Source organism: Cryptomeria japonica, chromosome 8, assembly GCF_030272615.1.
Source record: "Cryptomeria japonica chromosome 8, Sugi_1.0, whole genome shotgun sequence".
NCBI classification, from domain to species: Eukaryota; Viridiplantae; Streptophyta; class Pinopsida; order Cupressales; family Cupressaceae; genus Cryptomeria; species Cryptomeria japonica.
Window position 1 is genome coordinate 445,263,920 of NC_081412.1, and position 72,089 is coordinate 445,336,008.

The 72,089-nt window shown below is 35.2% G+C and overlaps 1 long non-coding RNA gene across 1 annotated transcript; it reads right to left on the reverse strand.

The window, feature by feature from the left end:
- Positions 1-22,566: 22,566 nt before the first annotated feature.
- LOC131052430 (uncharacterized) lies at positions 22,567-36,606 on the reverse strand. Its single transcript, XR_009107348.2, has 4 exons — positions 35,949-36,606; positions 24,939-25,064; positions 24,201-24,275; positions 22,567-23,003 (listed from the first exon to the last, which is right to left on the reverse strand). It is a non-coding gene; the product is annotated as an uncharacterized LOC131052430 (long non-coding RNA).
- Between the last annotated feature and the right edge of the window lie 35,483 nt (positions 36,607-72,089).

Consider the following 72,089-nt stretch of genomic DNA (forward strand, 5'->3'; position numbering starts at 1 on the left):
CATTCTTGCATGTAACTTTCACTATGTCAACAATCAATGTTGCATGAAAAACAATTTTAGAAAAGAATCTTCATTTCAATTATGTAGTGTCCCTCCTAGACTTACATTTTGATTCATGGTTCAATAGACTTATCTAGACATATGATGATGGTTATGAATTTATTCCTATGCAATAGACATTTATGATGCTATATGGACATATGATATATTGATGACTTTTGATGATCTATGTGATGGGTGACATGTTATGATTACTTGATGGATGATATTTCTTGATGGCTTATATGTATTCGAGATTCTTATGCTATTTATATGATTTCATGATATATGATGATGATACTAACCCTACTTCATGATGATGATTTTATGAGATGTGTTTGTATTGGGTGACTGTCTTCGCGAAAGGGATGATGCCTTATCATTCATTGCGAGCATGATAAGGTGTTGCGATTATTTTTCACTTGCCTGCTACTATGATGTTGTATATATATATGCTCTGTTGTGTTTATCAGTGGATGCAGTATTGCAGGTACAAGACATCGAATCCACCTGGTCTCACAGGTCTGAGCGTGTCCTAATCCCAATGGCAATTGTTGGAGATGACTTGGTTTTCCCTCACCTACTCATGGTCTATTATGTTCACCTTGTCAGTCTTATCGGGTATAAGTGTTGTCCAGTCTTGAGTCGGTATCTAGTTCTATCTTTGTATTTTTGGTTATGTATGTGTATGGTTTATCTTGGGTTGGATTAATTTGTCACGAACCATATTTTTTATAATGTGTATTTAAGAGATATAATGTAGGTTTTTATTTATGCATTGAAATTGAAACAGATATGAGCATTCATTTTTACGATAATTCAGTTCTAAGGAAATGATGTATGCATTTTATTCATATGTAATTCGATAACTAGTATTATCTTAATTGGGGATTGTCAATGCTAATGAATTATTGAGTGCAAGTGATGCAGGGACAGGTGAACGAAGTTGAAGGCGAGAACATGACTCAAGTAGAGTTGTTTTTTACTTATGACTTCAGTAGACTAGGGGAATCTCACACACCACAATAGAAAATTGTTTGTGCAAATATGGCTTTGTCAAGGCATCATTGTTTGAATTGTGACTTTGTTGATGCTTATTTTAAATTGAAATTATTTGAGTAAAAATTAGTCATTACGTTGATTCCATATTTGAAAATGTTCAATAGTTGAAAAATTAGGGTTAATTAATTAGCGAGTTAATATTTCTATTAAATCTGATTTAGAATGCGAACTTTATGTCAACATGATTTCAATGGTATGAAGTCGATTATTGTTTTTTTCATTGGAAAATAAGTATTATGGTCTCGTCGATTAGGTAATTGTATGGATTACGCATGCATAAAAAATCGATGATTGTTTATGCATTAAGTTGTATTTTGAAAGTGATTAAATTAACCTTGTCAATTCGAAATGATAGATTTATAATTATGCATGAATATATATATTATCATGTTTATATTTTACCTTTCTATGAATAAAAAAATCGAACGTTATATATATATATATATAGTCAATTTATTAAATGTCTTAAAAGTCTTAATTAGGTTTCTTTTATTTAATAAATTGAATGCAATATATATTCTTTAATATAATATTGTTTATTTAAATTAACATTGTAATGCAAAGGTGGTGGATGTTTGTTTTAAAGGTGGCGACGATGGTTAATAGTTGACTAAGTGGTAGTTAACAAGGCTGACCTCCCCACCAAGCAAGAGAGTAGCCCACGTAACTGCAGATTACTCCATGAACAAGCAGACCACTCCTCAACCTTAGTTAATGGCAACTTAAACCCATAGACTACTCCCTCATCCCACGGTGGTTGTAGTCGACTCATAGTTTCCACGAAGATAGTTTTGAAATAGTCCACGATCTATAGCTTGTAGTTGCAGGAGGGAGGAGTTAACAGGCACGTGGTGCCATAGAGTTAGAATTATGACGTTAGAAAGCTGCAAACTCCACGATCCATGGTGAAAGGAAGTTGACTCATCTTCCACAACTGTAGAAGATGTTATTTAACCTTCCATCTCTCCAAGACGTGTAGACTAGAGATATAGCTAAACTGATAGCACTATGAGAATAGGAAGACATGAGATAGTTAAGTTAGAGACCTGTCGAAATGCAGAAAAAGACTTCAATTTGATAACCATAACCGAGCCTCAAACTTAGGAGATATCATAGGGGAAATTTAGAATAAATACAGGCATAAGATCGATAGGAAAGGAGAAGAAAAAGATAGAAAATAGCAGAGGAGCGGATAGATATTAAGTTAGAATTGCGGACAAAGAGAAAGAGTTGTTTTTAGCAGAGATAGAAGAAGAATAGAAGATCAGAGAGAGAATTTTGAGCCATCAAGGAAGACGTAGATCCATTTAGAGGAGGAACGACATAGTATTTTCCAACCAGTTTCAAGCATAAAGAGGTCGGAATCTTATTTTATTTTGGTTATATTTGCAATAAAGAAGTTAGAGAACAAAAGCTTTATATATAGCATAAGATTTCTTTTATGATATTTCATATGTTATTTGTTTTATTGAATATGTGTTATTATTCCTTGAAAAGATGAAGAAAGAAATCATTAGGTGGAATATATGTTGAAATAGTTAAGATAGTTAATTTAATTGTTTAAGGATAGTGATTATTGTCAAATGGATTAGGTTAGATTTTCAATTAAGGAATGTGTACTCATACTTTACTCCTTTATATGAAAGAAAATCATACTTTTGTTACACCTTTTTACTTTGTATCTATTCAAAAATTGTTGATGAAATTATATTGCTTTTCAAAATTCGAAATATTGTATTCAATTAGGTGAAAGAGATGAAATAGTGTTTATTTTACGAAAGTAATAGGGAAAATGTTATTTCAATTAGTCAAAAGATTGTATTCTTAAAATGTATTCTTGTTTGTGGGAACCAAGCTATGGATAGGTTTGTGTAAAGAAAGTTACCTTCCGGGACGGGTGCCGAATATGGAATCTTAGAGAGAATAGTTGCTTTTTCCAACTATTTATTTTTGCTATGCATGGCATTATACTCGACCGAGTAATGATTTAAATTATCCATAGAAATAGATGGAATTCTTTATTTTATGCTCTCTACCATATCCTTGCATGATAATGCTTGTTTCTTAAAAGAATTAGAAAAATGAAAATGCTTGTATCATCTAGGCATGCACCAGATTCCCTCTTGTCTTTCGAATTCTTTGGTTAAAACAATTCGTGTAGGGTCAGGTATTCTTGATTGACCAAGAATTCTGGGGAAGCAAAAGCTTCAAGGTTGGGCGAAAAAAGCGCCTGAAACTTGTTCTCGTCTTCATTCAAAGGACTGAAAGGAAGCGACTCAAATTGGAGATCGACGGATGTATCTCACCTTCTTTCTATTTGTATATTACTTAAAGCAATATGAAAGCCTAAGTAGGGAATAAGGATATATATATATATATATATATATATATATATATATATATATATATATATTTGTACCTTTCATTTTATTTGAAAATTGTATTTAACTCTTTGATATCTATGATTGTTTTATCAACTTATTGATATTTCTTTATATTATGTACAAAATAGGCTTCTTAATTGACCTATGAGTTTATTTATGAATAAAGACTAGATTATGTCTTATAGATTAATTTACATCTTTACATAATTATCCTATGGTTGGATAATGTTTATTTAATTAATTAGTTATTGATGAGTAATAATTAATAAAGTTATAATTAATTAATTAATTAATAGAGATTTGATTTATTATTATTGAATTTATTAATGTTTGATTTACTAATTAATTGTTTTACTTTGGATTTAATTGATTGATTATTTATTTAATTGATTTATTAGCTATTGTTTTATTTAATTATTTTTATCCTTTGGTTTATTGATGATTGATTAATTTTCATTTATTTTAGATATTGTTATAAAGCTGATTTTATTATTAATAATAATAAAGGTATAAGCCTATTTCTTTTCTTACACTCCTAAAATAATAACAATGCCATTATTATTTATTGCTTTTACTATGTATGGAAATGTAAAAATAAAATAGATTGGTTTTTATCTACCCTCTTATTTGATTGGGTGAAATTGAAAATGTTGATAGGAAATATATTAAATATGCTACCTTGGATTTATACAAGGTAGGTAGGAAATATTAATTTTATGAATTTATTTGATTGGTCGAGATTTTTTGGCTAGAGATCTTTTTATTTGGCTTCCTGTAGCTGTTTGGGGGTTACCAGCGAGAACTATTTTGGATTTTGGATTCGTATTTTTTATTTGGGTTGAATATTTTGGAGTGGTTTTGGATTCAGCATTTCTTCCTCTTCGATTTGACTCTTCTGGATTGTGATTTGGAGGTCGGTAGATTTTTAATTTTTACATTCTTGTTTACAGTGAATGCTTCCTTCTTGTGAAAAAAGTGTTTGTCGTGTCTACAACTCAAAGATTGTTTCGGGATTAGTTGATTTTGGTTTGATAAGGGTATGGTTAGATTTGTAAGGAAAGATTGATTCTCTTTTGTGAATCGTTATTGTGAATCTTCTCTGTAAAATTCTCGTGTATTTTCTGGGAATGTTACTTTTCTGAAATGTTAAAATGAAAATGGATCCCGTGCATATGAATGTTGATGTTTCCAGTATGTTCTAAGAGTGTTTTGGATACTTGTTTGTGTATTGTTCTCTTGTGAACTCTTGGTTGAGATAGGAGTTGTTTACTCTGATTTGAGTGTGTTTGTTGCACTATAAGAGCTCTTGAAGCTCACAGTGAAGTTTCCATGTCATGTTCAGGCATTTGTAATCTTGTTGTTGGAGTGTTGGAAGGTTTGGAAATGTTTTGGTTCAGCTCTTTTGGCCTATGCGGAGATTACGTGCTCTCATTTGCTCTTTGAATCTAAAATATAATTTTAGCCAAAATGCTTACCCACTGAGTTGCAAAATCATTTATGTGAGTTAAATTTGATGCATAAACCTTGTGTACACCCCTTCTGATGCTTATCCAACCTCCTGGTCATGCCCTTGGGGTCATTTTTTTCCAAACCAACCAGAAACACCATCAAAATAACCAGGAACGCCACCCTATCTACCAGGAACACTGCTATACATACCAGAAACACCATTGTTCAAACCCAAAGAGTTGACAAACTGACCAAGAGAGCTAACCTACAGACTGAGAGAGCTAACCTATGGACCCGGAACGTTGACCAATGGACCCAGAACGTTGTGCAATGAACCAAAAATGCTATGATATGTACCACAAATGCCACCCTACAAACCAGGAATGCCATTGTGCATACCAAGAGAGCTAAACTACTCCAAAAGGCCCAGAAAGGTCAATTTTAGTGTTGTAAAGTCCTAGTATGGATTGTGTGAGTTCCCATAGGCATGTGAAGTATGTGTTGAGAAATTTTGATTGGTTAATGATGTTCTATTATGATTCATGATGTATTTTATTCTCCGATAAGTGGGATTATGCCCTACCATTGAAGAGTTTCCTTATGCAAAAGTTGCTTGAACAAGAAGTTGTCGCCTTGTTGTTTGAGGATTGCTTCTATGACTCCAATGGGATGTTTTGTACCTCATTTTTGAGGATTTGAAGTAGCTTATTATGCGCTTGTGTTTCATGTTATTGCTTTGGTACTATGCCTATGAGGCATTTGTGAAGGCCATATGCTTGTAATGGTTCATATGTATGCTCTATGTGCAGTATGTGCTTAGTGATGTTATACGTTCTTGAAGGCCTTCTTGTGAACATTATTTCATGTGTTTTGATGTCATTTTATGTCTTACCCTATGGATTGGCATATGATTAGGGGGAGTTGGCTTCCTTGTGATGACCAGGGTCGCGTGAGTTAGGTTGCTTGGCACCTGGACCGCCAGGGCACAATGGGAGTTTTCCTCCTTGTGATTCAATGATAGCATGTAATAATTGATTGGTTTTGGCTTTCACCTAATAAGATAATTCTATTTGGTTGGGCCATATGAGATGGGAAGTCAATCTCCCTTGTACTCACATAGGTTGAGATGTCTCCACATGTCTGTTAAGGGATTTTTTTCACCCCTTTTGTGAGGGTAGCATGTATGACTATTAGGAGTATGGATTGTTCTTCTTTGTGAGGATAGCATACATGTCTACTATGGGTGCATATTTACCATCTTTGTAAGGCTAGCACGTAGGAGCATGATTGGTAAGGATGGCCATATTCTCTTCTATATGAGGACAGCATGTGATGACACTCCATTCCTACATGTGACCATGTTCATATCCCATGATTTTATTGTACGCCTCTGGGAGAGTCTATTGTTGATTTTAGCCTTGTCTTGTCATGTGATTATTGTTATGTTGGGTTCATTATGTGCTATGTTGAGTCTCGTGGTTGTTAGGTGTCATCCTAGGTCATGAGTGAGTGTTGGAAGCCCATGTCATCTCCTAGCACGGGGAGTGGTTCCTATTTGGTTCCACATGGTCGGGTGGTTTGATGCCTTCTTCCATTGGGATATTCTTATTTGGATGTTGCGTGTGTGGACTTGGATTTCTATTAATTGTAAAGGAAGCCATGTAACAAATATTTTGGAATATGTGTAATGAGACTTGTAGAATATTTATTTAGAAATGAGATATATAAGATAAGATTATTGTAATTCGATATTCATGATGAATGTAATTTCCAATTAGTAGGAATTAAATGATTGCAATGATTGTGTGTATCCTGTGGATGGTAGTGAATATAATAATGATCATGCATGCCTTGATTGGAAGGATGTTAATCCTTAGTGTCAATTACTCTTGGGATACGCAAATGAATGAATAGTCGTGGATTTGTATGGATTCAATGATTCTCTATCATGTGTTTGAGTTATGGAGCTGATTTCTATCCATTAGGGTTAATATTGTATCATGATGATTTGCTAAATGTGGGTATAAAATATGTGCTCTTGTGAATCATAATATCCTGTAATATGATGTTGAAAGATTGTGACCTTGGAATGCATTAAGATAATGTTATGCCATGTGATCTATATTGTGAAAGTGTTCATTAGGAATGGGTTTGAGTTAGATTATTTATGTGTGAATCTTGGTGGTATCATGTGTTAAGAAGGGTTATTACATGCTATTATGATTTGTGTATGAGCATGTAATTAGTAATCTTGATGTGATGATATGTATCTTTAAGAAATGATCTAGTTTCATTTATAGAGTTGGATATGTGATTTCATTGCAAGTTAGATGATTCTTGTAATATTGTGAATGAGAAGCATTGATGATCTTCGAGATTGAAGTAGAATGGAAATTGTAATAGTGTGTTGTTGACATTTCATATGGTATGTGTTAAGAGATGCTATTGTGTATGGATTAGATGGAAATGATATAGGTATCTTAGGTGGCATCATGCACCTATAATAGTTAAGCATTGATGTTATACTTCATGTACTTGTATATGTTAGTAATCCTATTGTTAAGCATTGTGGATCTTAGATTATGATCTAGTATTATTGTTAAGTTCTTTCAAAATTCTGTGATCAAAATAGAAAAGATGGAGACATGATCTGAAAGTTGTATTTTATTTGTTATAGTGTGTTTTAAAGATGCACCCCCCTCATCAATTTTGGTGTGTGCATCCTCCTCAATGTAAGCATGCTATATAAGTGAATGAGGGGTTACGTAGTAAAGAGATATGTCTTCTCACGTGGGAAGACACATCTCTTCCCTACGTACCTCTCACCACAGTATATAAACTAGTCATCGTTTACTTACTCAATCAGAAGGAGTGTGACTTGTTTGAGAATCGCTTTACCACCCGATACCATGAATGGTGTAACCGTTGGTCAAACGTGATAAGTTAACTTTGGTTTTATTTATCATTAGTTAACGTTAACATATTAGTATATGCAATCAAATGTGTGTGTGTGTGTGTAGCGGAAGCATGAAATAGTACAACTGGCGTTACAAAATTAACACTCCCTCTTAACTAGGGAGGATATTTCATGTTAGAGAAAACATCACAATTCATCCATTGATTGTGAAGAGAGGAGATATAACACCATAGTGATATTCAGAGATATGGTTCAACAATGAATATCAAGTCTTATGATACTCACCATAACTCATAGTTATCAAGTAAGGTATGTGCACTGGCATCAAATCACATGATGCCTACCATACTGATAATGATTTAATGGCATGTCCACGAATATTATGTTCATAATATTCACCATGAAGATATCTATCATAATTATGGTTTATTTAATGATATCAACCAACAGATATCTACCATAATGTCTCAGAGATATATATATACTATCATGACATGTCCATAGATATCAAGCCACATGATATCCATCAAGATAGTTAAATTGATAATTGTAAAATCGTCACCTTACAATACAAGTGTTCATTATTGAAAAGTCGCCACCCCTCAATAATGTTCACAAAAGGCCCATGCAGTCATGGAGTCACACACATGACAAATAAAAGAGTTTACATACTAAACATCTTTAAATATATTAGTATATCAGAATAAATGAGACTATCTCAAAATTAAATAACATTTTCAACCATACCAAGTTTATCTCTAAAGTGTTCAATCTTGATCCTGGAGAGAGGCTTGGTAAGAATGTTTGCAATATGATCGCTTGTACTAATATAATTCAGTCGGATCACATTCCTTTCCACCATATCTCGAACATAGTGATAAGGAATCTTAATGTGTTTAGACTTGTCATGAAATACTTGATTCATTGAAAGCTTGATGCAACTCTGATTGTCACAGTAGATGATAGTAGGATTTAAGGGCTGACCAAACAGTCCTACAAGTGATTTCCGGAGCCATACAGCTTCTCTTGCTCCCATGGAGGCTGCAATGTATTCAGCTTCTATAGAACTCTGAGCAACTGAAGACTGTTTTCTACATATCCATGAGATCATTCCTGATCCTAAACTGAAGCAACATCCTGATGTGCTTTTCTTGTTAACTATGCTTCCAGCCCAATCAGAATTAGTGAATCCATGTAGGTCAAGTTCTACATGTTTATATTTCAAACCAAAACCAATAGTTCCTCGAAGATATCTCGGAATATGCTTTGCAGCAACAAGATGTATTTCCCTGGGTTCACACATGAACTGACTTAGTGTATTTACAACATAACATATATCAGGTCTTGTGTTTACCAAATACATCAGAGATCCAATAATCTGTCTGTAGAGTGTAGGATCTGCAAACTCTGATTCTGTAGTTGTTTCCTTTAGCTTGTGCAGATTTGTCTCCATAGGTGTGGTCATGGATCTACAATCCAACATTCTAAATCTCTTGAGTATATCAATGGTGTATTTTCCTTGATTAAGGATTATACCATCTGCCTGCTGCCAAACTTCCAATCCAAGGAAGTAGTGAAGAACTCCTAAATCTTTCATATCAAACTCAGAGGCTAATTCTTTCTTACATCGAGAAATACAATTATCCTCTCCTATGATTAGTAGATCATCAACATAAAAATAAGAATTAATAATTCACCATTGATTACCTTGTAGTAGAGATTTGGATCTGTTTCATTCTTGAAAAACCCTAATTCCAAGAGATAGTGATCAATTCTTTCATACCATGCTCTGGGGGCCTATTTCAGTCCATAAAGAGCTTTCTTTAATCTGCAGACATGTGATTCAACCTTATGAATCACAAAACCTTCAGGTTGCTCCAAATAAACTTCTTCTTCAACCTTACCATTTAGAAAATTAGTCTTGACATCCATTTGATGGACTTTCCATCCTTTAGATGTTGCAATAGCCAAAATTGCTCGGACAGAAGTGTATCTGGCAACAGGAGCAAATGTCTCTTCATAGTCAATACCTTCTTTCTGTGAGAAACCTCTGGCAACAAACCTTTCTTTGTGCTTCTCAATGTTGCCATCTGTTGCATGTTTGATTTTGAAGAGCCATTTAGAAGATACCACAGATTTGCCTTTAGGCCTAGGCACAATATCCCAGACATCATTTTTCAAAATTGACTGATACTCTTCTGACATAGCATCTTTCCAAACCTGATGCTTGAGCGCATCTCCAACACAGGAAGGTTTTGCATCAATGATCTCACTCATTAAGGCAGTATAACTGGAAAATAGGTTAGGTCTCTTACTTTCTCTGAAGGTCCCCTTTGAAGCAGCATAATTTTCAGCTTTTGAAGCATCTTTTTAGCCCAAAGTAGTCTCTTCCTAGTTTCAGGATAATTTTCTTCTAAAGGGAAGCCTTGAACTTCATCCTCAGCATCTTCAGGGGTCTCCCTCTGAATCTCAGGGGTGGAATCCTCATCCAAGCTTGTAGGAGGATCTTGGTGTTCTAATTCATTAGAGCTTTTGGACCTCCTGAATGTTATGTCTTCCTCAAAGATGACATCTCTGTTTAGTTCAATTTGTCTTTGACTAGGTATGTATATTTTGTACGCTTTATAGGTTTCATTGTACCCAACAAATACTCCTTTCTTTCCAGAAGGTTCTAACTTTGACCTCTTTTCTTTGGGGACATGAATATAGACTGGACACCCAAAGATCTGGAAATGACTTACGTGAGGCTTGTTGTCAATAAAGGCTTCTTCAGAGGTTTTATTGTCAAGAAGAGAATGAGGACATCTATTTTGAATGTACACAGCTGTCCTAAATACTTCAGCCCAAAATGAGGTTTCTATATTTTGGTCAAACAACATAGCCCTAGCAACTTCTACTATAGTCTTATTCTTTCTTTCAGCTACCCCATTTTGTTGTGGGTTATAAGGTACAGTTAACTCCCTCTTAATCTCAACATTTATACAATAATCTTTAAACATATCAGAAGTGTATTCCCCCCCATTGTCTATTCTTAAGGTTATGATTTTCTTACGTGTCATATTTTCTGCAAGAGCTTTGAATTCCTTAAATTTAGAAAGGATTTCTTCAGACTCTTTGTACCTCAGAAAATATATCCAGGTCTTCCTAGAATAATCATCTACAAATATTACATAATATAAAAATCCCCCTAATGAGGGTACAGACATGGGTCCACATAAATCAGAATGAATTAATTCTAATACATTTTTGGATTTACTATTGCTAGAATTAAAAGACCCTTTAGTATTATTTCTCAAGGCACACCCTTTGCAGGCTCCTTTAGATTTTTGACTTAGCTTGGGTAAGTTGATCACCATCTTCTCTATCTTAGGTATGGCATGGAAATGAAGGTGCCCTAATCTTATGTGCCAAAGTTCATTCGAATCTGGAGTCTCATGAATCAAGGCTAGAGGTGGAGTGGTGCAAAGTCTGTAGAGGCTCCCTTGTCTTACTCCAATGGTGTGGGATTTCTTGATGGTGGAGTTCTTTGGCCAAGCAAGTACCTTTCCTTCGATAAAGGTTAATCTATAACCCTTATCTTCAAGTGCAGAAACTGAGACAAGGTTTCTCTTTATACCAGGTACAAATAGAACTCCAGTCGGCTGTAGGGATATGCCTGACTTTAGGTTGATATTGCAGGTTCCTATTCCCATAACTGGATAATTTGAGTCATCACCAATTGTCACTTCTTCATTTGAACTTTCTACAAGTGTATCCAGGTGCTCATGAAATCCAGTGATGTGTCGAGATGCTCCGTTGTCAATCACCCATGTGTTGAAACTGGAGGTGACTTGACTAGAGAGGGCTGAGTAGAAGACTAGCTTCTCGAAATTACTCCCTTTCTTAATTTTTGCCATTGAAGCTTGTTGTTTGATCATGTCTGGACACTTCATTGCATAGTGCCCATATTGGTCAAATCTGAAATATTGTACTTCAGAAATGTCTCTCTTCTTCTTTGAAGACCTCTTCCCATTTGAGTTGTTGTCCCTCTTTCTCTTAAAGTTTTTCTTCTCTCCTTTCTTGTGGGAATTAGAGTTTAGAACTTGAATGTCTTCATTACCATTGTTTTGGTTTATTTCTCATGTGACAAGTCGGAATTCCTCTTGAATGCAATCGGTTTTCAATCTATCAAACTTAGGAAATTTAGAACAAGCACTGATTCCTTGAATGAACGATTCCCATGAGGTAGGAAGTCCATTTAGGGCCATCATAACAAGTTCTTTATTGTCTAATAGATATCCAATAGTGGATAGTTGATTCCTAAGCTCGGTGATCCTCAAGAAATAGGATGTAACTGTTTCTCCTTTATTCATCTTTATATGGTGTGGTTGATTCTTTAGGGTGAGAGCCCTGCTAGTGTTGTTGATTTCATAAATGTCAGCTAGTGCTTTGAACATCTGAAAGGTCGTCTCATATTTAGAAATGACTGGTACAATGTGGTCTCTCACTGAATCCACAATTATCTTAAGGGCCTTCTCACTGTCCTTGCTCCACTGAATTTTCTCTGTATCATCAGAGGGTTCAGGAATTTCACTTTTGACATGGGAGTCAATTTTATTTTCTTTCAAAACAAGCATGATCCTGAATTTTCAAGATACAAAATTTGATGCTCTGTCTAATCTATCTTCAAACCTAACTCCCATTGCCATTAGGATTATGGGAATGTGATCTTAGTAAGAGCCTGGTGAAAGTTTATGAGATCGTTATAGAATTTTAATATGATCTTCCTTAACTATGCTTTGATACCATGTTAAGTTCTTTCAAAATTCTATGATCAAAATAGAAGAGATGGAGATACGATCTGAAAGTTGTATTTTATCTGCTATAGCATATTTTAAAGATGCACCACACTTATCAATTTTGGTGTGTGCATCCTCCTCAATGTAAGCATGTTATATAAGTGAATGAGGGGTTATGTAGTGAAGAGATATGTCTTCCCACGTGGGAAGACACATCTCTTCCCTACGTACCTCTCACCACAGTATATAAACTAGTCACCGTTTACTTACCCGATCGGAAGGAGTGCGACTTGTTTGAGAATCGCTTTACCACTCGATACCATGAACGGTGTAACCGTTGGTCAAACGCGATAAGTTAACTTTAGTTTTATTTATCATTAGTTAACATTAACATATTAGTATATGTAATCAAATACATATATATATATATATATATATATATCGGAAGCATGAAATAGTACGACTGACGTTACAAAATTAACAACTATCTTATGAAGGGATATGTTTTTGGATTCATAATAAATAGAATGGATGTGTAATGATGGGGGATTAGGAACATTTGAATTGGTGCTCTAAAATGAACTTAGTCTATAGGATGTTACTCTTAAAAGTAGTGATGTTGAGATACCCTAGGGGAAAAGATGATATGATGTGTTATTTCGCTTGTGTAGTTGTGTTAAGATGTCCTATGCTCTGTTGTAATTGGCAAAAGATGTAATTTGTAATGATGCATTTAGTAGATGATGTATTTGATATGCATTGAATGGATGTTATAAATGTATGTGTTGTTAGTATATGAGCTTTAAAAAAAAAATCTCTATTTGTAGTTAGATTAGGTGAATTTCTCTAGGGTATTTTGGCGGGCATCACAAATTAATTCTTTCGAAAGTGGAATATGGTGCACTCTTTCTATATATTGTATGCCAAACTTTTGATAGGGGAGTTCATGGTTTTTGGTGTGAAATAATTTCTCAAGTTCTTGTTAATAGTAGTAGGATTTTGTTTGTAGTCACATTTCATTGTAGAATTATTAAGTTTGCTCTTGAAGAACTCTCACCAAGCTACAAGGAAGGATCTAAGAAGGCTAGAGAGGATTCAACATCAAAAGCTTCGTCAATTCAGCTTCCCTTCTTTGCATTCACTTATTTGCATGTGTGAAATTTGTATTTTCAAAAGGAAATATATTTTATCTCTTAGATTATTATTATTTTTTTAATGAAAATTTTGCTTTAAAAAATCATCTCTTAATTATTTAGAAAGATTAATCAAAAAGAAAAAACTATTTTTTTTGCATTAATAAAAATTTCTTCCAAATATGCATATGCAAATTCCTTTTTATTTAATTAATTTGTTTTAGAGAAAAGAAAGAAAATCAGATTTCTTTTTACTTTTTGTTTTTCTCAATTTTATTTTTTTTAAATCTAGGAAAAAGATCTATGAGAAATCTCTGTATTTTATTTTCTCTGTGAGTAGTTTTCTTTTCCTTTTCCTCAAAATGTGCATAGAACAAAAAAATATATATTGAACAACCTTTTTGTGTGTGTGTTGTGGAGAAATCCCTTCTTTGTGTTAATTCAAACCTAGTTGTTATTATTTTCAATGTGATGTAGAACCATTCATCTCTCTGTGAAATCTGTGAATGTTCATTTTCATCTCTCCTGAAATCTACCTCTGAGAAATTGTTTATGTATTTTTCTTACTTAATTCAAAACACTACCACATAATATTTATTTATTCCAAATTACTTCTCTGTAAAACCCTTTCTTTTCTCTGTGGTTGATTTCCTTTTAGACTATTCTATCCTCAAAACATGCATGAAAATATAGGTTAATTTTTTTCTGGAATTCTTCTTTGTGAAACAATTTATTTTGGAAACTTAATCCAATAATGCATTGAGAAATTTTAATAATCTCTGAGAAAATTTGTTATAGATTCGTATCTACCTCAAATGTATTGTAAATTTATTCCCTGTGAAAACAAAAACCAAAAAAAAAACCATCTCTAGAAAACAAATAATCTCTCCCTGCCAATAATTTTATCTTCTAGAATACATCAGCAAATAAGTTTTATCTCTTTGTGAATATATATTTGTTTATTTGTGTTATTTATTTATTTTCTTCTAAGTCTATTTAGCCTCTCTGTGAAATTTAATAAAACTCAGATAAAAACATATAAATAATCATATATACAAAAAAATATATATAATAATAATAAATTTATAAGCATCTCTTCAATCCTTGTTTTAAATTGAAATTTTAATCAATGTTGTTCGAGCATTTTTATTATGTTCAAGCATTTTAATTATGTTAGTTTTTAATGCTTTGAGGCTGCAAGGGTGGCGGGGCCCGCGACCCCCCACTTTTCCTTTATTCAAAAGGAAGAATTAAAGACTGCATTATATATATAAATTCGATTTTATTTATTTATTTATTATTGTTTTAAAAACTAAAAATGCATTAATCCTACTTCATATTTATTAGTGAAAATAAGAATCATTAATATAAAAATTTGTTTTGTAATACAAAGACTTGATTTTTATGGGGTGATTTATAAATAAAATCTAATTGCAAATTGAGTTGGCTAGTTCATGAATAAAATTTTATTAATATAAAAATTTGTAATTTGTTTTACCATTAAAGGTGATAAATTTGGAGAGTTATTTTTGTCAAAGGATTGGGGCTCTTCAATCTTGCTAAATCAAGGGAATTAAATTCGTAGATGGACTTGTAACTATATGTATAGTTTAGACTCAGCTAAATAGTTTTAGATTTAATCGGGTTATTTGGTTGGCATTTTTATCCTATTTTAAATTATTAAATTATATTGATTAAGATTGTATAAAGGGACCTCCTCTGTAAGAAATCATAGCCACCTTAGTCAATTGTTTATTTCAAGCAAATGATTCAAATTTAATCTAACTAATCCTCATTTAAGAAAATGAACATTTTTAATCTTCATATGAGTTACATTATTACTGTTATCATCCAAGTTACATCATGTAAGTTAGTTAATTATTGTTTCCATGCAAGTTACACATTATTGTCATCATACCAAGTACATATTTATGATTATCATGTAAGTTACACAATTGATGTTATCATGCAAGTTGCAAGAAGCTATAAATAATAGTCCTCATTTTGAATATAAATTATAAATCTCTTGGTAGTAGTAGTAGGTTGGATATTGGATTGTTCTTTATTGGATTCCAAGATGCAAAATAAACGAAGCATTTAGTATAGTCAAACCTAATAATAGTCAAATTCATCTTCTAACTTTAAGGAAACATGAGAATAGAAAAGGGAGAAGTTACATTTAAATGTAGGGGTGATTCTCATAGTAAAGGTTCATATAATCTACATGGTATAATCTAGAACATTGAAATTAATTGGGAAGTGCAGAAACTTTATATGAAACCAAAGAGAGTTATCAAATCTGAAATCATTTTACCATGAGACTTGACTTAGCTCGTGAACCTCAGATCAAGTATTCATCTTTTGTTGTAAATGTCTAATGAAACTTAGCTTCGAAGACGGAAGGAGTTATAAATTGTTATTGTTGGATTCTTGCCTTAATGTGGGTTTTGAGAAACCTATTCCATGATCACTTGAAGATTAAACAACAATTTTAATTGAGGAAGATCTAGGAGCAAACCTTAGCCCCCATCTAAGAATTTGAGATTGATAAAGTTACTATTTGTAAAAAAATTGCAAGGGTTAAATTGCTTCAAGTGGAAGGGTTATTTAGTTCCTAAATAATTGTATATTGGTTAATTAGAATTATTTAGGAACTTTTTGTATATTGATTAACTGAAATTATTTAGGAACTTTTTTGTATATTGATTAATTGGAATTATTTAGGAACTTTTGGTATATTGGTTAATTGGAATTATTTAGGAACCATATTCATATTGGTTAATTAAAAGTGAATTGATTGAGATTATTTGAGAGTCATATTCATATTGGTTAATTAGCATGAAATCCGTCTCTCTCCTAACCTTTTTTTTCAAACATGAGTAATGTGGTTATCAAGATCATTCCCCCTTCAAGTAAGTAAGCATTAAATTGGTTGTTAGCCTTCTTGTAAGCAATTCAGTATCTTTCATGTATTAAGTTCTTATTTAAAGTGTAATAGTTAGTAATTCAAATCATTTTGTAAGTTATTTCCTGCAAGAATCCTAGCTTTCAAGAAATTGGAACTTTCGTGTATTATGTTCATTATTAGAATTTATTTATTTGTATCACAGTTTCTTTCATGAGAATGTTACCCCAAAGTAATCGATTTGTTTATTTTCTCGTTATTGTCAAATGTTCCTTTTAATTATATCTTAGTTTCAATTTCAAACAACAATTTGTTTTTTTCATGTAATAGTTTCGTAATTGTTAAGTGTAATGTGTATTCAAGCTTTTGTGAACTTATGGTTCATTCCTAGTTAGTAACTAAATAAGTGGAGTTGAAACCAAAAACTAGCAGCGTTGGCAGATGACGTGGCGAACAAGTGGATCTGCACACCATGCAGAAGAAGACACGTGGCGGGGCTCAGAAGTAAAGGTCGAGAAGGTCCGAGGAAGATCGACGGTGGTCATTGATCCATGATGAGAATTAGCTCGACGATAATCGTGACCCAGTAACAAAGAAGAACCAAGGTCCAACAATGGGTCCAGCGGTATTGAGGTGGCGCCCAGGTGGATTTCAAGCGAACCAAGAAGTGCCACTTGGTGGAGCCAGGTCCAGTGGCAAGCCCAGCTCAAGTTCAGGTGGCAGATTAGGTGTATCTATGGTGCCTCTCGGTCACACTTACAGGTAATGTCATCGTGTTGAACTACTTCATTTAACGCCTAATAAAACTGCAACAACGGCATCTGTGGCATCGCCCCTATAAACCGTCGGGGAGAAATAAGGGTCATGTGAAAGTTAAAATCCAAGGGGCAGGTAATCCCCCTTGGTTCGATAATCTAAAAAGATAAATTTTAAAAGAATTTACAACCGCTCAGTTAAACCTTAGAAAACCTCATTAGGGTTGGTTGTGTGTGACATTCTGGAATTTATTTATCTTGATAGATTTTGGCGGATGATAATGGGTTAAGGGTGACGTATTTAATAGGAAATAGAACCTAGTTGTTTTAGGCCACAAGCATGAGGCCACCTTGCGCCTTTTTGCTATAGAGCTACTATCGTGGGTAGCAATCGCAAAGAAACTGTCTCGAACATTGACCCTAGAAAGGGTTGTGTACCCACCAAACAGTTTACATTAAACCATAAAAACCAGAACTACATACTTTACGTCTTGATCCAATGTCGAAACGGGTATGTAGGCAATCTAGGGGCAGAGTTGTCCCTTGTACTCAGGCGTTCGTGGATGGAGATTAGGATTTGTTTTTTAGTGAGTAGTTTGTTCTCAAAGCTCTTTGGTATTTTAATCAAATGGTGCAGATACTAATTGGAAGATTTCAAAAAAAAATCAACGCATACATGGAAGGAATCCTGTATGGATTCGCTTGACTTCCCGAGGCTTTAGGCCAAATTCTGAAGCGGAATTCAAGCTTGTATTATGTTATTTTATTTACTCCTATGGACGACAACCTTGGTGCACTCCTAGTAAAGGAGTGCAGTTCTTAGAGAGTGACTCAAAACCCTAATGAATCTAAGTCTTTGGCCAGAGCACTTCCTATCCCAAATTAGATAGATGCCTACCCCGTTTGGATAGATGTCTATCCTGAATTGGACAGCATATCCCGAATTGGATAGATGAAACATCATGTCCCATATGGACAGATGTCTAACCCGTATGGTTAGATGCCCAAAGTATGTGAATGAATCAAACACAATTAAGAGTAAATAAAATTAAAAAATTAGTCAAAATTTGTTAGGTCGAGTAGAGTGGGTTATTACAATCGAGCAAGGCTAGGGATGAAATTTAGGGCCTTAAGACTATCTCCTCCACTTCCATCGAATTAATTAAGTACGCTCAGACCTGTGGAACCAGGTGAAGTCAATACCTTGTGCCTGTAATTCATGCATCACCAAACCACGCATACATGTATATATTCAAACACGGTAGACACACCGACGAAGGAGAATCGTGATGTTCATGTCTCACAGAAGTGAGTGAAAGAAAATCATCTCCTTGCACCCCATACATTTTACACACATACATAATAACATATATATATAACGCATCTCATGCATAAAGTAAACGTGTTATAACGTCCATGGTTAGTAACCCAATAAAATTAACATCTAATCATCAATAAGGAAATAATGCGTAAACAACATTTGTTGAATCTCAAATCAAAGCTTAAACCAACATTGCATAATATCTAACTAAAACATCACCACATAATGTATGCACCAATATCCACTGAAAAAGTCAACCAAGATCAAAATAAGTATCTAAAAAGTTTGATCGAGGGAGGGGTACTACACAACACATGGATTCTATTTAAACATGACAAAGTTAAAACATCAAATTTAGTTCAAACACAAACCACCAAAGTGTTCACACATACACACACGTGCGCACGCGCGCATACACAGACACACCATAAAGTTAACATTCAAACACACACATGTGCATACGCACACACAAAATGAATGCAACCACATTAAATCTAATTAAAATTTACATACATTCCATACAAAGTGCAAATTAAAGTTTGCTCAAACGATCCACAAAATACAATAGGAAAATTTGATGTCAACGGTCTTTCCAACATGCACACACTATAATGAATGCAAGAGTTAGTTCAAATAAACACCACATAAAGCAAATGCCAAAATTAACTTTCAAACAAACACACACATACAAACAAAAAAGTGAATTTCAAACATACTTCACGCAAAGTGCAACCATACAATACTAAAGTTATAAAACAAAAACATGCTAAAGTCCAAACATGATCCACATAGAGTTTATTTGAATATGACAAAGTTTAAAGGCGCACCACACAAAGTGAATGCCAAATTTAGTTGAATTACACACAACACAAATTGAATATCCAAATTAACTTTCAAACATAGACACATAGACACATAAACACAACACATGAAATTTGTTCAAACATATCAAAACACACTTCACAAAGTAAATGTCAAAGTTAGATCTAACATACATGACAAAATGTGAATACCATGTTTCAAACATACACAAACTGAATGTCAAAATTAACTTTCAAATACATACACACAATTCACATAAAATGAATTTCAAGGTTACAACACATTCATACAAATGAAAAATAAACATATGCTACAATTTGACCACACATAAAAATAAACATGCAAGTTTGTTTTAACACATAAAATTTGAACATATTTCACAAAAAATTATTTGAACCACACAAACTAAATAATTAAGTTTAAACATGCCAATGACACTTAGCTATAAAGTTCAAACATAAACCACACAAACTAAAGTAAAAATATTTTAAGGTACAAACACATACAAAGTGAATGTTAAAGTTCTAAGGCACTTCATGCCACAGTTCGAACATGCAACATAACTGTGTGTCAAACTTACATTCTTCACACAAAGTGAATGTGAAAGTTTAAACATACTCACATGCCAAAGTACAAACACAAATAAAGTGGTTGTCAAAGTTAAAACACATTTTACACAATGTTCAAACACACACTTCACACATATACAAAATAACTACTAAAGTTTAAACATACACAAAGCTAGTTCACTTCGCACATGGAGAGATTTAAACATGTTTCACAAAAAGTTACTTTAACTGAACATAAATCAAACACTTAGATTCAAAAATGTCAAAGTACAACCACATAGAATGTGAATAACAAACCATACACAAACTAGAATTAAGTGTAAATATGTCAAAGTACACACACACAGCAAATGCTAAAGTTCAAAGGCAATTCATATTAAAGTTCAAACATGCAACAAAATTGTGTGCCAAAGTTAATACATTCTTCACACAAAGTGAATAAATTCAAACATACTCACACATGCCAAAGTAAAAACAAATAAAGTGGTTGCCAAAGTTAAAACACATCATACACAATGTTCAAACACACACTTCACACATTGCAAAATAACTACTAAAGTTTAAACATAAACAACACTAGTTCACTTCACCCATGGAGTTTGTTCAAACATACCAATGTATAAATACACAAAAGTGATCACATGCCTAAATTTAAACATGTTTCACAAAAAATTACTTTAACCTACCTAACATAAAGTAAACACTTAGGTTCAAACATGTCAAAGTACAAACACATAAAATATGAGTGAATCTCAAAGTTAATACTCCTCATGTAAAGTGAGTGAAAGTTAAAACACACATGCATATGCCAAAGTATAAATATAAACAAAGTAGTTGTAAATATGTTTCACAAGAAGTTACTTTAACCACACACAGAGTAAATAATTGAGTTTTAGACAAGTTAAAGTACAAACACACACATTGTGATTGCCAAAGTTCAAACACACTTCACACTAACTTTCAAGCATGCAACATAAGTGAATGTCAAAGTTAGTACACTCTTCATACAAAGTGAAATTGAATATTTGAACACAAATGAACATTCCAAAGTATAAATATAAGCAAAGTGGTTGTAAACACATTTGACAAAAAGTTAAACACTTAAGTTCAAACGTCTTCAAACATGCAACATAAGTGAATGTCAAACTTAGTACATTCTTCATAAAAAGTGAAAGTGAAAATACAAAAGGCAAAGTACAAATACAACTAAGTGGTTGTCAAAGTTTAGACATAGTTTGTTGAAACTCACCATCTACAAAGTAGTGAATGTTAAATTTTAGCATACTATTTACACAAACTGAATGTAAAAGTTCAAAGAAACTTCATGCAAAGTTAGTTCACTTTACACAATTCGTTCAAACACACATAAGCGAATGCTAAAGTTAGTAAACTTTTCACTAAAAGTGAATGTGGAAGTTCAAATATAAACACATACTGCACAAAGTTAGTTCAACTACACATGAAGTAAACTTAAAGTTCAACAACATACACAAAGCAAAATGTCAAAGTTCAAAAAAACAACACAAAATTAGTTCAACCACAAATGAAGCACACACACAAACACAATGTGAATGTGAAACTTTGAAACACACTTCACACAAATTTGGTTTAATGTTCATACACATGCTTCAATAAACAATAAGTAAATCAACACACAGTGTGTAGAGGATGCCGAAGTGAACTACACTAAACAAACAATTAATGTATGGCAAAGCTCATATACACACACAAACAAACAATTAATGTATGTCAAAGCTCAAATACACACAAGTTTCATATAAGCAACAAATGCAAACAAAGTGAATGTCAAAGTGTCAAAATCTAAACATGCAAAGTAAATGTCAAAATGGATAAATATAAATCAATACTAAAATTTAAACCCATTCTTCAATAAACAATAAGTAAATCAATGTTCAAACACACACTTCATAGTTGTGGATGCCAAAGTGAACCACACTAAACAAACAAGTTTAAAAATTACTTTAAACAAACTAATGTATGTCAAAGCTCAAATACACACTCCATATAAACAATAAATGCAATCAAAGTGAATGCCAAAGTGTCAAAATCTAAACATGCATAGTAAATATCAAACTGGATCAAATATAAGTTCGTCCCAAACTTCAATAGACAACAAGTAAATCAATGTTCAAACACAATTACACTACAATTCTTAAATAATTAAACTACACTAAAAATACCCAATCATTAAATGTGATAAAATAAAATAAATTCTTAAAAAAAGCTGAATTTTATGCAATAAAAAATAATATAAAAATTAACACAAACACTAGACTGAAAAGAATGGTCATGACCAATGACCATTCCCCACAGCCTTGGGAAGGGGGCCAATTCTACCCTCCCAAATATAAAATTGGCATTAAACAACAAATCTGTTGACATATCAATTTACAAATAATGGTTTCAGAAACTTTAAGTCAAAAGTGCAACATTTTCTTCAATTTTAAATATTAAATGTTACAATTAGCCGCCCATTCAAGATTCCTAAGATTTTTTTCTGAAATTTTAAATATTACATTCATTATTTGACTTCAGCAGCTACCCATTCAAGTCCCCAAACATTTCTAGACACTACAAGATCAACCATGGTTGAAATTTAGATCAATTCCTGCCAATGTCCCAAATATAAAATTGGCATTAAACAACAAACCCGTTGACATATCAATTTACAAATACTGGTTTCAGAAACTAATTTAAAAGTGCAACATTTTCTTCAATTTTAAATAGAAAATGTTGCACTTAGCAGCCCATTCAAGATTCCTAACATTTTTTTCCTGAAAATTTAAATATTACATTCATTATTTGACTTCAGCAGCTACCCATTCAAGCCTCCATACATTTCTACACACTGTAACATCAATCATGGTTGAAATTTAGATCAATTGTCTGCCAATGTAATATACAATAATTAAAAAATATATATTATTAAAATAAAGCCGACATAAAAAGAAACAGTATTGCAGAATCTTTTACATACACCAAAACCTTCAAAAACTAAAACAAAAAAACGAATTATAAATATTTGTAATTCTGATATACAATTATACAAAATGATAGTCTAGACAAAATATTCTCTAATCAACAAATATAACACTTAAAAAACACTCCTTTGTGCCAAATGTCATAAAGCATGCCCCACCCCCTTGTTAATCCGGAATGCAGCTTCAAAAACTAAAACAAAAAAACGAATTATTAATATTTATAATTCTGATATACAATTATACAAAATGATAGTCTAGACAAAATATTCTCTAATCAACAAATATAACACTTAAAAAACACTAAATATTCTCTAATCAACAAATATAACACTTAAAAAACACTCCTTTGTGCCAAATGTCATAAAGCATGCCCCACCCCCTTGTTAATCCGGAACGCAGGTTTTAAGTGAGGCAAGAATAACCAGAAATACCAATAATATCTAAGTTTCTGGATGATTTTCCATGGTATTGTTTCTCTTGCCTTTTGGTTGCTGTTGTAGTTCCCAGACTCCTATTTTGGTAATCTATTGTAATCAATTTGTCAGATGTTAGGATTACAAATGTTTGGTAACCATTCATGCACGCAAGCCCTCTATTACACAGAGATAATGCAGAAGTATAGTCAAGATACAGCTCATAATGCTTCAAAATAACAGAAATAGAAAAGAATAATTTTGGTGTATGCACAAAATGGGTTTGGCGAAAAGGCTATGTTGGGAATGCAACAGTCGACCCAAATGCACACAAAGATACCTTAATCTTGAATTTTGAAGCATGAATTATGTTGAGTGTTTTGAGAATGTATAAGAATCAATTACAATGATGATGGCATGCCAGTTATAAAAGCATCGAGCAACATGAAAACACAAAAGAATAAAAAACTATATAAAGTCATGCAGAAAGAGCATTGCAAAACAGAGACTCATTTACAAAACCCAACAGATTCAAGAAAACACAGAGACCAATATAAAAAACCAATACATTTAAAAGAACATGAAAGCCCATATACAAAAAAACGTGAAATCTCACCATGCATGGATGATAGAACCAAGAAATAAGCTTACCTCGACAGCATGTTGACCAAGATATGGTGAACGTATTGGTAGGGTCAAACAGAGTCAATCACCTCTGGCTCTGCCCTGTTCAGGAAAAAATTATTATACAGTTGATATATATGTTAAACTAATTGATTGTTAGATTATATGTAGAGGATGTCAAATTTCATTTTTCAAACTGAAAGTGACGTAGACGATGCCACCATATCTAACTAAAATTACTAACACAATTCAGGTAATTTAGTTTAAATAATCATTTGAGGTCTACCTGAAAAAAGCCATCCTCAAACAAGCATTATCTACACATTTATTTCTACCCTCTTGCATTTAGATCTTTCTTTGTAATTTGTCTAGCTAAAGCTATTAATTAACGGTACCATCTACTTTTCTATCCATTAATGCATCTGCTAAAAGTTCAAATTGATCTTAGATAAAAATTAAAGTCATTTGAATCCTTTAATAATTGCTTCTGGACTCGATTGTGTAAGTCAATTTTTATCTGATAGCTCTAATTGATACCCTTTGTGGGAGGAAATAAAAGATGATGAAAATTGGCTTACACAATCGAATCCAGAAGCAATTATTAAATGTTATATGGATTGTAAAAAACTGATAGCTCTCATTTAAATCCTATTAAAATGTATGGAAGAGCTTTGGCTACTTAGAAACTTGAAAAGTCCATAATGCAGGTTTCTCTAGAAATCCAAAGATACTATTTGAAAATTCCAGCAATTGAAGTACGAATACCTTTGGACCATCTTTCTGGATCATCTACTGAAGAAGATTTGTTCCACGTATGGTGATGTTGCATTTATTCAGGGGATCTACCTCCCAAAAATCCCAACAGATTGTTGAAAATTCCAAATGTCTTGGCTGCAAAAGATTTTGGAATGAGGATTTGAAAGCACAGAACTCCAAGTGCTACAATTTTAAGTGCAACGTATATAAATGGTAATACATATTTGCAAGCAAACAATGCGAACATAAATTCAGCAACAAACTTATAAAACTGGTAGTTATGGTGAAATATATTCAGACATGATAGCAAGAATCACTAAGTTCATGGAAAGAAATACAAAGAAAGAAACGTTGGTTTGCTGCCTGTAAAAAGAATAATAATATTATAATAATAAAATAAACAGGCAAAATACAATTAAACAAGAAAGAAAGAAAGAAATAAATTTAAGGCTATGTTTCTATGTTCCAAGCAGACCTTAGTAGCATGTTATTCATCATTTTTAAGTGAGCCAAACCAAATGGCTACGTCTGCCCGCTTTCAGTTGTGCCTGGAGACACATGGCTTGGTTGAATTGATTTCATTCCTCTACTTCTTTAAAATTTGCTATTATTTAAAAAAAAAAAGATCTAACGAATTCCCAAAGGATTTGCTTTGGTGGGTCATTCTAAAGAATCTAAACTATTAATACAGAAAAAAAAAAGACTGCAATTATCATTATTGTTATTTTTAAACCATCTGCAATTTAATTTCCCATGCACCATTATGTTGGGCATTTGTTCCTCCATACATTTTTTTCTTGCAGTATCATCCCTTAATATGTTTTGGTTTAACTAACAGCGGCCATTTTAAAATTCTTTGATTTTGGGGCATGACAAGTGCCCTTCCCTGTCAAAGTAAATTGTTGCAGATGCTGGAACAATAACCACACAAACTTTCCTTTCCAACTGTTGGGATCTATGGGTGCAACAATCGTTCAATTTTGGATTGAGGTACAACTATATTTTCCAATCGGTGAGCAAATATATAGAATAAGGATCAAATGTAGAATAAATTTAAGTATTACTATTCTTATTACAGATTTAATTAGCATAGAACTATACAATTTTTTTGTTTACACAATGAACTTCTAGTATTATTTCAGTGTTTTTGAATCCTTTAAGGTTGAGTTCAAATTTTAGGCCTAGAAAATGAAGCCTAGGTGACTCGGTCCCTAGAAATTTAGATTGATGACCAGAATGGTCTTGCCTCGTGGCACACACAAAGTTGCTTCATGGCACAACGTTTTTGTTTACACAATGAACTCCTAGAATTATTTCACTGTTTTTGAATCCTGTAAGGTTGAGTTCAAATTTTAAGCCTAAAAAATGAAGCCTAGGTGACTCGGTCCCTAGAAATTTAGATTGATGACCAGAATGGTCTTACCTCATGGACACATGCAAAGTTGCAGAGGATGATTTATAAGCATCTTTCCTTTCATTTTCCTAAAATAACTTACATCCCTGTGATGGCGTCCCAACCTACGCACCAAACCAATGTTGCGTTGAATATTTCAGTGTGATCCTTGCCGGTCAACAAAATATGGTCCGCCTCCATAATGCACCACCCATTTTTGCTAGCACCCATATCTGCCAGTGAGGTTGAGTATTTGAAAGGTTGTGAGTCTTAGGCACAAAAAAAATATCTTAATGATTTCATCGTGTAAGCAGGTGTATATTCATTCTGAACCGGCGGTTGAGAAAAGCTTCCAGAGTAGCATTAATTTAGCCTGTTTAGCCAATGTCTATCATGAAAACAAACTAGGAGATTGGACTGCTACTCTTTGTACTCGCAAGGAAGGAACATAGGGTGATCAGGGCCTGCTATGTTACCAGAAACGAGAAACGAGAAACGCAACCGCAACCGCAACGTGACGAGAAACAGAAGTTTAAAAGGTTGCGTATAAGAAACGGATTATATATATATATATATATATATATATATATATATATATATATATATATATATATATATATATATATATATATATATAATATAGTAAAACCACGGCTGAAATGGCATAAAAGCACTATGATGCCTTAAAAGGAGACATTACATGTTTTGCCCCTATGTCAGAGGCTTCAAGAAGAAATTGGGGTGATGAGAATACGTCAATGGTGACCATAATGACCATACAGGATAGTGGTAAGCCATCTACACCATGGCATATGCGTTCAGGTTCATCCTCTTTGTGAAGCATGTCACAAGCTGGGACATAATTAGTAATCCTGGAGTTTGAACCAAAAGAAACAGGAGACATGTACAATCTAGTTTTTGAAGAAGCAATCAATTCAAAATACAAGGCTAGGGAAATAGACATACAAGAGACGAACAAACTAGAGGTAGCAAAGGCAAGAGAAGATCCTGGAGTTTGAACCAAAAGAAACAGGGGACATGTACAATCTAGTTTTTGAAGAAGCAATCAATTCAAAATACAAGGCTAGGGAAATAGACATACAAGAGACGAACAAACTAGAGGTAGCAAAGGCAAGAGAAGAAGCTGCGACTGCTATTGTTTAAGAGGGGAAGAATCCCTTAAGATAGGAGAGAGATCATATGGTTTTGTCTAGAAATGGACATTGGATCATACCCCAGTGGTTATCAAGGTTCTTTACCCAGATATAGCCCAAGGGTGGAAACTATTCACCAGAAGATCTCAATGAAGTTTTTGTTGCTTTGGGACGTAAAGTTGCAACTGTGAAAGTACAAAAGGCATAGAAGTAGAGATAAAGATGGATAATCTGCTACTAAACTTTTTCCTGATCAAACTGGAAAATCTTATCAGGGATGATCATAAATTTGTTTATTGTCTGCACTCAACACTCCTATGGATAGTTGCAGATTCCCTTAAGAAGCTTGGACAAGGATGGCGTGGTCGTGCTGAATGAAGAAATGTTGCTCATGTAAGATGAATTCAGTGAACAAAAAGAAGAGGATGAATTCAGTGAACGAAAACCACGGCTGAAACGGCCGTCCGCAACGGGAAACCCGTTTCTGCCGTCGAAACGTGAAACAGAAGTCTCCCGTCGCGTTTCTGGTAACTAGGTCAGGGAGGCACTCCATCTCACCCCTTTATGGATGCCACCAAAAATCTGCAAGTGGAGTCGAATCACATAAAAGGAAGAAAAGGTATCGTCCCATCACTGCTAGAAAATCGCCTAGTAAATGCTCTTTTTTTTTCCAATAATGCGGAACTAGATTAAGATAGAGAGGTCTGCTCTGTACATCTGAAGTAAAGGTACAGAGGCCTATTTATATACTTGAATCTACCTTTATTTATATATTTATATATTCCCATTTCAATTCTGTAGAAATCTCACAATTGTGACGGATGAGAAGGGAAGAGAAAGCTCTCCCAAGTGACAGGGAACAGAAGTTGCTCTGTAACGGCTTTTGCATAAGCATGCTATCTTCAAAAACAGAGGAAACATATTATAATATTAATACATGTAATGTATTTGCAGTGTAAATTTGATGGCAGGGAAACTTTTCATATCAGTGAAATTTGTTTACAGGGACCCAATTTATAATCCATTTTGCGTCATGAAGTGTATTAAAAAAAATCTATAAAATAAAGTTTTTATATTATGTAACAATCTCCAAATAAACATTCTGACCACAATTTTGTCCACTAAATTCCTTGCATACAGGTGCTAACAAGGAAACCTAGCTATACCTATAAGGAGCAGACTAATTCTATATAGAATTAATAAGAATTACTGCCAAAACATCTGCTGAAATGGGCTCCTGACAAACCTTACACAACTATTCTACCAGTAATAAGCTATGGGCTAACTATATAATAGGATTGTGAAACCCTCTGCATATTGGAAATTTCATAGTGGAATAAATCCATAAATATATAGGTATTCTATAAGGAATAATACATAAATACATAGGTATTCTATAAGGTCGCACCCACATGCAAAGATAGCCGATCAACATAAAGTCAAAAGAACATACTAAAATTAATCGTTGGGAGTTTATAAAAATAAACACTGTAAACATTGAACGCTTACTGCTGGGAAATTCTCATTAATAAATCCTATTCTCAAGCTGAAAACCTCCCTCTTCTGAATGACTCCATCTACAGTTACAGGGGATTTGGTTGAATAATCCCTTGTTTGTTTATTTATTCATTTATATTATTTCTTCAATTTTGAAGAACAATACGCTAACTCCTTGCAAAATACACTCTATATTATCATTCCTTGCATTTTAATTTTGCAGTATTTGGATTCAGAATTCTATAAAAAAACATAGGGTAATATGTATATTTATCCCCCTCCCACATTTAACATGTAACACAAACTGTCAAGATCAACCATTAGCTTACTAAAATAGGGGATTTGGGAAATTCTCATTAATAAATCCTATTTTCAAGTTGAAAACCTCCCTCTTCTGAATGACTCCATCTACAGTTACAGGGGAATTGATTAAATAATCCCTTGTTTGGTTAATTATTCATTTATATAATTTCTTCAATTTTGAAGAACAATATGCTAACTACTTGCAAAATACATTCTATAGTTATCATTCCTTGAATTTTAATTTTGCAATATTTGGAATCAGAATACTATAAAAAAACATAGGGTAATATATGTATATTTATCCCCCTCCCACATTTAACATGTAACACAAACTGTCAAGATCAACCATTAGCTTACTAAAATAGGGAATTTGGGAAATTCTCATTAATAAATCATATTCTCAAGCTGAAAACCTCCCTCTTCTGAATGACTCCATCTACAGTTACAGGGCATTTGGTTGAATAATCCCTTGTTTGTTTATTTATTCATTTATTTTATTTCTTCAATTTTGAAGAACAATACGCTAACTACTTAAAAAATACAATCTATAGTTATCATTCCTTACATTTTATTTTTGCAGTATTTGGATTCAGAATACTATGAAAAACATAGGGTAATATGTATATTTACTCCCCTCCCACATTTAACATGTAACACAAACTGTCAAGATCAATAATTAGCTTACTAAAATAGGGGATTTGGGAAATTCTCATTAATAAATCCGATTCTCGAGCTGAAAACATCCCTCTTCTGAATTACTCCATCTACAGTTACAGGGGATTTGGTTGAATAATCCCTTGTTTGTTTATTTATTCATTTATATTATTTCTTCAATTTTTAAAAACAATACGCTAACTACTTGCAAAATACACTCTATAGTTATCATTCGTTGCATTTTAATTTTGCAGTTTTGGATTCAGAATACTATAAAAAACATAGAGTAATATGTATATTTATCCCCTCCCACATTTAACATTTAACACAAACTGTCAAGATCAACCATTAGCTTACTAAAATAGGGGATTTGGGAAATTCTCATTAATAAATCCTATTCTCAAGCTGAAAACCTCCCTCTTCTGAATGACTCCATCTACAGTTACAGGGGATTTGGTTGAATAATCTCTTGTTTGTTTCTTTATTCATTTATATTATTTGTTACTTGCCCAATACACTCTATAGTTATCATTCCTTGCATTTTAATTTTGCAGCATTTGAATTCAAACTACTATAAAAAACATAAGGTAATATGTATATTTACCCCCCTCCCACATTTAACATGTACTTTAAAGAGAAGACAAAACACGAACACGAGTATACATGTTTGGCAATCACTTCAACCCTTCCATTAAGGAGCCCATCGAATTCGTTTTTAAATTACTCAAATGAAACCCATCTTAGCTGAAATTTTAGAAGTAAAATTCACATAAATTAGTGAACGTAATCAAATCTGGTAATATATTATAATTACTATTTTCAGAAGCACAAAAATTTGCTCTAAAATCTCAATGCTGTTATTCTGAAAGGTAACCGAAGTCTTAACAAGGGTTTTTGTAATTTCTAAACCCTTTTCTCAGAAACCAAACTAACATGAAAACCAAAAAACAAGTTTGCAAATGGTCTAGAAAAACATGAAACGTTAAATTACAAATCCTATATAGAATTAATAAGAATTACTGCCGAAAAGAGCTCCTGACAAATCTTCGGCAGCTATTCAGCCAATAATAAGCTTACGAGCTAACTGTATAATAGTATTGTGAAACCCTGTGCATATAGGAAATTTCACAGTAGCATAAATACATAAATAAATAGATATTTTATAAGGAAAAATTCATAAATACATAGTTATTCTATAAATCGTTCGAAGTTTATTCTATAAATCGTTCGAAGTTTATAAACATAAACATAAGACACTTACTGTTGGGGAATTTTCATTAATAAATCCTATTCTCAAGCTTAAAACCTTCCTCTTCTGAATAACTCCTTCTACAGTTACAGGGGATTTGGCTGAATAATCCCTTATTTATTTATTCATTTATTTTATTTCTACAATTTTGAATAGCAATAACACTAACTACTTGCAAAATACACACTAGTTATCATTCCTTCATTTTAATTTTGCAGTATTTGGATTCAGAATACTATACAAAAAACATATGATAATATGTATATTTATCCCCCTCCCCACACATAAAATGTAACATAAATTGCCAAGATCAACCATTAGCTTACTGAAATAAGACATACAGATACAAAGTTTATATAGTAGGATTGCATGATATTCAAGAGCTCCTGTATTACATTTACAGCAACCAACCATTCACAGTAAGGATATAACTGCTTTAACCTATAGATATATTTATTTAAGGATGTAAGGTTGGACATTGTATATGTTAGAATGGAACAATCCTACTAAAATGTAGGATAACCACCTCTACCTTTGCATTCTCATCTCAATTCTGTAGAAATCTCACAATTGTGACTACTGAGAAGTGAAGAGATCTCTCCCAAGTGTCGGGAAACATAAGTTGCTGTACTGGCTTTTGGGTAAGAATGTCTATCTTAGAAAACAGAGGAAATATATTATAATATTAATACATGTAAATTAATGCATTTGCAGTGTAAATTTGATGGTAGGGAAACCTTTTATGTTGGTCAAATTTGTTTACAGGAACCTAATTTATCATCCATTTCGCTTTTGCAACAACATGGCCATGGAACATATTAAAAAAAGAATCTATAAAATAAAGTTTTTATGCTATGTAACAGTCTCAAAATAAACATTCTGATCACAATTTTGTCCACTGAATTCCTTGCATACAGGTGCTAACGAGGAAACCCAACTATTCCTCTTTTGCTGAATACCCAGAATCAGCAAAAGAAGACACAAGAATCTCAACCAAAACCAAAACAGTCCTCATTTAACAAAAAGGGAAGAGTATGATCATGCATCAAATGCATCCATCAAATAGGATGACAAGGTTGCCAAGCCTCCGCACAATAGCCTCAGCAAGAGCCAAAATACTTGCCACACAAAACCTAGTGCCATCATGGCAGAAATAGGACAAGAACAAGTCAGACAGACACAAACAAAGAAGACTGAGGACCAAATGGATACCAAAGGAAATACAACATGGCCTGAACAAGAAACAGAGGAAGCCCCTGCACATAAAGTAGACGAGCGAGAATTCGAAAAATCCAATTAAAAAAACGGAGGATGAAGAAACACAAAGAAAAAAGGTACTCCAAGAAAAGCACCGTGCAAATCACTGACACCTTCCAGAAAACAAGCGCACAATTGGCAGAGTTGATTGGAGTACACATCAAGAAACTCGAATTCAACTGAGCTTAGTCACTAGACGAAAAAATAGCTTCCTAACACTCTGCTTAAAACATAGGCAACTGTAGCTTTGATAAAGGTGGCCAGGGAGACTACACTGTCAGAGCACGAGAAATGAATATACATTTGACTCCAATCAACTTCGTTTTTCAATTACTCAAGTGAAACCCATCTTACAAACCCATCTTAGATGAAATTTTATAAGTTAAGTTTCACACAAATACTCAAATGTAAATGTATTTGCTCTAAAATCTCAATGCTGTTATATTCTGAAAGGTAGCGTAAGTCTTGACAAGCGTTCTTGTAATTTCTAAACCCTTTTCTCAGAAAGCAAACTAACCAAAAACCAAAAAAAAGATTACAAATGGAGAAAAAACCCTGAAACATTAAATTACTAATCCTGAAAAAATCTTCCGAAAACTTCTGCCAAAAAGGGCTCCTGTCAGATATTCCGCAGCATGCAAAGGGTTTCTCTAATTGGAAGAACAAGCTTCTCTATGATACATCATTTTACAGTTTGCAATTAATTCTCAACTCTATTGATTTTGCTCAGAACTAAATGCAATGTACAATGCGAGTAGAAATGCATATATTCTATTTAAAACAGGATACATGAATTAGTGAACGTAATCAAATCTGGTAGTATATTATAATTACTATTTTCAGAAGCACAAAAATTTGCTCTAAAATCTCAATGCTGTTATTCTGAAAGGTAACCGAAAACCAAAAAAAAAGTTCGCAAATGGTGCAGAAAAACATGAAACATTAAATTACTAATCCTATATAGAATTAATAAGAATTACTGCCAAAAAGAGCTCCTGACAAATCTTCGGCAGCTATTCTGCCAATAATAAGCTTACGAGCTAACTGTATAATAGTATTGTGAAACCCTGTGCATATTGGAAATTTCACAGTAGCATAATACATAAATAAATAGATATTTTATAAGGAAAAATTCACAAATACATAGTTATTCTATAAATCGTTCGAAGTTTATAAAGATAAACATAAGACACTTACTGTTTGGGAATTTTCATTATTAAATCCTATTCTCAAGCTTAAAACCTCCCTCTTCTTCTGAATAACTCCATCTACAGTTACAGGGGATTTGGCTGAATAATCCCTTATTTATTTATTCATTTATATTATTTCTACAATTTTGAATAGCAATAACACTAACTACTTGCAAAATACACACTAGTTATCATTCCTTGCATTTTAATTTTGCAGTTTCAGAATACTATACAAAAAAACATAGGATAATATGTATATTTATCCCCCTCCCACACATAACATGTAACACAAACTGCCAAGATCAACCATTAGCTTACTAAAATAGGGCATACAGATACAAAGTTTATATAGTAGCATTGCATGTCCAGTATTACATTTACAGCAACCAAGCATTCACAGTAAGGGGATAACTGCTTTCACCTATAGATATATTTATTTAAGGATGTAAGGTTGGACATTGTATAGATTAGAATGGAACAATCCTACTACAATGTAGGATAACCACCTCTACCTTTGCATTCTCATCTCAATTCTGTAGAAATCTCACAATTGTGACTACTGAGAAGGGAAGAGATCTCTCCCAAGTGTCGGGAAACATAAGTTGCTGTACTGGCTTTTGGGTAAGAATGTCTATCTTAGAAAACAGAGGAAATATATTATAATATTAATACATGTAATGCATTTGCAGTGTAAATTTGATGGTAGGGAAACCTTTTATGTTGGTCAAATTTGTTTACAGGAACCTAATTTATCATCCATTTCACTTTTGCCACAACATGGCCATGGAACATATTAAAAAAGAATCCATAAAATAAAGTTTTTATGCTATGTAACAGTCTCAAAATAAACATTCTGATCACAATTTTGTCCACTGAATTCCTTGCATACAGGTGCTAACGAGGAAACCCAGCTATTCCTCTTTTCCTGAATACCCAGAATCAGCAAAAGAAGACACAAGAATCTCAACCAAAACCAAAACAGTCCTCATTTAACAAACAGGGAAGAGTATGATCATGCATCAAATGCATCCATCAAATAGGATGACAAGGTTGCCAAGCCTCTGCACAATAGCCTCAGCAAGAGCCAAAATACTTGCCACACAAAACCTAGTGCCATCATGGCAGAAATAGGACAAGAACAAGTCAGACAGACACAAACAAAGAAGACTGAGGACCAAATGGATACCAAAGGAAATACAACATGGCCTGAACAAGAAACAGAGGAAGCCCCTGCACATAAAGTAGACGAGCGAGAATTCGAAATATCCAATTAAAAACACGGAGGATGAAGAAACAAAAAGAAAAAAGGTACTCCAAGAAAAGCACCGTGCAAATCACTGACACCTTCGAGAAAACAAGCGCACAATTGGCAGAATTGATTGGAGTACACATCAAGAACCTCGAATTCAACTGAGCTTAGTCACTAGACGAAAAAATAGCTTCCTAACACTCTGCTTAAAACATGGGCAACTGTAGCTTTGATAAAGGTGGCCAGGGAGACTACACTGTCAGAACACGAGAAATGAATATACATTTGACTCTAATCAAATTCGTTTTTCAATTACTCAAGTGAAACCCATCTTACAAACCCATCTTAGATGAAATTTTAAAAGTAAAGTTTCACACAAATACTCAAATGTAAATGTATTTGCTCTAAAATCTCAATGCTGTTATTCTGAAAGGTAGCGTAAGTCTTGACAAGCGTTCTTGTAATTTCTAAACCCTTTTCTCAGAAAGCAAACTAACCAAAAAACCAAAAAAAAAAATTACAAATGGAGAAAAAACCCTGAAACATTAAATTACTAATCCTGGAAAAAATCTTCCGAAAACGTCTGCCAAAAAGGGCTTCTGTCAGATATTCTGCAGCATGCAAAGGGTTTCTCTAATTGGAAGAACATCTCTATGATACATCATTTTACAGTTTGCAATTAATTCTCAACTCTATTGATTTTGCTCAGAACTAAATGCAATGTACAATGCGTGTAGAAATGCATATATTCTATTTAAAACAAAATACATACATGTTTGAATTTGAATGCATAAGTTTTTTAATTGCTGAACTCATAACTTCATATACGTGTATTTTTCCTTATAGAATACCTATGAATTTTTCGAAATAGTACCCTACCCTAACAATTTCAAATCCTATTAAGAAATCCAAAGAGGATGGAGAGGAGAAATATTTATGCCGTTCAACTGAATGGATGGAGAAATTCAATAATATAATATACACCAAATTCCCTTGTAAATGAACTACTTAAAACATATAAATTCTTCAAAATGAAAGAAAAAACAAGAGAACAGAGTATAAGATATACTGACCATTTTCTGTGCATAACTCCAATCAGCCACTCCAGAACGTAGAATTCTTGCTGCTGCCTACCTCCATGCCCATTAAAAATGACGCTCCACAGAAAAAAAATACACAAAATACCAAAACAAAAAACTGCAATTCAAACCCAGAAAGCAAATGAAAACATCTGAGTATAGAAAGTAAAAATTACAAACTAAAACTGAGGAAAGAAAGACTCAAAGGCATGGCCACGCCAAAAGAAAAAATTGAACTTACAAAAGAAAACCAAAAAAATGGAAGAACAATATAATCTGCCCTGCTTCTCTAGTATAACTCCTTTTAAAAGAATTGAAATCCTGCTTTTTTCAACGGTAATACGATCTGTTTTTTTTTTTTAATTGAACAAAGCAATAAAGGATTACAAAATTGGAGCTAAACACGATCTGCTTTTTGCAACGGGCATTGTAATTTGAGTGCCGTTAGGGCACGTAGTGAATTGAATGTGCGCTTGAGTGCCGTTAGGGCACGCTCCTCTGAACGTCTGAAATCGTTTGGAAATCGATTCACAATGGATTGAATCTGCACTTGGAGTACAAATTCCATTCCCACTCGACACTACATTACTTTTCAATTTTATATTCGTTTTCTGAGTGCATTGCAGTTCGTAGGGATTTTTGGGCTATCTCTCAGTTTTTCAAAAACAAAATTAAAAAATTAAGTCTCTTACTATATTTTATTACTAAAATTTTAATAATTATGTAGATTAAGTACAATTATATATTTTTTTGATTAGATTAGATTAAAAAATATATGTAAAATATGTTGAAAATCATCTTTAAAATAAATGTTTTTCTAAAATACTAAACACCAAGAACACAAATCTAGTTGGAGACAAGGGTTCTATTTTATTTGGAGTAATAAAATAACACCTCCACAAAAGCTTAAACATGGCATATTTCATGCATTTATCTATCATTTACATGTCAAATTGCTTCAGAAAATAATTTTTGTTTACAAACATTTTGATGTCATTGTAGATGCCCTCGGCATAATTATTATTAATAAACAAGATTTAATGTTGAAAATTAGAGTTAAAATTAAGTTACAATTAGAATTAAAATTGATACTATATAGATTATTTTATTTTTAATTATTTATTTTTGGGGTTCCACTATATATAAAATATTTTTCTAAATTATCAATTGTTATTTCAAAATTTAAAATAATTATAAAATATCTATAAATATTTTAATCAATTATGTTATGCTTGTAATCCTAATTATTAATTATTTTAAATTATATAATTATTTCAAATGTTTTAATTAAATAATTTTCTATTAGGTTAGGCAATTATAATTAATATTTTGGGGATAATTGTAAACTCATATATTGACAAAAGGAATGAAAAGTGGTGATGCAAATGAAGAAAATTATATTTGGAGCCAAATTTATATGTGATAGGAGAAATGCTTTATTTGCAATAAAAAAGCTTGATATTAATGTTTCTAGTGAATCACATCATTATCTATAAAACAAATGATACGAAAGTTGTACATGTAATTTTAATTTATATAATAAATATAAGGTTGTTAGATTTTAAGTAAAATAATAATCTCTCTCTCTCTCTCTCTCTCTCTCTCTCTCTCTCTCTCTCTCTCTCTCTCTCTCTCTCTCTCTCTCACACACACACACACACACATCATTATCTGGATCTCTTCCTCTCTATTTATATCCCTACATCTCTACATCTCTATGTATATCTCTCCATCTCTATTTATATCTCTCCCTCTATATGTTGAGTCATCTCTCTCCCATTCTTCCTTCTCTCCCCCTCTTTCCCCCTCTTCTCTCTCTATCAATCTCTCTCCTTCTCTCTCCCTCTCCCTAGCTCTCCAATCTCTCCCTCCCTCACTCCCTCTTTTTCCCATATATCTTTATCTCTCTCCCTCTTTTTCCATATTTCTCTCCCTCTTTTCCCATATCTCTCTCTATCTCTCCCTATTTCTCTCTCTTTATCTCTCTCTCCATCTCTATTTTTCTATCTCTACTTCTCTCCTTATCTCTATCTATACCTCAGGTAATTAATTTTTATTATCTTACTAATTTAGAGGTTTTCTTTCAATCATGCTTAGACCCCTATATGTGAATGCATGGTTGATTTGAAGCTATCACTTCTCCATTTAGACCTTTGTTGCACATACAAATCACTTACTAAATGGCTTATTAATTCACCTCATGTACTACAATTGCTAGTTTAATTTTATTTTTTTGACACTATAGATAAAGTTGACTTATATTTTTGAAGTCAATAAAATATCATTAGTTAATTTGGTGAGATTTAAATAGCACATTATAAGTATTTACTATTTAGGTTGTGGTTGTATGTGAGTGCTTTTTCACCCTATTTTTTTGTCAATTTTCTTAACCCAAACCTTTTCTAGTTTTCATTATTGCATTTGTTGTTTGCATTCTTGTAGAAGTTTGTGTTTGTTGTTTCCATTATTTTGAAGGATTCTACCATTTGTAGACTACATATGTTTCAATTTTAACAATTACCAATGGATTGATCGCTACTTCATTTTGAATTCTTGATGCCTATCTTGTAGATTTGTTAAATGCCACTTGTAGTCTACATTCCCCCACTATTTTAGTTTTAGTTTTAATCTCACATTCCTTTCCTTACATAGATTGTTATTAAGTAAAACATTTTTTTGTTAAAAAAATTTATATCATAAAATTAGGATTACTTTTTTTCTACTTTTGGAAATGTGCACAAATCAACCCTAGAATAATCAATGTTTAGTGTTAACTATCTAAATTAATGTTAACTAAAAAAAATTCTTTCTAAATTCAGTGCTAACTAATTTTTCTAAATTTTAATTGTCTAAATTTAGTGTTAATTTTTTTTTTCTTGATAATATTAGTTAGAAAATGTTATTTTAATGTTTTGATGGTTTAATCTATTTATGAATTCACTCATTACAAGTTTTTCTTTATTTTTTATTGGTAATTTGTCAATTTTTGGTTAGAATTATTTTCTTCTCTTTTTTGTCTCAATTATTAGAATTTTTATTTCTCCTTTATTAGGATTTTATTATCATGGTTTTAGTTGCTTGTCCAATTTAAACATGATTTATATGTCACATGACACACTAATTATTTTAGAAATATTTTTTATATTTTATGAAGAAGTGTCTTTGTTACTAATTATAAATTGTATACAACATAAATTATTCTAGAATAATTAATAACCATTGGTGTTTAGATATTTTAGAAATAAATGTTAGCTTTAAAAATTAATTGTGAAGGAAAGATGCACATAGCTTATAATATAATATCTAGTAGAATCAATTTGTTAAATTCTAAGATAATGATAATATTTGCATGATTGTTGTCCTTAAATTCTTTCCAAACCATCTTTAAACAAATAATCTTTAAACAATATTTGAGGTTTTTCACCAAGACATCAAAAAATATCACAAACAAAAAAGGAATCAACACAAACAAAATAATAATAAACCAAAACCTTTCAGCTTCCTTGCCTACTAATAACATTATATTTTAGAAGTTTCTTTTACACGCTCATTGCTTACAAAAAATGTGTTTTAAGATATAGAAAATGCAACTCAAACTTCATTAATATGCATGAAGTCACGTAGACATACAAACAAAGAGATTCTTTTATCTTTTTTCTTATCACTTCTATTTTTCTATTTGAAGACATTGTTAGAATTTCTAACCAAAAGTGTCTTTGTTCTCAAATTTAACGATAAGGATTTTTTTTATCTGAGAGCCAAAATCATAATCTTGTTGTCATTCCTTCTAAGGAGGAAATTAGGAGTGTTGTATTTTCTTTTGACATTAGTAAAGCTCCAAGCCCTGATGGCTTTCCTATGTTTTTCTTTCAGCACTTTTGGGATGTGGTAGGGGAAGATGTGTCCAATGTTGTTAAAGAATTTTTTGGAGCTAGATCTTTGTTGAAGGAATTGGATGCTAGCTTCATTGTCCTCATTCTTAAGAAGCAAGAGGATGATTCTTTGGATGTTTTTAGGACCATTAGCTTGTGCAACTCCTTCTACAAAATTATCTCCAAGGTCCTTACATCGAGGTTGTTGAGTGTTCTTCCTCTTCTGATCTCTCCTCAACAAAATGGCTTTGTGCCAGGAAGACAAATCCTTGACTCCATCATCACTGTTCATGAAAACATTTATTCACTTTTGGAGGCGAAGTCTCAAGGCTTTCTTCTGAAATTGGACTTTGCTAAAGCTTATGATAGGGTGGATTGGTGCTTCTTAAAAAAGTTCTTCAGGCTTTTGGTTTCTCTGGAAAGGTTATTAGTTTGATTTGGCAGCGCATTTCCACCGCCTCTTATGTTGTTATTGTCAATGGATCGTCGTCCCAATTCTTTAGAACCTCTATAGGTCTTAGGTAAGGTGATCCCATATCGCCTATTCTTTTCACTACAATGGCAGAAAGTTTGGGTAGATTCATTCATAAAAAAGTTGTGGAAGGATCCCTAAAAGGTTTCAAGTCATCCTCTGCCAATTTGATTTTCTCTCATCAACAATTTGTTGATGACACCATTTTAATGGGTAGCTCTTTTTTTGGAGAAGCCAGAGTCATCAAATCAATTCTCAACACCTATGAAAAAAGCTTCTAGACAGATGGTTAATAGAACTAAAAGTTTTATCTATTTTATCAACACCCCTAAGTAGCGCCAAATTATGAAGATTGCTAACATTCTCGGTTGCCTCATTCGTAAGCTCCCCTCTACTTACCTGGGTCTCCCTCTGGGATCTAAACCTTCTGAGTCCTTCTGGCAATCTCTAATTGATCGATTTAATAGGAAGTTGGCTGGGTGGAAAAACACCCTTTTGAGTCAAGCTGGTAAAATTTAGTTGTTGAAAGCTACTCTTCAAAACCTCCCAGTGTATGCACTCGGTTTGTTCAAAATTCCCTCTAAATTTGCTGAAATTATTGACAAAATTCAAAAAATATTCTTTTGGTCAGGGGTTGAGGAAAAGAGAAGAATCCCTCTGGTTGCCTGGGAGAATGTCTGCAAGCCTAGAAGATTTGGTGGATTGGGAATTAGAAGCATTAAAACCTTTAATAATGCTCTTTTGTCTAAACAGGTCTAGAGGTCTTATGACTGTAGAAGGGAATGGAGCACCTTAGGGCACAATAAATATCTTTCTAATGTTCATTCTTTACAAGATTTTTTGAGTTTGTCTCATATCCCCACTGGAACTCATCTTTGGAACAATATCTTCAAGGCTAGGGATGTGGATAGCTGGGGAGCCTATTGGAAGCTGGGGAATGGAAGAAAAATTCGGTTTTGGGATGATTGTTGGATCGGGAATCACTCACTTGCTTCTGAACCTACTTTGGGATCTTTAAGGGATCTTTGTTAGGTCTTGGAGACAACTGAGAGGGGGGGGTGAATCAATTGTCCAACAAATTCAAACCAAAATTAACTTAACCAAAACTTAATGCTTAATATCGGTAAACCAAACTTTATGCCGGTAGACAGTTTTATCAATTAATTGCAGTACCGATAAAGATTAATGCATGATACAGAAAGACAATAACATCCACAACACATAACATAGATATTTGTACGTGGAAACCCTGTAAGGGGAAAAACCACCGTGGGAAGCCTTACCCACAATCAGATGATACTACTGCAGATAGTATGTGTGTACAATATGGAGTCTGCACAAGCAAAAAGGCCAACTGCCTAGAGCTCACTTCTCAAACACAAAATGGGAGTCACACTAACTACATTTGGATGGTTAAATCCAATGATAATGTACTACTTAAAATAGCATCTTCATATGTTGGATTCAGTACCGGTTTAGCTCTGATATGCCTTCTTCACCTTCCTTCAATCTTGAATGATGTATGCGTGTACAGCTCTACTTATTTTGCATATACCTTATTACAATCTTTTTTCCCAAATCCCATATTAATCTCACAAATGAGATCTTTCATTTATACCATAACCTAAAACCAATTTAGTAGGTCGGCTCACTAAAGACATTACAATAAAATCATTTACAAATGAATCAATATTTGATGCATCATGTCGGCTCAATGCATTTACAATAATAATAAATCATCTTCATAACATGTCATGTTGATCTGGAATAGATATGCTTACCGGTGCATAACCTAGACCTATTTATCAATAATAGCAAATATGTAAACCCGGATAGATCAACAATCAAATCACCAAAACCAAGTGATCAAATAATGTCTTCGACATAACCAAGTAGTCTTCAAGTCATTCCAAGTGTCGGTGAACAATATAACCTATCGGTGACTGTGCACAAGGCACTGAACATACCGGTGAACATAACCAAAGATCTCCAAGTGTTGATAAATGTTGACAAGTGTTAACAAGTGTTGACAAGTGTTAAAAAGTGTTGACAAGTGTTGACATCAATGACAAAACCAATGCGAAACATCCAAAATACCAACAATCTTCCCTTTTGACATTGATGGCAACATAAGATGGAAAAACCATCTAAGTGCCAAAGCAGAAATGCCAAAAACCAAAAACCAACAATCTCCCAATTAGATCCTTAACCAGAAGTCAAAATACATAATATTTCTCCCCTGTGAATAATCTCTCCTAAAGATAATGTGTTTTTCCATAATATCTCTCCCCTTTTGACATCAAATGCCAAAGCAATACAAAACCAAATACAAACAGTTCATAGAACTTATTACAAAATACCAATTCTCCAATTTATCCAGCTACTCCCCCTGAGAAGTAGCTCTCCTCATCAAAGTCGGAATAAAAGATTTTTTTGTTAATTTTGTCGGTTGATGACAAAACATCAACTATCTAAGTCTCTACCGATGGGGTAGAACTCCAAGCTGCTCTATGAGATATTTAAATGTCTCTTTAGGCAAGGGCTTAGTAAAAATATCTACAATCTGCTCTTTAGTATTCACATAAACCAATTTTAAATCTTTTGCTTCAACATTCTCTTTCAGAAAATTGAATTTGATATAAACATGTTTAGTCTTTGAGTGAAATACCGAGTGCTTAGATATGTCAATTGCCATGAAATTATCACAGTAAATGATTATAGGTTCCTTACATTTTACCTTTATGTCCTTCAACATTTGCTTGATCCATAATATCTATGTGTAGTTAGTTGTTGTTGCAACATATTCTGATTCTGCCGTTGATAAACATGTGCAACTTTGTTTCTTACTCAACCAAGAAATTAGTCTGCTACCAAGAAAAATGCTCTGTCGGTGGTGTTTTTTCTGTCATCTACATCTCCTACCCAATTAGCATCTGTGTATGCACATAAATCAAAATTTTCATCTCTAGGATACCGTAAACCAAGATTTGTAGTGCCTTGTAGGTACCGCAAAATCCTTTTTACTGATGATTTATGATTTTCTTTAGGATTACTCTGAAATATTGAGACAATACATACTACATTCATAATATCACGTCTTGTTTGTGTCAAGTATAGTAAACCTCCTATCATAGACTTGGATCTAGTCGGATTAACAGGCGTTGATTCATCCTTCAATGATAATTTATTAGTTGTAGTCATAGGTGTGCTTATCGGTTTAGAGTTTTCCATGCCAAATTTCTTTAGTAGCTCTTTTAAGTAATTATATTGACATAAGAATATGCCTTTATCAGTCTGTGAAATCTGCAATCCTAAAAAGAATTTTATCTCCCCAATCATAGGCATTTCAAATTCTTCCTGCGTCTTATTAGAAAAGTCTTTACACAATCCATCTTCTCCTCCAAAGATTATATCATCAACAAAAACTTCAATAACCAAGATGTCATCATTAGTCACTTTGTAATATAGATTGTTGTCAGCATTACCTTTAGTGTAACCAAGCTTCAAAAGATATTTGTCCAATCTAGCATACCAAGCTCTAGGAGCCTACTTTAATCCATACAAAGCTTTCCTTAACCTGCAAACCATATCTTTGTCATCTGTCAAGGAAAATCCATCAGGTTGTTCAATGTAAACTTCTTCTTCAAGATCTCCATTCAAACATGCACATTTAACATCCATTTGATATACTTTATAGTTTTCGTGAGCTACAAAAGCCAATAATAGTCTGAATGCCTCAATTCTAGCTACCGGTGCAAAGGTTTCATTGTAATCAATTCCTTCTTTCTGTGAATATCCTTTACACACTAATCTTGCTTTGTTTCCGATTACCTTACCATCTTCATTAAGTTTATTTCTGAAAACCCATTTAGTTCCAATTACATTTTTGTCTTTAGGTCGAGGAACCAATGACCAAGTGTTATTCCTTTCAATTTGTTCCAATTCGTCTTCCATAGCTTTAATCCAATATTTATCTTTACATGCCTCATTAATTGATGTAGGTTCAATTTGAGAAATAAGACATACCTCTTCATTTGCCAGTCTTCCTCTAGTCATAACTCCTTGATACTTGTTTCCAATTATTTGATCTTCAAAGTGGTTCAATCTTACATACCGAGGTGTTTTTACTTGTTGTTGTTCTACAGTGACTGTTGAATCCTCAAATGATGCCGGTGTAACTAGATCAACATTCTATGCCGGTGTACTCATAGTAGGTTCATTTATGATTATCTCTATTGCTAGTTCAGAGTCCATTGACCTTGAATTTCCTCTAAATTGTTCATCAATCTTCACATTTGCACTCTCAACAATTTTCTGCAATCTCTTGTCAAAACATCTATATGCCTTGCTCTTAGATGAATAACCAAGAAATATTCCTTCATCACTTCTAGGATCAAATTTGTCAATATACTCATCTCTTCTAATGTAGCATTTACTTCCAAATATTCTGAAATATTTAAGAGTAAGAGTAGGAGTATTAACAAATTCAAACCAAAATTAACTTAACCAAAACTTAATGCTTAATGTCAGTAAACCAAACTTTATGTCGATAGACAGTTTTATCAGTTAATTACAGTGCTGGTAAAAATTAATGCATGAAATAGAAAGACAATAACATCCACAACACATAACACAAATATTTGTACGTGGAAACCCTGTAAGGGGAAAAACCATGGTAGGAAGCCTTACCCACAATCAGATGATAGTACTGCAGATAGTATGTGTATACAATATGGAGTCTGCACATGCAGAAAGGCCAACTGCCTAGAGCTCACTTCTCAAACACAAAATGGGAGTCACACTGACTACAATTGGATGGTTAAATCCAATGATAATGTATTGCTTAAAATAGAATCTTCATATGCTGGATTCAGTACATGTTTAGCTCCAATATGCCTTCTTCAAACCTTCCTTCAATCTTAAATGGTGTCTATGTGTACAGTTGCTTATTTCGCATGTACCTTGTTACAATCTTTTTTCCCAAATCTCATATTAATCTCACAAATGAGATCTTTCATTTATACCATAACCTAAGACCAATTGAGTAGGTCGGCTCACTAAAGATATTACAATAAAATCATTTACAAATGAATCAATATCTGATGCATCATGTCGACTCAATGCATTTACAATAATAACAAATCATCTTCATAACATGTCGTGTTGATCTGAAATAGATATGCTTGTTGGTGCATAACGTAGACCTATTTATCGGTAACAACAAATATGCAAACCCGAATAGATCAATAATCAAATCGCCAAAACCAAGTGATCAAATAATGTCTTCAACATAACCAAGTAGTCTTCAAGTCATTCCAAGTGTCGGTGAACAATATAACCTGTCGGTGAACCAAATACCGGTGACTGTGCATAAGTCACTGAACATACCGGTGAACATAACCAAAGATCTCCAAGTGTTGATAAGTGTTGACAAGTGTTAACGAGTGTTGACAAGTGTTGAAATCAATGACAAAACCAGTGCAACACATCCAAAAGACCAACAATCTTTGTGTGGCTTTTCTTGGCACTATGGTGGCTGACTATTGGAAGGAGGGTAAGTGGGTTAATCTTCTTGTTATTAATCCTTCTTTCACCCATTTGCAAATTTCCCTAAATTCTTTTGGTTTGGAGGAAAGTGTGGAAGATGAACTAATTTGGAAATTCAATCCCAATGGGAAGTTTTATGTGGCTTCTGCGGATGTATGTAATGAACCTCATGTGTCCTGGTGTTCTAAAGTTTGGATGAAGGACCTTTCTCCTAAGGTTAATATGTTTTTTCAGGCTCCTCTTTCTTAATAAAATCTTAACTACTGACAATCTTGTTAAGAGAGGATTTTCTATCCCAAATAGATGATACTTGTGCTTGTAGGAGGCTGAATCTATGGATCATCTATTTTTACATTGCTCTTACACCTCTAAGATTTGAAGTCTGGTGCTTCAGAAATGGGATCTTTGCTGGACTTTACCGAGAGTTGTAAAGGATTTCGTCCACCAATGGAATCCGCCCTCAAGAAATCCCTTCATAAAGAAGCTCTGGTTTTTTGTGTTTTCTCACATGGCGTGGGGTTTATGGAAAGAACATAATAATCATATATTCAAGGATATCCATCTCCCTCCTGATATTGTTTTCGAGAAAATTTCTAGAGCCATCTCTGATAACCTCTCGATTATTATCCCTAATGTCCTATCTCACAGTGGTATCCTTAAGGAGTATGAAGCCAATGTTGTCAAGGACTGGGATTTTGGTCATCATATGATTACACCTAAGGTCAACCCCAAGGACAACATTAGTTGGAAATTCCCACCCCAAGGATGGGTTAAAATCAATTTTGATGGCGCGGCTAGAGGGAACCCTGGTCAAGCTGGTTGTGGTGGGGTGATACGGGATCACTATGACAACTCCATTTCTGATATTGCTCTCCCTCTGGGTAAATAGACTAATAATGTTGTTGAAGCCATAGGAGCTTAATACAGTTTAAAACTTGCAAAATAGAACAATCGTAAGCTTGTTTGGGTCGAGAGGGACTCAAAGAACATTATCAACTACCTAAAGGGCAATTCAACTCCATCTTGGAATGTTGATATTTGGATTAAAAAAGCTAAAGATATTATTAAAACCTTTGATAAATGCATGTTCATCCATGTTTATAGACAAGCCAATGTGATTGTTGACTTCCTTGTCAATAAGGGAGTGACGTGTAAAGCCCAGATTTGTTGGACCCATGGTGACAGGTTGGACTCGGAATTTGCAATGCATCTACTCCACGAGCGAAGTCGTGGGAGTAAATTTAATGATTACTAGTGCCATAATGACTTTGAGTGTTTCTAGAACTGCTAATACCTTCCTTTCTGAGACAGGTGGCCAAAGAGGACATAAGAATCGATGCAAATTTATTTTGCATGCTTTGTGGGCAATTTTATACATTTTCTAGAGGTTTTCTTTAACTTTGGAAATTTGTCATAGAGAGTATTACAGATAGCTCGATAAAATGGGTGGTGTGAGAAAAAGAATTGAACCGCCTAACTGTGTGCAGCTTAAGAATGAAAAGAAGCTATGTCGTATTCTGAAGAAAGGTGGGCTCACTCCATACATTGAGAGGCTTCAAGGACGAAATCAAGATGTTATGAGATATTTTGCCAAAAACTGGAAGGATGGAATGATTGTTCTTCATGGTCGGAGGGTCCTAGTTAATGAAGCCCTTATTGCACAAGTCACTAGGTTATCTATGGATGACATGAAGTACTACAAAGATAGGGTGTACATGAAGCAAGCTGTGCAGAATTTCACCAAGGAGGAGGAGGAGCGGGCTAAAATCATTAAGAAGACGGCCAACTACTATGATATTGCGTTCATTAAGTCTTTCAGGCAAAAGCTTCTCAAGGTAATTATGAATTACCTTACGTTGGATGGTCGATATACTAGGGTGTATGGCCACCACTTTGTTATTCTGAATCATTTCCACCGTGGTGTGAAAATGTCTTTCCCTTTCTACCTCATGTCTCCTCTTAGGGATAATTTCAGTGACCACCGTAAGAACCCTGCTAAGTTTCCCATCGTGCATGAAGACCTACTGGTTCTTATTGATGCATGTTTTCGTGCTCTTCCTCCCCCTGATGATTTTATCCATTTTTATTCTAAGAATGATGAGACTAGTGCGAGAGAGTCTGATAATGATGCCTCTGGGTCTGGGTTTGATGAGACTCCCCCTCCCCTGAAAAAAGCTAAAATGGAAATTCCTTCGAGCTCTAAACCCAAGATAAGGAAATGTTCCAAAGGTCATAGGAACATTATTATGTCCTCCTCCTCTACTTCGGTTGAGAATGGCTCCCCCTCTTCTAGTGAGAAGGCAGATGATGTTAAGAACCCTGATAACCCTAATGTCCCAACCTCTCCTCTGTCCTATAAGGAGACTAGTGATGTGGGTGTGGCTAGTATTGCAGGCCTTCATCCCAAATGTGATGAGCTAAATGATAAGAGGGAGGAATATAAAAATGTGATGGGGATGGCTCATGATCATGCAATTGACACCTTCAGTTTGTTCAAATGGTTGTTTCATGAACTTAAAGAGATCTAGATTAACCAAAGAGCCCTGGGAAGCAAAATGGACTCTCTCCCTGTTGGTTCTTCCCTTGGTAATCCGAATAATGAAGAGAATTGGACTGAGGCTAAGAAGAAGTCGGTCATGGACTATATCAAGAAAATAGGGGAAGGCATTGATCAGTTGAAGAAAAGGTTGGAGGAACACATCACCCGTGTTGAGGAAGGCTACAACAAGATCTAGGACACCCTCAAGACCATCATGGTTAGCAGTCACAAAAATGTTAAACAATCTGCAATGGTTATGAATACCATGGCGAATAGTCTGGAACAATTGGATAAGGTTGTTGTTGTTATTGGTGATGAAGCCGAGGCGGCTCAAAGTGGTGAAGGACCCTGCAAAAGGACCCGAGGGAGCATGAAGAAAAAGACAACCTTTCAGAATTTAGATCATAAAGCTATGAAGGTTGTTATTGATACCATGAATGCCCTTGAGAGTGAGGTCCTTGAGACCCTTAGAAGCCTAATGTAATTGAGTTGTTTTCTATTGCTGGTTCTTTCTATGTCTGGGTTTGGTCTTTCTATTGTCTTTTGTGTCCGACTGGGCTTTTGTTGTCTCTTTGGTTGCTGCTTTTTATGCCTATCCTTGCAGCCCGTTTTGTTTTGGATGTTGCTTTCTGATTCTATACCTCTTAGAATCATTTTGTAAAGGGTTTTGAGGCCCCTTCAAAACCTATTTTTGCCTTAATCCAAAACGATAAGGATTATTTTAAAATTAAAATGTGCACGTTCCAATAAATTTTGAACAAATATGCAATGCCATCCTCTATTCTTAGTACATGATAATTGCTTTGGATACACACATCAGACCTTTTGATGAATGTATGCACATAAATAATGTTGACCAAAACCTCCAAAGCCATATACATATATATACATATACATATATATATATATATATATATATATATACATATATATATATATACATGTACATATATAATATATGTACATATATATGTATATATATACATGTATATATATATACATGTACATATATATGTATATATATACATGTATATATACATACATGTATATATATATGTACATGTATATGTATATATATATGTACATATATACATGTATGTATACACACATGTATGTATACATAGATACATATATACATACATAGATATATATACATATACATGTATATATATCTATGTATGTATATATATGTGTGTGTGTGTGTACATGTATTTATATATATACATGTACATGTATAGACACACACACACACACACACATATATATATACATATATATATATATAAATATATATGTATATATATATATATATATATATGTATATATATATATATACATGTACATATACATGTATATTTATATATATATATATATGTATATACATACATACATTTACATGTATATACACATACATGTACATATATATGTATATATGTACATACATTTACATGTATATACATATACATGTACATATATATGTATATATGTACATATGTACATATATACATATATATGTATATACATGTAAATGTATACATGTACACACACACACACACACACACACACACACACACACACACACACACAATAGTTAATGACAATACAGAGAAACCATTAAATTTTATTTAGAAATATAGTACATCAAAATATTTTAAAATTTACATATATAATATTAAAATATATATGTAAATTTGGAGGATTTACATGCATATAAAATAGTTGTTCATCATAAGCCTGCTAATGGGCTTCTGAGGGCTAATCCTCAGAGGGAGGGTGAATCAAGACAAGAATGGGCCCCGCCAGATAAAGGTTGAACTAAGGTTAATTTTGATGGCGCTTTGAGGGGTAATCCAGGGGTCTCTGGAGTTGGGGTGATAGCCCAGGATGATTGTGGCAATATTCTAGCCATAGGAGCTAAAAGATTGGTGGATGGATCGAACAACGTTGTTGAGTGCCAAGTGGTGTTAGAAGCCATTCTCATGGCTAAGAACTTGGGAGTGAAGAAACTCCATTTGGAGGGAGACTCTCAGATTGTAGTGAATGGGATTGCTAGAGGTCGATTGGAGGCGTGGCACTTAGATAAGTACATTCGAAGAATGAAACTTCTTTTGTGTGGGTTTGAAGATTTTAAGGTGACCCACATTCTCAAGGAAGCAAATGTGGAAGCTAACAAGCTTTCAAATGTGGGAGTGAATGGCTCTTTGGAAAATAACTTTAGATTGTTTGAGGACTTTCAAAATGGTAGTTCTCATTGTTTTGGTTGCATTGCTTAGTCTTAGGAAAGTGAACCCGAGTTTTTTTTTGAAATGACTGTTTGTGTCCCTGGACTTGTGGGAAGTTATGGTCCTCGTGGATTGTGATCTACGATGATGTTGCAAGTGGCCTAGCGGTGATGGGTGATGATGGAGGCAATCGGTGTGAAGGCTTGGTGATGATGCATGGTTTTTTTGCGATTCGTGTGGAGCAATCATGTCATGTGATGGTGGTGGATTTTTAAGGCCTTGATTTTGGCTCCCTGGCATTTTGTGGTGGCTAGTTTTCAGTGGTGGTTGTGTGTGTAGGTTTTGGTGCAGAGGTGAGTCAGGATGGAGGCAAATTTTTCCTTGACGACGGACGGGCAAATGCCTGCTTTTCTCAGCCTGATCTCTAGCAACAGGTTGATGAATGTCTTCAGGGTGGATGGAGAGGAATTTTAGAGGGCAGTGAGGTTGATTTTAGGGGAGGAATTTCTAGTGTCTGACTGTCAGCCTAGAACTAACCTTGATATCTCATCGTTGTTTGTTGCCCTGCCCTTGCTGGTGGGAAAGTCGGTAGAGGAAGTGCAACGGGTCGCATCTTTGGTGCTAAGACCCAAATGGGCGTGTGGTTTGAAGGAAGTGGTGGCTCGAGCTATTGTTGGCGAAGGGCTGAAGTCGATGGAAGGACTATGGCGGAGGATTGGCGTTGAAGTGGGGGAGCTGCAGTCGTTTGTAATTTGGTCGGCTTCTCGACCGATTGATTTGCAGGTGGAGAATGTAAGGAAGGGATGGAGAGAGATTGTACAGTATGTGCGTGAGTTGGGGCGGACTGAGCGAGTGAAGATTCATGGGAAGGTGACCCCAATTCGGTTTGAGGCTCCTTTGGATGAGGATGAGAGGCCTATGGTTCGCCATCAGATTCCACGGAAGCAGGCGAAGGTGGTGGAGCGCGACTCACTATGTGGTGGCAGGCCGAGAACAGTGCCACGTGGAGGGAGTGAGATGCAAGATGCAGGGCCCACCCGGGGTATTCCTAACTTCTCAAGGGAGGAGGCCTTGGGATGGTTTTGGTAGACAGGTCCTCTTGGCCAATTGGGTTCTTTTTTTGTGGGATATGTGTATGTATGTTGGTTTTTTGTAGTTGATGGCCCTGTAGGTTTGGTGTCTTTTTCAGGTTCCTTTGTTGTAATAGGGGCGAGACCCCATGTTGTGGCAGACTGTCTATCTGCTTTTTGGATGTAAATCTTTCCTATTTTAAGCAATATATTATCATGGTTATCGATAAAAAAAAAAAATAGTTGCTCATCATAGTGCATCACATGTTTCACAAGGTATGGGTTAAAATTTTCTAATTATTGTTGGGATCCAAGAACACTGAGAGGGGGGAGGGGGGGGGTAAATTAGTGTCCTAGAGGAAAGGAGAAATTTAACCTTATTAACACAACAACTCAACAATCGATAAACATAAAAGCATATAACAATAAGCAACAATGCAACCACAAAGATGAACACCATAACACCACAAATTTATACGTGGAAAACCTCAAAGAGAAAAAACCACAGTGCGATTGGAGACCCATAATATCTATCCACTGATCAGATGAATAAATATTACAATAAGGGGCCAACACATGCAGGAAGGCCAACAGCCTAGAGCGCATTGCTCATCACAAAAGGAGTCTCACTGACTACAGAAAACATTAGACTACAATTCGGAGTGAAGATTGAACTGCAAGAATAGCATCTCCTATGCTTGAGTATAGTTTCGGTTAAGCTCGATACCAAAGGTATCAAACCCCTTTAACAAACCCAATTCGATCACCTATGATCGATCAAAACCTTTGTATATGATTACAACATTAATTCACATACAGATAATCCTATAACCTTAATCCCATGATCTACAAAGAGATATTGCATCATATTTATACCAACTCAGGACCTAAACAATTAGGTTGGCCACCTAAAAGATAATACAATATATCTAAATGTTACATAATCCCACAAACCAATGATAAACCAAGTCGGCCTAAGACCGAAACAGCATAAACCAAACAATAAATCCAACCGGCGACGTATCGGGAGCATAAACCAACACGTTAGATAAACCGGTCCATGACCTTGCAAAATAACACTAGACCCAAAATAGGTTGCCATAAGCCAAATGAAACACTATGAACAACTGGAACACAAACATGATAACCATCAGCATCTTGATAACCTTCTAGAAGCTACACCAACACCACTTCTTGGATTCATCAAAAGATCTTTGTAGACATATAAATTTGACCACTTCCCTAAGTGAATATTTAATATTCATTTTAAACCCCATTCTTCCTATTAATTAAATTCTATTTAATTAAATAAATTTCTCAATTTATTTAATTAAGGTCACCTAAGCCTTTTCTAGCCTTTAATTAAATAAATAACTTTATTTAATTAATTCCCCTTTTAATTAAATTTACATTTAATTAAATTGATCCTTGCAAATAAATAAATATAATTTATTTATTTAAATCTCCCACTTGTATTTATGCAAGTTGCATCTATTTGATTGAAATAAAGTAATTTTATTTTAATTAAAATCCTTTTTCCTCCACTTGCATTTTCCTACATCTCCCACTTGCCTTCTAAACCCCTTCTAGATTCTTCTAATCACTTCCAATTTAGCCTAATCCATCTCCTAATTATTGTCACAATCCTAAGCAAAGGAAAGTCACTTCTCAAAGTCTCCAAAGTCTTTGAAAATCATTAAAGGCTTTATGTCCTCAACAAGTTAACCCTCAAAGTCTTCCAAACCATTTAAGGCTCTTACATAACCATTAGTGGTTAACTCAACCTTCTTGCATGATTAGAGACTTTCTCTCTAACTCAACCCTTATCTAAACCAAGGGTCTCATCAAGCATTCATGGCTTTAACCTTGGTTATTTCTTTAACCCTTGCACAAGAGTTTATTTACCCCTTGGGTAAAATCTTTATCCAATGGATAACCCTAGCCTAACCTTAACCCTTACCTCCTAAGGTAACCTTCATGTCTTCTCAAGCATTTAATGCTTCTTTCATCTCCTCTCAAACAACCTCTTGTTGACAATTGTCACCATTTCATTGGTGAGAATTGTGAACATGGATTGATTAACTTAAAATCTCGGCCCTTGTTAAGATTATCCAATCTTGACCATCCATTGCCCTATTTTTCCTATAAATAGAGCTCTCATTCTCTCATTTTGATATAGAAATATTTGTGTATCAAACTTATAGTCATTTTTCTAATCAATAATATTTCATGCATATAGTCATTTTACTAAGCATTTTAGCCTCTATTTGATAAATCATCTTAATAGCATTTAGAAACATTCTAATATCATAGAATATCCATGTTAGACTAGTATATCATTGCTAGGATTTAGCTAATCTTATCATCATCTTTATGTTGAGGAATTTAGATCAGAGATAGAGAATACAATAGTCTAGTAATATGTAGTGAGGATAGACTTTAATAAGATCACTGCAATGAATATGTTTTACCTCCGATGTGTACATATATATATAACTCTAACTATTAATCTTCTATGATAATATCGACAACTTGTTGGTTCGTGAAACTGCCACAGTTATTGGTTTCGGTTCACAGAAAGTGTCAATGCCTATAAATAAAAAGATGAAGAGTCATGTCCACGTAGGGGCATGACTTCTACATGGCTTATGCCACGTAGATTCATGACCCTATGGGGACATGACCCTTTGTTCAATGTCGTTATATATTACTTGCTTCAATCCGAATGAAACTATATCCTTAACACTCCCTCTTAGCAAAAGAGGATTGAATTTCATAATTAAGTTTTAAGGAACAACATTCTAGATATACACATTCATTAGACATGATCATTCACTTAGTAACACTTACTAGTGAAATACTTCATATCTCAGAGAGATATGGATTATCTGATATCCAGCACTCTGGGACAACAACTACTTGAAGTCTTATCAGATTACAACCTTGATTCTAATGATAATTGTAACATTGTCATTATCACAGGTGAAATAATTTTAGTATCATGATATCCTGCACATTCCGAGACAACAAATTAATGTAATCAATCATGATATGATTGTTATCATAATTTTTGACATATTTCGGAACACTCATTTAATGATAACAATTCAATAACTCATCATAGCAAATTTATTATCAAGATTTCCGGTACATTCCGAGACATCAACTTAGTGTAGTCAATCTTGATAACAGATCAGGCTATTGTACAATTCATCACCTTCCATGACATAACACATACATGCAATATTGCATTCAAGATATTCATGAATATATCAATTACATATGATTAAGATTAATATTAGAAATTTCCATTATAATTTTAGTCATACCAAGTTTACCTCTAAAGTACTCCACTTTCTACTTTGCAAGAGGTTTGGTGAATATGTAGACACTTTGCTCTTCAATGCTGGTGTAGGTCAATTTGATGACATCTCTGTCTACCATATCTCTTATGTAATGGTATGGGATTTCTATATGCTTGGATCAATTATGAAAAAATGGATTTACAGAAATTTTGATGCAGCTTTGATTATCACAGTGAATCACAATGGGGTTTAGGGGCTTCCCAAATAGTCCAACTAGCAATTTCCTTAACCATACTACCTCACGTGCTCCCATGGAGGCAGCCATATATTCGACTTTAGTGGAACTCTGAGCAACTGTTGACTATTTTTTGCTAAACCAGGATATCATAGCTGATCCAAGACTAAAGCAACACCTCATTGTACTTTTACTATCAATGGAACTTCCTGCCTAGTCGGAATCAGAATACCCTTGGAATTGTATCTCAAAATTTTATACTTAAGGCCAAGTCCAATAGTGTCACACAAGTATCTCAGAATATGCTTAGCAGCCATTAGGTGAATCTTCTTAGATTCGTACATGAAATGACTTAACACATTGGTAGCATAACAAATATCAGGGCGAGTGTTTACTAGGTACATAAGAGATCCAATAATTTGTCTATAGTATGTAGGATCTATAGGTTTTGAATCTACTGCTTCACTTTTGAGCTTATGAAGAATTGTTTCCATTGGAATGGATAGAGTCTTACAATCTATCATACCAAATCTGGTCAGGATATCAGTGGTGTATTTTCCTTGATTTAGGAAAATATAATTCTCTTTTTTCCATACTTCTAGGCCTAGAAAATAGTGCAGTAGACCTAGATCCTTCGTATCAAATTCAGCCACAAGATCTTGTTTGCATTTTGCAATGAGGTGATCTTCTCCTGTTATCAACAAGTCATCAACATAGAGAACAAGTATTAACATGTCACCATCCGATATTTTGAAGTATATGTTAGAGTCTACTTCATTTCTGGAATATCCTAGCTTGGAGAGATAACTATCTATCCTTCTGTACCATGCCCTGGGAGCTTGCTTAAGGTCGTAGAGAGCTTTTTTTAGTCTACACACATAGAGATTTCTATCATGTGTAGCAAAGCCTTTAGGTTGTTCTATATATACTTTTTCCTCAATAACACCATTCAAAAATGCGGTCTTCATGTCCATTTGGTGTATCTTCCACCCTTTGGAAGTTGCAATGGAAATGATGGTTCTTACGAAAGTATATCGGGCAATTGGAGCAAATGTCTCTTCGTAATCAATTCCAGCCTTTTGAGAGAACCCCCTGGCAACGAATCTGGCTTTGTGTTTTTCAATACTACCATCTGGTGCATATTTGATTTTGAATAACCACTTTGATGAGACAACTAATTTGTATTTTGGTCTAGGTACAATGTCCCAGACATCATTTTTTAAGATAGATTGGTATTCCTCAATCATTGCATCTTTCCAAGCTTGACATGTTAAATCCTCTTCAACATTTGATGGTTTAGATTTTGTAAGTTCGGTCATGATGGCAACATAGAATGATTGACTTCTTGTTTTCTTATTCTCTTTGAAGATTTCATCGGATTCCACATTATTTTCTTCAATCATGTTTCTTGCCCATAGTGGTCTTTTCTTGTTGTTAGAATTTTAGCATTCTCGAAATTAGGTGATTGAAGTTCATGATTTTCTATGCTATTCTCCCTCTGATTTTCAACTGTAGGATTTTCATCTGATTTTGCGGTTAGATCATCTTCTGCACTTAGAGATAGTTTATAAGCAACATCTTCTTCAAATTTGACATCTCTACTGATTTCAATGGATCTTTGTCCTAGAATATAGACTTTATATCCTTTAGTGGTTTCACTGCAGCCAACAAATATGCCTTTCTTCCCTGAGGGTTCTAGTTTGGTTCTCTTTTCTTTCAGACCGTGAATATACACGTGGCAACCAAAGATTCTTAGATGGCTTAAATCTAGTTTATTTCCTGTAAAGGCTTCTTCAGGTGTTATATTCTATAGGATTGAATGAGGGCATATGTTTTGAATGTACACAGTTGTATTTGAGGCTTCAACCCAAAATGAGATGTGTAGACTTTGATCATGCATCATGGCTTTAGCAGCTTCGATGATGGTTTTGTTTTTTCTTTTTGCAACTCCATTTTGTTGAGGATTATAAGGTACAATACACTCCCTCTTAATCCCAACAGAAATGCAGAATTCTTTAAAATTTTAAGAGATATATTCACCTCCATTATCTGATCTTAGAGTCTTTATTTTCTTCCCACTTTTATTTTCCACTAGGGCCGTAAATTCTTTAAATTTCAATAACACTTCATTTGATTCTTTGAGTTTTATGAAATAGATCCAAGTTTTCCAAGAGTAATCATCAACAAATATCACACAATACAAGAATCCCCCTACTGATGGTAATGACATTGGACCACACAAATCAGTGTGGACAAGTTCTAGTACAAATTTTGATTTGTATTCACTTGAGGGAAAGGACCCTTTTGATTTCTTCCCCAGCGCACATCCTTTACAAGTTCCAACATGATCAGATTTTAGATTGGGTAATCTTGTGGTAAATTGTCCTATAGAAGGTAGGGTACCAAATCGAATATGTCCTAATCTTCTATGCCAAATTTTATTAGAGTTTGATACTTCATGATTTAGTGCTTGTTTTTTAGTATTACATAATTTGTATAAACTACCATCTCTAGATCCTATAGGAATAGCATTCTTTATGTTAGAGTTTTTAAGCCAGAGTAGAACTTTATCTTCATGGAAGGTGACACGATATCCTTGATCAGCTAGTCCTGAAATAGAGACCAAATTCCTTTTGATACTTGGTACAAAGAGAACATCTTTTAATTGTAATGTAACTCCTGTTCTTAATTAAATTGAGCAGGTCTCAATTCTTTTCACTAGATTGGTAGAATTGTCTCCTATTGTAACTTCTTCAGTTGAGTGGCCTTCAAAGGTTTCGAATTGATCTCTAAAACTGGTTATGTGTTGAGATGATCCACTGTCGATTATCCACATATGTTTGTTTGAGTTTAGTTCGCTTGATAAGGCTAAGAAAAATAGAGGATTCTCTACTTCCTTGACTTCAGCTATGGTTGCTTGAGCTTTCTTTCTTTCTAGGCAGAACATGTGAGTGTGTCCAAATTTATCATACTTGTAGCATTGAATCTTGGAGAAGTCTTTTCTTTTGTGATTATTTCCTCTCTTCTGTTTGAACTTCCTTTTCTTCCCTTTGTTTCTTGTGTTAGCATGTATTGCTTGAATTTCGCCCCCTTTGTTTGGACCCAATCCTCTTGTGATTAGTCGAGATTCTTCTTGAGTACAATCATTCTTGAGTTGATCAAATTTTGGTAGTGTCGGACGAGCACTAATGCCTTGAATAAAGGATTCCCAATTGGATGGTAATCCCTTAAGTGCTATTAGAGATAGCTCCATATCATCTATATTATTCCCAATATTTGACAATTGGTCTTTTAATTCTAAAATCCTCGTGAAATAGGATGTGATTGTTTTTCTTTTGTTCATGTTGATATGCATTAATTGTTGTTTTAAAGTGAGCAATTTGATTGCATTATTTATTTCATATGAGTTTTGAATGGTCTCGAACATATCATAAGATGTAGTTAGTTTTGAGATGGTTGGGAGAATGTGATCTTTAACAACATCAATTATGATTTTCTTAGCCTTATTGTTGTGTCTTTTCCAAGTTGTTTTCTCTAGTTCATCTTCGGGCATCTTAGTATCTTCTTCTATGTATGCATCTAGTTTAAGTTCTTGAAGAATTGTTGTAATTTGAATTCTCCATGAGACGAAGTTGGATGCGCCTTCGAGTCTATCCTCCACTCTAACACTGTTCACCATGATTGATTTTCCTTTGATTCTGAGTGCAAGTCTGAATTTTTTTTAGAAAAGAGGTGTCACTATTTTATTATTTCTCTACCAACGTGGTTTTGATACCATGTTGAGGAATTTAGATAAGAGATAGAGAATACAATAGTCTGGTAATATGTAGTGAGGATAGACTTTAATAAGATCACTGCAATGAATATGTTTTACCTCCGATGTGTATATATATATAACTCTAACTATTAATCTTCTATGATAATATCAACAACTTGCTAGTTCGTGAAACTGCCACAGTTATTGGCTTCGGTTCACAACAAGTGTCGATGCTTATAAATAAAAGGATGAAGACTCATGTCCACATAGGGGCATGACTTCTACATGGCTTATGCCATGTAGAGTCATGACCCTACGGGGACATGACCCTTCGTTCAATGTCATTATATATTACTTGCTTCAATCTGAATGAAGCTATATCCTTTACACTTTATGCTAGCTTAATCATCATAGATTCAATAGCATACATACCTAGGAATGCATTCATGCTTATAATCAAACATCACTCATTCTTGGAGTTGTCATTCCTAAGTCACTTTGCTTAGAGATCTGAGAGAAAAGGCATTGACTTCAAGGATCCTGTGAGATAGAGAACAATGGGACACCCATTGGGAAGTTGAGCTATTCAATATAGTTCCTATAACTTGCACCAAGAGTCTCATTGGTGTGTGGGCCCTTTGAAACCAACTTTCACATTTCTGTCACCATCATTTCCTGCACACAATCTTCATCAAAGCGCTACTAGTAGAACCCTTGCCGATAACCAAAAGGCTTACTAGATCAAACGATAGCTTCCGGATCATCAAATCCTGAACCAACTGAATGTGACAAGCATCTAAACCACATGAATAACCAATCCAAACAAATTCCAATAGCTAGACCAAAACTAGAGACAAATCTCCAGATCAACATAATCCAACCACTCTATCGGAAGTTAGTAGACAACAAAACAACTAGTTTTGACATCAATGCAACACATAATCAATTCCTCCAAATTGCCAATAATCTCTCCCTTTGGCATCGATGGCAACACTAGATGTGAAAAACATCCAAGTGCCAAGAAATGCCAAATAAGTCTCCCCCAATGGAAGATATCCAACAATCTCCCAATGGCAATGAAGTTATGAAACAATTATCTCTGTACCAATTAACCATCCATGGACCTAAACCAAACTCCCCCAATGGGATACAACCAATCTGAAATTATGTTCCTCCTCCTTGTGCCAACAACCTCCCTCTTAGACTTATATCTTTATTAAGCTCTATTTTTCACATACATATCTCTAGCGCTTTGACATCAATGAAAGAAATATGATATAAACATCAAAGAAAAATTATAAATCCTTTGAATGACACAGTTGACTACTCCCCCTGAGTAGAAGCACCAACACATCAATCCTGAATAAATAATAGCACTGATAAATGTGTATCGAACTGATGCTAATCAACATCACTCAAGTCTCTACCAAAGGGGTAGAAACTCCCAATCTATCTCTGAAGTACTCAAATGATTCCTCAAACCAATTTGACTTCATTACCTTCTCCTTCAAAAAAATATACTTGATAGAGATGAGCTTAGTCTTAGAATGAAATACCAGATTCTTTGATATGTCAATAGTAGCAGAGTTATCACATTGAATAACTACTGATTCATTACAATCCACCCTTATATCCTTCAACATTTGCTTCTGTGTGGGGGAAAAAGCGAGACTAGGTTATCATGCCCTAATCCTACCTTTTGACACACATTACGGAATACGAAAGAGCCTAGAGATATCGCACAATTGGCTACTTCTTTTTGTGAAAGAGAGAGCCACGGGATATCTATTAGGATTTCTATTCCCTTGTTGAAATTGTAAGATCAAGTGATGCAAGTTCAAACCCTAATCCCAAAATGCAAGTATGAGCTAACAACAAGATTACAGAATTGAACTTAAGCAATGGAAAGCTATAAATACAAGGATGAAATAAGAATGTAGATGTGTACTCGGAGTCAAAATCGGACTAAAAATGTGCGGGACGGGGGCGCGGGCGCCACTGTCCTGAAAACTGCACCGGAAACTGTCGTTCTGCACTCTGAAACACTGTCGGGAAGCTGTCTGAAAGCTGTCTGTCCGGAGGACCAGGGCGCCCAGCGCCTCTGTCCCAGGGACCAGGGCGCCCAGCGCCTCTGTCCCAAGGACCAAGGCGCCCAGCGCCCCTGTCCTGGCAGGACCAAGGCACCCAGCGCCCCTGTCCCAGTCTTCTACTCTGCAATTTGATACAGAGTGCTGTCTCGACCTTCGCTCTCCGGATCTGTATCCCGCGGCGTCGCCTGAATCCCGAAACCTGCAATGATATCTGAAAAAGGGTGTATGGGCGGCTATATAGGGTTTTGCCTTAGTCAAACCCCCGCTTCGGTGATTTCCACCTCCACGAATAGCCAAGTTGTTTTGTAATATGTATAGTGTGTGCAGACCTAGTGTGTGTGCAAGGTCCTAAAATGCAAGAAAGCAAACTAGAGCAACCTAGAAAGTAAACCCTAATTGCTTGTAAATGATAACGTAAATGCTCTAAATCAAGATGCAAAGTGATCTAAAGCATGAATAAATGATGTATTGAAGCTTATGTAAAGACATGAAAACAACATGAAATCATACCCAACCCTCAAGGGAGGAGTACAAGCCAATCTTCAGTCGGTAATCTCCTATTGTTCTTCAATGTCTTCCAAGCCCTAAATGGATGAATGGAATTGATAAATGCTTGATAGAGGGATGTTGTAAGATGTTGAAGTCTTCAAAGATCTGCTCTTTCGCTGCATATGAAGTTCCTGAAAAAAAAAATCGGATCCCTTCAAATGAAGAAAGAGAGCTCTTATGTATGAAACCCTAGGTCGCAATTTCGTCTTTTGGCCGACCTAGAGATTGAATATCCCGCCAATTTCTTGGGGTTAAGCTTTATTTTATGATTGGATCGCGCTCCTAAAATTTCGGGAAAAATGTCCGGGACCGTGTGCACTCCGGGCGCCACGGTCCCGACAACTTTTCACCAAATTTTCAGGGCCGTCGGATATGATGATTTTAGAGAGAATCCCGAAGTTACAGGTGATTTCGAGATGTTTTGACCCTCGAAATTAAGCCCCCAAGCTCAGAATAGGGCCTAATTAGGGTTTTTGATTAAGTGATGTATTGGAGGAATAAAATGAAAGGGGCACGCTTTAATGAAAGGGCCCGATTTTGTGATGTGGAAAATGGTGAAATAGAACCTTTAGACCTAATTAATTTGATTAATTAAGTGCTAAGGGGAAATGCCATGCAAAGTGCAACTGCGCCAAGGCGGGTGCTAAACTAGGTGTTAAATTGTACTGTTTTAGCAAGTGCGTACAATTTATGACGTTACATTTAGCCCCCACTTTAGCAGTCATATGAGTACTACGTGCATATGCAAGCTAAAGTACAGAAAGTAAACATTATTTGAAAAAGGATATATCCATAAGTTGTTGGACGAAGCCCCCAGCGGCATCTACAATGCACAGTTAGGAACCGCACCCTACGAAACACATGTTAGATCACAAAAATCACCTAATGCTTACTAAGGAAAGTGATGAAATTTGTGAGTAGATGTATGCCCCCCCTGTTTCGACTTGCTTATTAGGGAGGTGAAACAGGGTAGCATGTTTACTTACGACAAATTATGTAAGAGAGTATTGATGAGGGATGTTCACTGAAAAGGCTTCATCAGAGCACTTTTTGGAACATCCTGAGAGTAGGGGACTGAAAATACGATTCCTACGCAACAAATGGTTCGAAAATCGCATCTCCCAAACTCAAATTATGATGAAATGAGTGAAAGAGGAAAATTAGGGTTTTGAAAATAAAGGTACAGGAATGAACGTATATACCTTGAAAGAGACACTTGCATTTGTCACTTTGTTGATTCTGAGTACTGTTCATTGCAGCGGAGCCCACATAGCTATCATCATGCCTTCACGACGACCGGAGCGTCCCACGAGGGTTGAGATCCTGCGCCAGGCCATGATTGACGACGAGCCACTAGACGAGGTGAGTTGACTGAACTTTGACTTTTGATTTTCTGCATTTTGACTTTTCTGTGATCGTATGCGGGCCCTGAAGGCTGACCCGGGGCCCACCCAGGGCGCCATGGTCCCTGTGGGGTGCCCTGGTCCCCCCAGGGCGCCATGGTCCCTGTGGGGCGCCCTGGTCCCCCCAGGGCGCCATGGTCCCTTCAGGGCGCCATGGTCCCCTCAGGGCGCCATGGTCCCTGACAAGACACTATGGTCCCCAATCAGGGCTTGGCGAGGGGTTTCAGGACTAGCACACGATGTTCGACAGTTTGCATTAGCGATTTTGATGATTGAGTACTGATTACGGTTATGTTTTTGTGTTGCGGGGCCTTCCGTACATGAGAGAGCATACAGCGGGACATATTCTTCGCAGTTTGCGAGATCAGATTCCGCGGCTTACTCAGTCAGAGAGAGACACAATGTCGATAGTAGGATTATGGTATGTGATCCTCATGCCAGCCATTCGGTTCCATCCTGCGATGCTGATGGCATTGATGGAGCGATGGGATCCTGACACATGCACATTTCATCTTCCAGTAGGGGAGCTGACGGTTACACTCGAGGATGTGTACCGTATACTTCGTCTTCCTATCAGAGGAGCGACTATTACATACGCGACTGATCGGTCAGCGGAGGATCATCAGAGAGAGCAGGTGTATTGCATAGGGAGAGTCATGCCGAGCGAGACGAGAGGTCGCATCATGGTCAGCTGGCTCTTACATCCTACAAGGGAGGTACCCCTTCTGAGACGCCTTATGATAGCCATCATAGCACTAGCCGTCTGCCCTAATGGGCGAGGGACGCACATGCATGGGGGTCTCACATGGTGTATCAGAGTGATGGAGAGACACAGGAGAGTGTATGCTTGGGGTCGGAGTATGCTTGCACATCTCTATCACGACCTTGAGGAGTACGTATTTGGATAGGGTTGTAGTTTGATGACATGCACACTTCTGCAGGTGTGGATTTTAGAGCACTTCACATGCACCAGGCCCGTTGGCTTTCCGCTGAGTACAGCGAGCGAGCGACCTAGGGTGTTCGCTTATCCACTTACCAGTGAGTGGAGATTTGTTATATTGGAGAGTGATTTTTGACAGGCTGACAGCCGAGGTGACAGTGTGGAGACCTTACCTACGGATGCACGGATGGGATGGGATGGAGAGACAGTTAGCATGCCTACAGAGGAACCACCTACTGCGGGGACGGTATGCACACATCATAGTCCCTTTCTACTTCGACCGAGTACGGAGGCAGTTCGGGCTAGAGCAGTGTGTTCCAGCCGATGTGCCCATCTATACTCGACACTCGCGGGTCCTTCCCAGACCTAGAGCAGTAGCGAGACCGATGATAGATGACATCGAGACTACAGACTTAGAGGGATCTGATCAGGATGTAGTCACTGACTACTCTGCAGAGCCTGGAGCACAGCGCAGGTACGTCTCATGGTTTATGAGATCATATCCAGGTCCTATCTTTCCACCAGATCATCCGACGGGCTATCTAGGCCCATGGAGACATGGAGACCAAGACGAGGACCAGGGATCCAGGTCAGAGGAGCCAGAGGAGGGAGAGGGTCATGAGGAGGCGGGAGATCCTGATCCACCTACAGGCGATTAGCCCAGTGCTGAGGAGGAGGAGGAGGATACAGATAGAGAGGAGGACGAGGGAGATGCAGGTGATGATGCGGATGAGGACGAGGATGAGGATGACGAGGAGGACGAGGAGGAGGAGGATAGAGATGATGATGAGGAGTCGGATCCAGCTCCCCACCATTCAGGAGATGATACCATAGCTCTGGATCCACCTCTTATTCCCCAACAGGGGGAACATGAGGCGATACGGAGACCTGTTCCTAGTACCGTCCAGCCCACACCCATCGTGCACAGATTATTCAAGCGAGGGGAGCCTAGTGGTGCCCAGGCACAGATGCTACCATATCATGATCCCTACTGGCGTGAGGGAGATCCAGGTATAGTAGTTTTATATTGATTGATTAATGTTTTGATGATATAGAATGGTACTAACAAAAAATCTATTCTACTGCTACAGCTAATGTGCAGGAGTGGCGTTCCTTAATTCAGCAGGCAATGACAGACATTTCCATGATAGCACAGATCCCCAGTTCCTCACAGATTGCCTATAGGCCTCAGGGGAACGCGGGTCGGCATGAGGACTTGTTTTCCCCATTCCGAGTACAGGTAGATATATGGAGGGAGAGAGAGAGAGTCCTATCAGAGGACCTCCAGCAGGTGCGGCAGAGAGAGAGAGTCCTATCAGAGGACCTCCAGCAGGCGCGACGAGATCTAGCAGCGGCTCAGGCCGAGGCTACCACCTATCGCGCGATCCTTATGGATAGGGATCATAGGAGTTCCTCTCGGAGTCACTCACGGTCTGTATCGCGCTACACACCCATGGGTCCACCTTCACGACCAGATCAGGAGGGAGCATCCAGTCGACACTCTCTAGCCGCTAGCCCTAGGGATAGGAGATGATTTTATGATGTAAAAGAGAGGTCACATTTTGGATATACAGTGACCTATATTTGTATACGATCCACACATATATATATGTATATATACATGCTTCTCTTTTGTCTCAAATGTGTTATCTTTAATGTTTAAAACAATGTATGTTTTGTTTTGATTAAATCTAATACATTTGGTAAATGTACATGTATGTTCAGAATTTAATTTCCATATGATTGATTTCTCAATGCACTATGATTAAATTGATACATGTGTGACTTAATTAAATATTTAATCAAGTACTACATTGATGATAGGAAAGAGATATGCATTAAGTCTAAGAATCATATAACTAATGTGATTTAAATTTGAATTTAAACACAACATGATACGATTCTACTTAACACCTAAAGACATTGTATAATATGCTAGCATAATGGGAATGTAAATCTTTCACAATTTACATAAATGAATTCAAGACAAACCATAAAGTAAGAAGACACGTTTGTCAGGAACGAAGCAATATAGATTAAACAACATAACATTTAATTCTATTTTGCTTTAATTAAGAGACACTAACATATTATCCAATGTTGAAGAATTTGAAAAGAAGATAAATAAGGAATGAAGAATTAAGCATAATATCTACGCAAGTGCATAGCATTTATAGGTTCTTTAAGAGGCGTACCGTCTACATCCGCTATTTTGTAAGCACCTGATCCATAATCCTCAATAACGATATATGGTCCAAGCCAATTATGACTGAATTTTCCCTTTTCTGCAGGTAAGGCATTCACATTGCGTTGATTCTCATAGAGGACTAAGTCACCTACTGAGAAGGAACGTTGAATGACCCTATCATTATAGCTTCGTTGTAGAGTTTTGTGATATGCTTGAATATGCTCAAGAGCATTTATACACTGTTCATCAAGCATCTCGAGTTGTTGAAGTCGTTGTTCTCTATAAGAGTCATCATCTACTATACCTTTGAGAGAAACCCTAAGTGATGGAATCTCTAGCTCTAAGGGCATAATAGCGTCAGCACCATAAACAAGATTATAAGGAGTAGTTCCTGTGGCAATTCGTACACTCATTCGGTAAGCCCAAAGAGCATAGATTAGCTGGTTACTCCAATCCTTACCATGCTTATTCACGGTTTTGCGAAGAATTTGTTCAATTATCTTTTTGGATGATTCGGCTTGACCATTTGACTGAGGATAGTATGGTGTAGAAAATCGATGTTTGATATGATACTTCTCGAGGAATTTCTTCACGTCCTTGTTCTTAAATGATGTCCCATTATCTGAGATTGTAGTAGAAGGTATCCCGAATCGAGAAATGATGTTTTCTAGAAGAAATTGACAAATCACTTCAGCAGTGGTAGAGCGAAGGGGAATAGCTTCTACCCACTTCGTAAAGTAATCTGTTGCGCTTATAATGAAGGTGTGTCCTTGAGATGAAGGAGGAGAGATTTTACCAATAAGATCCAAACCCCATGCGGAAAAAGGCTAAGAAGCTACTTGAGAACGGAGTTCTTGGGCAGGAGCATGAATCAGATTATTGTGTTGTTGACATTGATGACATTTTTTAACAAATGAAAAGGAATCCTTCTGCATAGTTTGCCAATAGTATCCCATACGAAGCAATCTATGAACCAAGGATTTGCCCCCAAAATGCCCCCCACAGGCACCTGAATGTGCCTCTTCAAGAGCAACAGGGATTTTCGACTTGTTAAGACAATGAAGGAGAAGACCATCATAACCCCTTCGGTAAAGGACATTAGAAAGAATGATATACCTAGCAGACAGCTTGCGGATTCTAGCCCTAGTGTTCCTATTAGCAGAATCAGGAAAGGTACCATCGGTCAAATATCTTACGATATGCGAGTACCATTCATACGAGTCTATAAAATCACAACATGTTACCAAGCTAGAATCGTCTACAATAGCTGGAGAAATAAGGTTGTGAATAACAAATTTAAGATCAACCACAGGGTCCTCTAAAGATACAAGAGAAGCCACACATGCCATTGCATCCGCATGTCGATTATCTTTTCGAGGAACAGGTTCCATGGTATAAGAATCAAATTTTTGTAATAAAGAGATGGCAAGATCTTTATATTGTGATAATTTGTCTTGTTTTGCTTGATATATTCATGTTACTTGTCTTATAATCAATTGCGAATCTCCATAGATATGTATGTGTTTTATGTTCAGAGCTAAAGCTGCTTTCATTCCCGCTATAAGAGCCTCATACTCAGCAATGTTATTGGTACACAGGAAATTTAGACGATAGGATAAGGGAATGGGTTTCTTTGTAGGAGAAATCAGAACAACACCTGCCCCCGATCTCGTACGACACTTAGAGCCATCAAAGTATAACTCCCAAGTTTCATCTTTCTCTATAGAAAGAATGAAGTCGTCAGGAAAGGACTCAGGGTTAGGGAAGGAGAAAGGTGAAGGGGCCTCAACTAAGTGATCGGTCAACGCTTGTCCTTTAATTGCTCTTTGTGAAACAAATTTAAGGTCAAATTCAGTTAACATCATAACCCACTTAGCTAGACGTCCTGATAAATCAGTTTTAGAGAAAAGATGCTTCAAAGGATCAAACTTTACCATGACATGGACTTCTGAATTTAAAAGATAATGTCTCAATTTCTGAGTTGCAAATACCAAGGCCAAGCATTGTCTTTCTATCGCAGAATATCGGGTCTCATAATCGAGTAAGGTACGACTTATGTAATAAACCGGACATTCCTTACCATCTTTATCATGTTGTGCCAACAATGCTGTGAGAGCATGAGAGGAAGCAGCTATATACAGAAGGAAGGGTTTAGAAGGTTCGACAGGTTGAAGAATAGGAGGACTAGCCAAATACACTTTTAAATCTTCAAATGCTTGCTGACAATCCTCATTCCATTGAAAAGTGATATCCTTTTTAAGAAGTTGAGTAAAAGGAAAGGTACGATCCGCAAGCTGAGACACAAACCTACGAATAGCTTGAATCTTTCCTTGTAAGCTTTTAAGTTGAGACACATTTCTAGGAGGTGGCATGTTGACAATAGCATCTATTTTCTTAGTATCCACCTCAATCCCACGATGCAAAACTATGAACCCTAATAGTTTTCCACTATCCACACCAAAAACACATTTGCGGGGATTCAAGCGCATGTGATATTTACGAATTCTTTCAAAGATTTGACGAAGGATTTTAACATGATCCATGCGAAGAAAGGATTTGGCCAAAATATCATCAACATAATCCTCTAAAATCTTATGCATATAATCATGAAAGATAAGGGTCATCGCTCGTTGATAAGTTGCACCGGCATTTTTAAGTCCAAAAGGCATCATTATCCAACAAAACGTACCCCAAGGAGTGGTGAAAGCAGTTTTAAATTGATCTTGAGGGTTAATAAAAATTTGATTGTAGCCTGAAAAACCATCCATGAAGGATAACAAGGCATGTCCTGCCGTAGAATCAACTATCATGTCAATGTTTGGAAGAGGGAAATCATCTTTTAAAGAAGCCTTATTTAGATCCCGAAAGTCGGTACACATTCTTATTTTGTTATCTGGTTTAGCCACAGCGACAATATTTGAAATCCATGGGGAATAGTCAATAGGGCGGATAAATCCAACCTCCAATAACTTTTCAATCTCAGCCTTAACAAGCAAAGCTACCTTAGGATTCATTTTTCGAATCTTTTGTTTTACGGGCTTAGCATCAGGAACTAAGACAATATTATGAGTAACGATCTTAGGATCTATACCAGGCATGTCAGAATATGCCCAAGCAAAGATCTCAGGGAATTCATGCAATAGTTCTTCATATTGTTTTTGTTGCTCTTCATCCAAACATTTCCCAATTTTAATGACTTTCTCTTTATTGCAAGGATCCATCTTAACATCAGTGGTGTCACTTATGAGAAGATTACTTTGTTGAGGAGTATCCTTTAACTGAGGGAATTCTTTCACAATCTCGTCATTATCAATCTCTTTTCCAAAATAGGCTTCAGTGTTCAAACAATAAGGGAGTCCCCTATTGTGATGATAATGAGGAAGAGTGTCATAGGCTCCCAAGAACTCAGCTAAAGCATCGTCGGTAGGGAAGACATCCAAAGCACAGGCACACGAAGGATCCCCATCAATATACTCAGGATGTTGTATTGATAAAGATGTAGAGATAGCATTAACACTAATGCATGGTCTTTTAGAAGCTTTAGTACGTTTGCAAGGATTAAAGCCAAGTCCAAAGGCATAATTGTGAAAATTAGTCTCTAGAGGAACTCTTATCCCTTGTTCACGAGCACCACAACATTTTCCATGATACCCATGCTTAGCAAAAATGCGAAAACCACGATCATAACGATCAGCCATTTCAGGAAGAGAAGGTGGTTTTTCATAAGACAAAGAATCAAACTCTTCATAATTAGAGATGTGAGGAGAAGAAGTTTGAGAGGCGGCCACAAAATTATTACTCATAGATTCAGGTAAGGTTGATTGATTTTTAGTTTCTTCTTTCTTTTCAACTTTATGATTTTCAGCTTCTTCCTTCTTTTCAACTTTAATTTCTCTATAAGGAACCTTATATTCACCCACAAAGGTAGGATTAAAATCAAGGGATCCCCAATCGTCATCTTCGAGGATCTTCCCAGGATCAAAATCCTTCTTATGTGTAGTTTCAAGTCGAGAAGAATCTTCTCCAAGAGCTCTAGACTCATCCAAAGAATTTTGATCATCGGAGAGCGAGGATTCACCGATAGGTATCTTATTTAAAGATTCATCACTAGATGAGGACGGCTTAGAAGAACCCCCCTTAGAAGTGGATGTTTGCAAACAAGCTTGAAAATTAGTATCACCTATCAAGGTATGTCTTATTGTTATAAATAAATTTAACTTATGTCTTATTGTTATAAATAAATTTAACTTGTCTATGCAATGTAGAAGGGACATCTTGCATACTGTGAATCCAAGGTCTCCCCAGTAGCAAGTTGTACGTTAGATTTCCTGACATAACATGGATAGGTGTAGGCAAAGTAACAGGCCCCACTGTGATGGGTAAGGTGATAGTACCTAATGAAGTTTTAGCCACATTATCAAAGCCTCGAATAGGACGAGAGTCTGGTTCAATTAAGGATGTATCCACATTCATCTTATGCAAAAGATTAATGCTACACACATTAAGACCAGAGCCATTATCTACTAGTGTTCGCCTTATAGCCGTGTCTTTCATGATAACCACGATCATCAAGGGATCATATTGATGTTGGATTTCACTAGTAGGCAACTCATCTTGGGTAAACACAATTTGAGCTTTAGGATTCATCACAGAGTTAACCAAAGATGCTATATTACTAGATGTATTCGGTGGAGGAACATTCAAATCTTTCAAGGCATCTTGTAACATTCCATGATGAGCGGAAGAAGTTTGAATCAAATCCCAAAGGGATATCTTAGCAGGGGTAGCTTTAAGTTGTTCTATGAGATCATATTCCTTTCCAAGAACTTGTGAAATACGTGGAGCTTGAGGAAGAATTGGTTGAGGATTAGGAAGGGAAACTGGAATAACAGGAGGGGGATTAGGTTGCCTATTATTTCTGGTATGATAAGTATGGGCAACCACATGATAACTCTCTCTAGTTATTTGCTTGGCATAATTATAAGGACTTATAGGTTTTCTTCCTTGCACAGTGATGATTAGTTTATTCGGAGTACGAAAGGAATCATGATCATACCCTCCTTGGACAGTAAGGAGAGGTGACTTAGAAACTTGAAAGGTGGGAGAAGGATAAGCTCCTTGGACTTCAAAGAGAGGCTTTTTATGCTCATTCAAGTTTATCATGTTAACTAATTTAGAAGTCTTGTTCTTGTTTAAAGATTTCGATAAAGCCACAAAGTCATCAAGAGCATCATCCAACAAAGCATGATCATATCTATTGAAAGGTTTATCTTTTGATTCAAAAGGAGACATCTCCTCATAGAGGGGATTGTTGAAAACAACCATGTTACTAGATTTAGTGGAAGAGTTGATAGGAATGTACCCTTGAAAGGACTCATTCAACTTATCTTTCTCATCACAACGAAATGGCATAGTAACAAGGTTTATGAGTTTTTGGTAAAATGAAGGTTTGGCATCTTTAGGGTTTAAAAACTCATCTAAAGCTTCATCTAATTCATCTTGGCTATACTCATAATAATCATCGAAAGCATGAACATTTTGCAAATAAAAATCTGACATTTTGAAAAGATTACACAAAACTTAAACACCCAATGCAAAGAAACACACTTTTTTTTTTTTCTTTTTAATGAAAATGAAATGAAAACACACTAAATCTAGATCTAGATCTAACAAATGCAATGCAAGAGGAAGCAATGATAGATTCACGTCGGGTTCACCAAAATGTGTGGGGGAAAAAGCGAGACTAGGTTATCATGCCCTAATCCTACCTTTTGACACACATTACGGAATACGAAAGAGCCTAGAGATATCGCACAATTGGCTACTTCTTTTTGTGAAAGAGAGAGCCACGGGATATCTATTAGGATTTCTATTCCCTTGTTGAAATTGTAAGATCAAGTGATGCAAGTTCAAACCCTAATCCCAAAATGCAAGTATGAGCTAACA